General features: G+C 43.6%; 2 protein-coding genes across 4 annotated transcripts; both read right to left on the bottom strand.

Annotated features, from left to right (window-relative positions):
* Nucleotides 1-22,476: 22,476 nt before the first annotated feature.
* Nucleotides 22,477-24,142, bottom strand: LOC308239838 (protein BEX2-like). Of its 3 annotated transcripts, none has more exons than XM_080652695.1 (3): nucleotides 23,900-24,013; nucleotides 23,460-23,548; nucleotides 22,477-23,103 (listed from the first exon to the last, which is right to left on the bottom strand). In XM_080652695.1, exon 3 carries the CDS (start codon nucleotides 23,096-23,098, stop codon nucleotides 22,733-22,735), a length of 366 nt encoding a protein of 121 aa, XP_080508821.1. In that variant the 5' UTR covers nucleotides 23,099-23,103; nucleotides 23,460-23,548; nucleotides 23,900-24,013; the 3' UTR covers nucleotides 22,477-22,732. The 3 variants fall into 3 exon arrangements, with proteins under 3 accessions (XP_080508821.1, XP_080508820.1, XP_080508822.1); XM_080652694.1 differs by having other exon boundaries at nucleotides 23,460-23,579; nucleotides 23,900-23,999; XM_080652696.1 differs by lacking the exon at nucleotides 23,460-23,548 and having other exon boundaries at nucleotides 23,900-24,142.
* A 7,913-nt stretch (nucleotides 24,143-32,055) lies between these two features.
* Nucleotides 32,056-53,281, bottom strand: LOC308240181 (nuclear RNA export factor 3-like; the record flags this gene model as incomplete). Its single annotated transcript, XM_080653119.1, has 14 exons — nucleotides 32,056-32,109; nucleotides 32,220-32,280; nucleotides 32,650-32,832; nucleotides 33,561-33,633; nucleotides 34,116-34,158; nucleotides 34,254-34,369; nucleotides 34,474-34,532; nucleotides 36,808-36,917; nucleotides 37,136-37,216; nucleotides 37,317-37,445; nucleotides 37,540-37,623; nucleotides 38,320-38,473; nucleotides 38,693-38,867; nucleotides 53,278-53,281. The coding sequence occupies 14 exons, from the start codon at nucleotides 53,279-53,281 to the stop codon at nucleotides 32,056-32,058; spliced, it is 1,326 nt and encodes a 441-aa protein (XP_080509245.1).
* Nucleotides 53,282-72,089: the final 18,808 nt, after the last annotated feature.

Here is a 72,089-nt window from a genome sequence, read left to right as displayed (position 1 = left end):
CAGCAGGGGTCCTCAAAATTTTTAAACAGGGGGCCAGTTCACTGTCCCTCAGACCGTTGGAGGGCCAGACTGTAGTTTAAAAAAAACACTATGAACAAATTCCTATGCGCACTGCGGGCCCGGGACGAGTCAGCTGCTAAGCAGTACAGGCAGCGGCACCCGGCGGGCCGGATAAATGTCCTTGGCGGGCCGCATGTGGCCCGTGGGCTGTAGTTTGAGGACACTTGCTATATAGTAAAAGGCTAATATGCAAATTATCCCCTCGGGAGTTTGACCGACTGGGAGTTCGACCGCTCGCTATGACATGCACTGACCACCAGGGGGTGATGCAGAATGAAGGAAGGCCCCAGCCAGCAGCCGACACCTGGGGGTAGGCAGGCCCTAATCGGCCCTGAATGCCAGCCAGGCCTAGGGACCCTACCTGTGCATGAATTTTGTGCACCAGGCCTCTAGTTAATAATTATTTGTCTTTTCACTGCATTTTCAGCATTACATGAGTGCCACCTAGTCTTTCTGCTACATACATCTTGGTAAATTTCTGTGGCAAGATTTAGCAGTGACATTGTGAGGTCAAAGTGTCTCCACTTGGTCCTAAGGGAGGTCATCTGTCCTCCCCCACAACATGTGCTTTTAGTACAATGATGAGATGACACACAAACTTAAAGTTCTTTCCTCATTAAAAAGTGAAGTCTGAGAATTCAGAGATAAAATGAAATGGGTCCCAGGCTTTCAGCAAGGCTAAAAGGACAGAAGTCAGGTGGCCTGGGGATGAATCTCAGTGCTCCTTGCTCTGCTGTCTTCCCAATGCTCTCTCTTGACTTTCTCTAGATGAAGGGCAAGATCCCAGAGGAGGGCTTCATGCAGTCACCTAGGATCTTGTAAACAAAGCCCGGGAAATGAGCCCTTAGGTGCTCTCGTTTTCATCCTCATCATCTTTATTATATCTCTCTTGCAACCTGAGGCTACATCCATGACTAAGGTTGAAGCCGGACTAACCAGGAATCCAGTTTACCTTGAAACCTGCCAATTGTTCTGTACTTTTCCCACTCAAGATCCCTGTTTATTTTCATATTAAAGAGTTACATTGCACATTGTATGTTTTGTGTCTTGGATTGCTCTTCCCCTGTCCCAACATGAGCCAACAGGGCCAAGACCAGAAGGTCCAATCTTCCCCTTCATCCATGGCAGTCTCTAGCATTTATGTCAGGCATTTGCAGAGCTTGAAAATTATAGAGTAGGGACTCCATTCCTGTACTACAATTTCTCTACCACTTCAGAGTAACTCACAAGCTGTGATGCTCATTTCTATAAACAAACTTAACACCTTTATCAAGTAGAGTGCCATATTCATTGTAGTATCTATGGATTTCTTGATCATTTCACTGGTCTAAACCCATGCTAAACTTTTTACTAGCTTCTTTTCATATCTAAAGTGTCACTGACAAAGTTTAGAGAGTTGTGTACCTAACCCTCTTTCCCCCCTCTATGTTTTTTTAACTTTTTTATTTTGAAATATTCATTGATTTACCAGAAGTTTCAAAAATTATGCATGGAGGTCATGTATACCCTCCACCACCTTGCAACAATAACATCTTGCATTACTATAGCATTATATCAAAACAGGAAATGGCTTTTGGTACAGTTCACAGAGCTTACTGAAATTTTATCAGTTTTATATGTACTTATTTCCATGCACTTTCACCAGCCATATAGATTCTATAACTCACCACAAACAAGATACAAAACTGTTCCATCACAACTTCCCCTCATGCTACCCATCATACTATAACAAGCTTCTCTCTGGCCCCATATCTTAATCGCTTTCAAACACTTGTAATTTTTAAAATGTCATATAAATGGAATCTTCTAGTGTGCAACCTTTTGGAATAGGTTTCTTTCACTCAGCATGACTCCCCTGAGAACCATCCAAGTTAAGTGTATTGATAGTCTGTTCTTTTTTAATTGCCAAGTAGTATGCCATGGTATGCATGTACCCTGGTTTGTTTAACCATTCACCTGTTGAAGGCCATCTGGGCTATTTTCACTTTGTAACTATAATAATAAAAGGGTAATATGGTAATTAGACCGGACAGCTGAATGACCTTCTGGACGTCTGGATGTCCTTCCTGACAAAGCTGGGGCCTGGGGGAAGACGCCTGGGGTCCCAGGTTCCTGCGGCCGGCCCGGGAGAAGCTGACCCGGGTCCAGGTGCCTGCGGGTGGCTGAAGGGAGGGAAGCCCGGGTCCTGGGTGCCAGAGGAAAGCCGGTGCCAGCAGCTGGGGGAAGGAAGGCCTACTCTTGCACAAATTCTCATGCATCAGGCCTCTATATAATAAAAGCCTAAGTGACCATTACGGCAGAACAACCAGAATGACTGGTCACTATGATGCGCACTGACCACCAGGGGGCAGATGCTCGATGCAGGAGCTGCCCCCTGGTGGTCAGTGTGCTCCCACAGGAGGAGTGCAGCTCAGCCAGAAGCAGGCTCACGGCTAGTGAGTACACCGGCAGTGGTGAGAGCCTCTCCCACCTCCGCAGCAGTGCTAAGCAGCAGCGAGCCAGGCGGTAAGGAGCAGTGAGCAGGCAGGCGGTAAGGAGTGAGGGGTCCCAGACTGAGGGCGCAGGCCCGGCTGAGGGACCCTCCCCCCCAGTGCACAAATTTTGTGCAACAGGCCTCTAGTTATGAATAAAACTCTTAGGGACATTCATGTACAGGTTTTTGCATGAACACAAATTTTTATTTCTCTGGGTTAATTGCCTTTGTGAAATTGGTGTATAATATGGTAATTGCATGTTTAATTTTCAAATAAATTGCCAAATTGTTTTGCAGAGTGCCTGTACCATATTGCATTCCCATTAGCAATGTAAGAGTGACTCACTTTACCTGTCCATAGCTTTGACTGCATTTGGTGGTGTCCATATTTTTTAGCCATTTTGATAGGTGTCCTTAAGTTTTCTTTGTGTTTTAATTTGAATTTCCATGATGGCTAAAGATGTTCAATATCTTTCTCCACAGCTATTCACCACCTGTAAATTATCAGTTCATGTTTTTTGTCCATTTTCTAATTGGATTAAGTGGCCAGATGTAGCTCTAGAGAGCTGCACTGGCTCTGGCTAAAAGGCAGAATAAGAGACTCACTTTTATCAGCTGGGAGGGCAGAAGTGGGGCTGAAGCAGCTTAACGTGTCTCGAATTAGGATTGATCTCGGATGTGGAACAGGACTCTTAGGTGGGGGAATCTCTGGTTTCATCTGTGGGGACATGGATTAAGCAGAAAACAAAGGGAGATGTATGCTGGGGGAAAAAGCAATGGAAAGAGCAAGAAATTTGGTGTGTGTGTGTGGGGGGGGGGGGAGAATATCTTCCAAGTGACGTCAGATTCATCACTCACATCAGCTTTTTAGAATCAAGAAAACTATTCTCCTATAACTGTAGGTTCCAACACAGTACATCCATTAGAAACCCTTCAACCAATTGAATCAGAATCTCTAGGGGTAGGTCCAGTCCTCAGTATATTTAACATTCCTCGGTTGATTCCAATTAGCTGCCAAAATTGAAAGCCATCTCTTGGTCTGCCATAACAAGATAGCACAGACAGAGTGGCTTAAACAACAGAAATTTGTTTCTCACAGTTATGGAGACTGGAAGTCCAAGATCCAGCTGTCTGCCAATTGGTTTCTTCTGAGGCTTCTCTCCTTGGCTTGCAGATGGCCGTTCTTTTACACCTTCTTCACATGGTCATCACTCTGGGCATATGCACTCCTGGCATCTTTCTTGTGTCCTAAACTCCTCTAATAAGGACACCAATCAGATGAGATTAGGGCCCAGCCTAATGGCCTCCTTTTAACATAATCACCGCTTTAAAGGCCCTATTGTTAAACAGTCACATTCTGAGGTACTGGAGGTTAGAACTTCAACATGTGAATTTGGTGATACACAATTCAGTACACAAGTGATGGTGTGAGAAACACCTCAGTCTGTGAAATTCAGCTCCCTTTTACCTGCCTTCCTAGAATTACTACACAGTACTTCCACAATCAGTAAATTGATGGCCACACCTAGGTGCAAGGAGCCTACAAATGTGGACTTCTGGGACATTGTTGTCCCAAATAAATTTGGAGTTCTCTTATTAAGGAAGGAGAATTGGTATAGAATATATGCTACACTTGTATACCCAAGACAACTAGAAGCACACCCTCAATTAGTGTGTCATTTCTACCCAATTTTCCATCCACAATTTTCATGGTTTCAAACAAAACTGCTGCTTGAGTGATACCATAGTTCCTTCTGCCATCCTCCCAAATCCCCTTCTCCAGACTCTGCCTGGCTCATCACAACTTAGTGTGCATATGTTTAATCTATGTAATTCATTCACTCATTCATTCATTCAACACATATTTATTGGTTAATAATTATATGAGAGGCAGTGGTAGGCACTGGAGTAAAGCAGAAAACCTGACAGACATGATCCTGGTTCTCACACAGCTTACATTCTAGAAGAGTTGATACACTCAAGAGTTAGGTGCTTGTAAGAAAATATCATGGGGAAATGTAATACAGAATGGCTAGGGTGGGAATACTAGGGAAGGGTTTCTGAAGAAATTATTTTGATCTGATACCCAATTAGCAAAAAGTAGTCAGCAGTATGGAGATATAGCAGCTGAGGTCTCTAAGCAGAGATAATATCAAGAAGAAGGATCCTAAGGTATGAACAAGCTTGGCATGTTTAGGAAGCAGGTTGGATGCCAATGTGCATTAGGAGCACTCTATTAGGTAATGAGGTTAGAGTGGTAGGAGGGACCAGATCACAGAAGGCCTGTGGGCCATTATAAGGACTCTGGGTTTTGCTTTTAATAGGAAGGAGTCATTGGAATGCTTTAAGAAAGAAAAGGATATTATTATAATCTACTTTATTAATGCTCACTCTCAATGACTTCTTTGGAAACATTGAAATATAGGAATGGTAGGAGCAAGAGATGAGTTAGGAGTCTACCACAGACATGAGTGTGAGAGGGTTAGAGTGGCATGGAGCAGGCTCTTACTATGGGAGGGGTGAGTGTGGCTTGAAATGAGAAGTACCCTTGAAGTACTGAAGTTGCTGGCAAAGTCCATGTTTCTGGTGAGCAATAGAACGGAATCAAGTGTGTCTCTTAGAATATGGATCTTTGTTACAGGTTTAGCGTGGTTTGATCAGATGGGGAAGTGACTAGAGAATTAGGTTGTGTCAATGTCAGGAAATTGATAGTTCTGTTTTGGTCATATTGTTTGTGGAGCCTATGAAAAATCTTGGGGTCATGTGGTTGGATACATAAGTCTGGAGCTGCTGAGAATATTATTGGTTACAGCAAAACCCAAACAAACAGACAAACAAACAAGACACCCAACTGTACAGTTTAACAGAATATTTTAATCAAAATATACACATAGGATACATCACAGCTCTGGATTCTGGAAGGGATACAGTTTTTTAATAATCAGATTTACTAAACTACAATTTACCTTCCATATAATGCATCCGTTTTAGGTCTATAATTTGATAAATGTTGATAAATGCATTTACACATGTAACCATTATAGTCAACATATGGAACATTGTTATGAAAACTTATAAGATCCCTGTGAAAATTCTTCATGAAGCTCATCATGTTGTTAGAGAAAAATATATGCATACACATGAGTTAGACAAAGACATAAGGAAGTAAAGGATAAGTTAAAATGTTTGCAACAGTTCTTGGAGGTTTCAGCTTTGGTAAGGATATCCATTGGGAAATGCCTTGTTCTAATGCAAATATATTTGGTACAGGAGGCCTGTCATTAACATAAAGGGTCAAGTGAGAAGTCAGATCAGGGGACCACAAAACTTTCCAGTCCCAAACTATTTCACCAATCTGAAATGCCTATAATTATTCACCGCTTTGGCTTAAAATATTTTGAATTATCTTTGGAATATGAATAAAGTGCACATACATTTCCCTGGAAAGATGTCGTTGGCATATGTAAAATGCCAACACTCCATTAACATATTCATGCGGTGTCATTTATAAGATTTGCAGGCTACCACCTCATTGGAGGACAGGGGACACCAGGATAAATGGGGGAACTAGCAAAGCATGTACTTAATAGCCTCTCAGTTCCTCTATTTTTTTTAACCCGACAAGAGAGAAATATCCTTCCTGTGAGATAATTTAAATCACTTCATAGTGGCAAGTCCCATCAGGAAGCATGTAACATTTGTTTCAATCAAGAGAAAAGGAGAATTTTGCCCTAACCGGTTTGGCTCAGTGGATAGAGCGTCGGCCTGCAGACTGAAAGGTCCCAGGTTCGATTCCAGTCAAGGGCATGTACCTTCGTTGCAGGCACATCCCCAGTAGGGGGTGTGCAGGAGGCAGCTGATAGATGTTTCTCTCTCATCAATGTTTCTAACTATCCTTCTCCCTTCCCCGCTGTAAAAAATCAATAAAATATATTTTTTTTTAAAAAAGAGAAAAGGAGAATTTTGTTGGGAGCTTGAGTTTATATATGGATTGGGGGAAGCACTAGTGACTGGTTGGAGAGGGTTTACACAAAGTCCTTGGGCTGATAAATTTTTATAACTGTGTTTATCCCTATTGATGGGAACATGTACAAAGTGGCCATGTGGGAGAGTTGGAGGCTATGTCTTGGCCTAACAGTATGAGCCTTGACTTATTTATGTGGATATAACTTTTCTGCTGTTTAATTGCCAACCTTTCAGCAACAGAAACTAATCTTGAGCACCAAATACAGGGACTGGTTGAATAGATTGGGCCTTTTCACCCTTATAAGGTCAATCTTTTGAGAGGAATATACACATACTCCAGGTAATTGTTTACCTGCAGGGCCTCAGCCACGACCTTTATCTGAGAGCATAAAGAGTGTTTGACTCACTGTCAGGATATTCCAATAAATCATCATATCAGATGAAAAGACCTGCTTTACAGCAACAAGGTGTGCAAATAAATCCATAATCATGGAACCCAGTGCTCAAATGCCATTTTGTACTACCCAGAAGCCACTGCCTAACATAAGATTGGAATAGACTGATGAAGGCTCAGATGAAGTTCTGTTTGTAGGCAATATTTAGTGGCATTGCAGGTTATCCTCTAGGACTCAGTATACACCATGAGTTGAGATTTTTGCATGGTTCTAGTTCTCAAAGGGAATCATCCAAGGGTCTTGGAAACAAGGGGTGTAAGCAGGAGTGATCACATGTGCCATTATTCCTTTTGCCCAGACTGGAAAACTTGGGATGCATGACTCCTAGAATTTTGAGATATTGGATTATACATAAGCTACAAATGCCACTTTTGCACTTTGTCCTCCTTGTACTCATCAAGCATCCTTCAGAAAGAAGAGATAGCATCCTGGCAGAGGAAATAGACTCTAATCTTCAGGAGAGGGTAGGGATGATGATGATATTACACACTGAGGATGGGGGGGAAATGTTTGGCTCCAAATTGATCCTTTGAGTGCCTTTTGGTACACCCCTGCCTAGATTTGACAGCAAAAGGACAGGGTAGAAACCCAATCCAGGGGACGTTAAGATGACCATGGATGAGAGTATAGATAATGCCACTCATAACCTATTAAGACTATCAGATTCAGGAGCTGAAGATGAAGGGAATCTGGAATGGATAATGGCAGAAAGAGATGAGTGTTGGTTTTGGCTGCAAGACCAGCTGCAGCACTATGTACTGGTATTTTCATCTTTTAAGTTTCCTACAGTAATACAGACCCTGTGGATCCTACATAATTTGCTCCCTCAACATATGTGGAGAAGTGGATCCAATCAGAGCAACGGGTAGCCTGTGATGAACAGAGTTGTGCTGCCTAGATGTTCCCTTCGAAGAAGGACTAGTTGTCCACCCTGCAGGCATGGATATCAACAGATAGTGGTTTCAGGGGTAACCTCTGCTTGAGAGAGCTGTCTCACCCATAGTAATGCTCCCCTGTGGTGCTTTTCATAGATGAAGGTAGGGTATATAGCCACTTAGACATAATCCTTGGCAAATCTGGTAGCACATTTTAGCTCCACAACTCCACACAGGGTGGGCAAAAGCTATCACTAGGCCTGCATCAAAGACTGACTTTTTCCTTGGTCCAAACCTACTTGTTCCTCATCCATTATACAGGCGTTCATCCCTATGGAACACTAATATAATCCAGGATGCTATATTCTATCTCAGAGATTGCTACCTAGAGATCTCCTTGGGACCCCCACAAGCTCTTCTGAATGAGGACTTGCCTATTTGTCTGCTTTGTTCAATGCTATATATCAGCATCTAGAAGAGCGCCTGGAACATAGTAGAACCTCAATAATCATTGGTTGGGTGGGAATGTAAAATCGTACAACCACTTTGAAAAACAGTGGAAATTTTTAAAAAGGCAATCATATGTCTACCATATAACATATCCCTTCCACACCTAGGGAAATGAAAGCATGTTGTTCATGCAAGGACTTTACATGAGCTTGGTAGCAGCTTTATTCATAATCGCTCCAAACTGGAAACAACTAAATACTTACCACTTGGTGAATGGAAAAACAAATTGTGGAGTGCTACTCAATAATAAAAGGAATAGACTATTGATATATTTAACAACATGGATGAATCTGAAAATATTATGAAAAATCAAAGAATCTGTAAGAAAAAAGTCTTCTTCCATTTACATAAAACTCTAGAACATGCAAACTTATTTATAGCAAAAGAAAGCAAATCAGTGGTTATCTGGGGATGGTGGATGGGGTGTGAGAGAGAGTGGGAGGAATTAGAAAGGGGAATGAGGAATTTTGGGGGTAGTTAATTGATATGCACATTATCCTTATAGTGGTTATAATATAATGGGTGCTTGAGTGTGTAATGACAAGTTTCACAATCTAAATGTATACAGTTAATTGCATGTCAATCATACATCAAAAAATAGGTTAAAATAAATAATCACTGATTGCATAAAAGAATGGACCTGGGACAGTCATTTACCCAAAATTGCCTGGAAAAAAATATTTTCTGTTCCACATTTCTCATGAATCAGAACCCTGAATGTTCACTCTTAGGAATGAGCTTAGGAAACATGACTGCCCACACACCCATATTTTTTGTATGGAATACCCAATGAGCATAGCCCCACCATAAACCTTACTAAAAACTGGTGTGGTAGAACAGACTTTAGATAAGCAGTGCTGATCTTTCCACTACTAGACACCAATGAACACCTTTGATATTTCATGGACAAAAGAGGGACTTGCTGAAATTGTTGGCTGCAGGCAGAAACCAAAATTCCAGCCTACATAGTCTGCTCAAAAGAGACACTGTGGGCCATCTGCTGAAAATCCCTGTGGTGAGGAAGTGTTATATTGGAAGTTATGATAGGGAAATAAGAAAATCAATGTGGCAACGAAAAAAACATTATATACAATTCTCCCATACTTCAAAGTGGAGGGATATGAAGAAGGGTTCTCTATGTGCTGAACAGTATGATGTATGTGATGTATGTGAGGATTCAGCCATAAGAAGCTGAGAGAGGGAAATGGCTCCACTTAGAATTGAGATTTGGAGAGAAGGAGATTGTCAAGGAAGAACAGGACCTGATACTCATCCATCTCATGAGGCTGAAGGAAGGAACGCAAATCTGTTTAATGAAAGGTGTTTGATGAAGTTTTGCTGTGCAATATGCCAGGGAATCTCTTCCTTTGTTGCCCTGAAGATGTCAATAAAAGACACCTGGAATATTTTTGTAATAAAATTTATCATTGGTTGAAGAATGGGGAATTAATTTCAGCACCTGCTCTCAAAAATGGGTGTTGCTCTCAAGAGCAAAAGTGGCTCTAAGTGTCCCAATAACATCCTGCTTCAGTAAGGTAGCTGCAATTGTTTCAAATTATTTTAGCAGAAGTGGTTTAATATGAACTTAACTTCAGAGAAATTGGATAATACTAAAGAAGAAGAAGAGAGAAGATTCAAACTTGCCACAAGCACATTTGCAGCAGATGCTTTAGTCTTCTTCAGACACATTTTAAAAGTACTGGATGGGTTTTGACAGGTGCCTGGTGCTTCTCCTATCCTGCTCTTGCCCCTCTTTCATGCCTGTTGGATCAGCTGACCACCAGTCCTAAAGCAGATCTAAATGGGTCTGCTTTTAAAAAAATTTTTGGCAGCTTGATTTTTAAAATCAACATTTCCCAGCTTCCCCCTACCCTGACACTTACAATAAGGAAGAATAAACTGTTGTAGGATGGGGTGCAGTGGCTGTTAGGGTGACCAGTAAAATAGAGGAAGGGTGTGAAGAAAGTTTGGGTTATGTTGTGCCTCAGGTGGGAATTCTAATTGCTTCAAGTGGTGCAAATCATAAGGGTGGTTAACTGCTCTTTTGAGATGCTTTCCGTGAATCATCCAGTAATCAGATCCACCCTCTGGTCACTGCCTTGGAAGATTCTTATTTCTTCCAGTTTCCAAGTCCTTTAGGGTTTCGCAATTTGTTTCTTGAAGGCTTGGTGTTTAGTTTCTATGGTCTACTCAGGATTTACTACTGATTCATCTCTTTTCTAGCTTACAGAATTTTCTAATATTACTGTATATTTATATTTACCAGTGTGTTGTATACATTTTATGTTTTTATGTCACTGATTAGCATCATTTCATTTCAGCTTGAAGAACTCATTTCAGCGTTTATTGCAAGGCACATCTAGTGGTGATGAAATCCCTTAGCTTTTGTTTGTCTGGGAAAGTCTTCATTCCTTCTTTATAGTGGAAGGATAACTTTTCCAGATAGAGTATTCTTGACTAACACATAAAATAGGTCATTTCACTCTCTCCTGGCCTGTAGGGTTTCTGTTGATAAATTTGCTGGTAGCCTTTTGGGGGTGCTTTGTAGGTTAAATCTTTATTTCTTTGTCTACTTTTAGGATTTTCTTTTTATCTTTAATTTTTACAGTTTCATTTAATGTGTTTTGGAGAAGACATTTTTGCATTGAGTCGAGTGTTATCTATTAGCTTCATGAACTTGGATGTCCATGTTTCTCCCTAGGTTTGGAAAGTTCTCATCTATTATTTCTTTAAATAAACTTTCTGCCACACTACCCTTTTTCCTTTTTGGAATCTTAATTATTTTAATGTTTATACATTTGATGGAGTGCCATAGGTCCCATAGACTTTCTTAGCTCTTTTTCATGTTTTCTTGGTTCTCCTGTATTTTGGTTATTTCAAATTTTCTATCTTTTAGATCACTTTTTATATCTTACATTTGGTCTACATGGCTATAGATGTGTTCTATTGCATTTTTTTCCCATTTAATTCACTGAATTCTTCAGTTCCAGAATTTCTGTTTGGTTCTTTCTTGTAATTTCTATTTCTTTATAAATTCTGTATTATTTTTCTGATTTTGTTGAATTGTCTTTCTGTGTTGTGTGTGTGTGTGTGTGTGTGTGTGTGTGTTGTAGCTTTTTGACTTTCCTCAAAACAGATATTTTTAATTCTTTATCAACTAAATCACAAAATTCTCTATAATTGACTTTGGTTATTGGAAAATTTCATCTTTGGGTGAAGACATGTTTCCTTGGTGTTTTGCATTGCTGTGTTCACATGTGAAGCAGCAGTCACCTTTTACAAATTTTATTAGCTACCTTCATGTGGGAGTTATTTTTTTTTTGTCCTTATATCTGGTGTTTTCTCTGATCTTGTATGGAAATACCTGCTCCACAATTCTTGCTCCTCTTGTGGCAAAATTTTTAAACTTTTGTCTTCTCTGGTTCTTTTTTTAAAATTTAATAAATCTTTATTGTTCAGATTATTACAATTGTTCATCTTTTTCCCCCCATAGCTCCCCTCCACCCAGTTCCCACCCCACCCTTTGCCCTTACCTCCCCCGCACTGTCCTCATCCACAGGTGTACGATTTTTGTCCAGTCTCTTCGCGCACCCCCCACACCCCTTCCCCCCTGAGAATTGTCAGTCCACTCCCTTTCTATGCCCCTGATTCTATTATATTCACCAGTTTATTCTGTTCATCAGATTTTTAATTCACTTGATTTTTAGATTCACTTGTTGATAGATATGTATTTGTTGTTCATAATTTTTATCTTTACCTTTTTCTTCTTCTTCCTCTTCTTAAAGAATACCTTTCAGCATTTCATATAATACTGGTTTGGTGTTGATGAACTCCTTTAGCTTTTTCTTATCTGTGGAGCTCTTTATCTACCTTCAATTCTGAATGATAGCTTTTCTGGGTAATCTTGGTTGTAGGTTCTTGCTATTCATCACTTTGAATATTTCTTGCCACTCCCTCCTGGCCTGCATAGTTTCTGTTGAGAAATCAGCTGACAATCGTATGGGTGCTCCCTTGTAGGTAATTAACTGTTTTTCTCTTGCTGCTTTTAATATTCTCTCTTTGTCTTTTGCCCTTGGCATTTTAATTATGATGTGTCTTGGTGTGGTCCTCTTTGGATTCCTCTTGTTTGGGGTTCTCTGCACTTCCTGGACTTGTAAATCTATTTCTTTCACCAGGTGGGGGCAGTTTTCAGTCATTATTTCTTCAAATAGGTTTTCAGTATCTTGCTCTCTCTCTTCTTCTGGCACCCCCATAATTCTGATGTTGGTACGCTTGAAGTTGTCCCAGAGGCTCCTTACACTATCTTCAAATTTTTGGATTCTTTTTTCTTTTCCAGTTGAGTGTTTTTTGCTTCTTTGTATTTCAAATCTTTGACTTGATTCTTGTGGTCCTTTAGTCTGCTGTTAGGTCTCTGTATAATATTTTTTATTTCAGTCAATGTATGTTTAATTTCTAGTTGGTCCTTTTTTATATCCTCGAGGGTCTCATTAAATTTATTGGCCTTTTCTAGGAAATTCTTGAAAAACCTTTTAATCGTGGTTTTGAACTCTATATCGTCGTTTGTTTTCCTCCTTTTCTTTCATTTGTGATCTGTTTCTTTGTCTCCGCATTTTTGTTGCTTCCCTGAGTTGGTAGAGTAGCTTTGTGTGCTAGGTGTCTTATAGGGCCCAGTGGCTCAGCCTCCCCAGTTACCTGAGGTAGACACTCTTGGTGCACTCCTTTTTGGACTGTGTGCACAGCCTTGTTGTAGTTAAGTCTTGATTGTTGTTGGTATCACTGGGAGGAATTGACCTCCAGGCCAATTGGCTGTGAGGATTAGCTGTGTCTACGCTGGGAGAACTTCTGTGCTGGAGACACCCTTATGAGATGAGACTTGCAAAATTGCAAAAGCCTCTGTGCTCAGCTTGGATTGGGCAGAGTCTCAGGGTGGAGCAGACAGTCTTGGCTTCCTGTCAGCCCTGCCCTATGAGGCCCCTGGGTCTCAGTGTCCCTCAGTAATCGCTGTAAGCACCTCTGAGAAAAAGCCACTCTCGAGTTTCACCCGCTGCCAGACAGTCCAGTTTCTCTCCAAATGAGTCTGGGTTACCAGATTCTCACCCAGAACTGGAGTTTGGTGCAGTCAGGAGCTTCCGTCTCCCTCCTGCTTATGAAAGCCAATGGCTCACTCAGTAGTCAGTCCTCTCCCCACATGCTCACGCGCACGCCTCCAGACCTCTGCATTTCGCAGCTCCCCTGAGTTTCCGTGTGCTTTTCTCTTTTCCTGACAGTCCAGATCCCCCCCCGCCCATGAGTCTGGGTCCCCAGAGTCTTGCCCAGAACTGGGGTTCAGTGCAGTCGGGAGCTTCCATCTCCCTCCCGCTTGAGTAAGCCATCTAGGCACTCAGCTACCAGTCCTCTCCACACGTGCATCTCCGTACCTCAGCCTTTTGCAGCTCCTCTCAGTTTCTGTGTGCTTTTCTCTTTCCTTCTAGTTGTAGAATTTCCACTCAGCCAGCTTTCCTGTGATTCTGGATGATGTCCGTTTTGTCTTTAGTTGTAGTTTTGAAATTGTTGTACGAAGCAGCAGTTTAGGTGTTTACCTATGCCGCCATCTTGGTTTCTCTCTTCTCTGGTTCTTAACAGCTTACCAGACTGGTTGCTGGAAACCTCTCTTTTGCTTTCCAGAAGATGGGAACTATGGCTTAAGTTTGTGTTTTCTCCCCTCCCAGAAACCCTAGTCTGTTTATCTGAAAGCACTATGTTTACTGGAGCTCAATCTCACTATTGCACTTGGGAATGCACACTAGAAGTTGGCTACAGAGTGGCGGGGATATGAGTTTAGTGCTCATGGCCTTGGGATTGACTGTGGGTCCAGTGTGGTGATCCTCCAGTGAAGTTGTCCCAGAGGCTTGTGGGCTTTCTGCTGAAGCCTGGTGTGCAGTCAGCAAGTAACATATCTCTTTAATGCCTGCCCCTTTCCCAATATCCCCCTCTCCCACCAATCATGGAGTTCCTGCCTCAGTACTCTGGGTGCCGCTGGAGAGAAACAGGTTTCTTCAGCAGCATTCAGTAAAGCTGGGGTAGCCAGGCCCTCAATTGCTAATCTCGGTTTCTCCCATGGGAGAGGTCACTACCAGCTACTTCAGCCTCATGCTGTTTTGCCTTGAGGGATGGGCAGCAGTGGCAAAGTTTTTCTTACCCTCTTCAATGCATCCAAACATGTATTTTTTTAAGTGGAATCTCCCCTTCAGGAATTCTAGATTTTTATAAAGTCTCTCACATCTGTGGGTCACTGCCTGAGTTAGCACTCTCCACAGTTTCCCCAAATGGTGGCTAAGAGAGATTAGAGCAGGTTCATAGGCTGATTCCAAAGCCTGTACAGAGGTCAGTGTGCCTATTACCAGATGCACAGGTGGGCAACACTCCTCCTGGTTCCCTTATTTTATGGGGTTGAATCCCACAACTCCCACAGATACACTTTTGTTAGTAGATGGGTGCCTAACTAGTTGTTTTAAAAGTGGAACTGAAAGGAGGGACATCTTATGCTATCCTGATACTGACACTTGGTTCTACAAGTATTCATTCTTTGAAATTTCTGAAAACACATGTGTTGACGTTATAAAATAATTTATTGAATCAATCCCTAGTTGATAGATTTTTAACTTTTCAAGCTTTATTATCAACTAGAGGTCCAGTGCATGACATTTGTGCACTGGGGTTGGGGGGGTCCCTCAGCCCAGCCTGCACCCTTTCACAGTCCAGAGGCCCTCCTCTGGGGATGTCCTTAGTGCTGCCACAGAGGTGGGAGAGGCTCCCTCCACCACCGCTGCACTCGCCAGCAGTCAGCCCAGCTTCTGGTTGAGCAGCGCTCCCCCTGTGGGAGCACACTGACCACCAGGGGGCAGCTCCTGCATTGAGCATCTGCCCCCTGGTGGTCAGTGCACCTCATAGCAACTGGTCATTCTGCCGTTTGGTCGATTTGCATATTGCCCTTTTATTAATAGGATATTTCACCAATAACACTGCAAATATTGTCCTCCATAAAATATATGACATTATGTATTTTCATTGGTGTGAATGTATCACAATATCTGATTTATCATGCTCTGATAAACACAAAACATAATCATTTCTAAATATCTAAAACTACAAAAATGTAAAGAGAAAAACATAATAGTCATCAGTATGCTTATCAACCAATTTATAACATATTGCTATTTCATCATCTGTGCTTTAGATTTTTAAAAAATTATATTACAGTTATACCTGCATTCATCTCACTTTTCTTTCACTCCACTCTCTTCCCAGAGGCCATCACACTTTAAGGCTGATGTGCCCAATGTTTTTATACCTTTACTAGATATTTTTATTGTCTATAAAGAACATACAGCATTACTTTTTGAGACTTTAGAACTGTTGAGAATGGTACTGTAGGTACCATTTTATTATTTCTGCTTGGTTGGTTCCTGTGGTTAGGCTGGCTTAAACTGCCATGTCTGCCCCTTCCTATGTTTCACCTGCCTTTGTTTTCCACTGGACCCCTGCCCTATCTGCCTGGTACTGTATGGTTTTGAAACATACTTTTCTTGCATGTTATGCCTTGGTATTCATCCATATTGATTTTCAGTTCAACTGATATATAGTGTTTCATTGTATAAATGCACCACAATCCACTTTTTGTTTTTCTATTGATGGAAATGCAAAGTCTTAAAAATGTTTGTTCATATTATTGTCATTATTTTTATTTTTCATAATTTTCCCCCTTTGTACAGTGCTGGAATGAATGGATATTCTTGTTCCTAGCTCTTTCCATCCCTAGGCCAACAAATGTTTCAGTATTTTATCAATCCTGTTTGGCCAGGGGTTTCTCAAATCTGCCCTTACATTAGCAGTCATCCAAGATATGTGTCAAACACACAGAATCCTAGGCCCATGTCTTCAAGTTGCTAATTCATTAGATCAGTGCAGGGGTCCAGAAACTTGTATTTTTCAGTAGTGCCTTAGGCAATTCTGAAGACCAGGCAAGGTCTGAGAAGCTCTTTGATCCGTTAAAAAGAAATCATCTCATTAAACTCTTAACTTACTTTTTTTAAATTTCTAGTTCAATTTAACTTCTGCTCTTTTATATCTTCATTTTTAAATGATTGGGTTAAAAGTTTAAAAATACAGACATGTATAATGTAGCAATTTAACAAATTCAATAAACTTCTCTATTAATTTTCACTGTACAAATACACACTTGAAAGATAACTTTAATAACTCAAGGAAAAATAAGATAATTGTTTAGAATCATAAATAGCTTCTAAGCAGAGCATTCCTTATACAAGAAACTATTGTTCACCAACCTAGTAGCCCTTATGTGATAGATTGAATTGTTCTAATGCTGAAAGTTTTATTACTATTTTCTTCATGGTCATTAAATATTTTTTGTTGTATTTATTTCAAATTGAAACATATTTGTATAACAACACAAGTCATAAAACAATGGTGATTGTGAAAATTATTGGTGCTTTAAAATATGTAACAGTTAATGTAACATATCCAGTCCCAAGCTTGGTAATATTTTCTTTTTTTAAAGAATCTCTATTCTGTTCAGCTTTTATTTTTACTTTTAATTTTTTTATTTTTTACTTTTTAAAAATATTTTTTATTGATTTTAGAGAGGATGGGAGAGGGAAAGAGAGAGATAAAAACATCAATGGTGAGAATCATTGATCAGGTTGCCTCCTGCATGCCCGCCACTGAGGCTCGAGCCCCTAGGCTGGGCATGTGCCCTGACCAAGAATTGAACCATGACCTCCTGGTTCATAGGTCAGTGCTCAACTACTGAGCCACACCAGCCAGGTGGTAATATTTTCTTAAAGAAAGTATTCTAGAAAAATGGAAAAATGGTGGCCAAATAGGCAGCAGTGTTGTGCACCTCCTTCTAGGGCCAAGCCAGAAAAGCAACTAAATTGGAGAACATACACCCTGAATTAACAAATTAGACACACCTGAGGAGACAATCCTATATAATAAAAGCCCAATATGCTAAGTGTCCAACTGTTCCTTTGACCATTCGACCAGTCGCTATGATGTGCACTGACCACCAGGGGTCAGATGCTCTGACTGGTAGATTAGCTTGCTGCTGGGGTCCGGCTGATCGGGACTGGGCAAGATGGCCCTGAGATAAGCCCCAATTGGCCCTGATCGAGACTGGGCGAGATGGCCGGACATGCCCTGGAGCCTTCCTTGGCCCCAATCGGTAATAACCAGAATAGTGAGCTGAGGTGTTTTCCCGGGGTCATGTCTTGCGACACTGAAGAATGAGATATGCAGAAGATTTAAGCAAAGTGTGGAAAATTTATTACAAGCAGATTCAGACTCCCTGCAAGGGGAGGGGGACCCAGTAGTGGGCTGCCTGTTGCTCTATGTCTTCCTGTGTAGACACCTGATAGATTCCCTCAATTGTTTTTGCCCAGCAACAGACCTAAACTTTCCCTGTCTCTATGTGTTATTTCTCTGTTCTTATGCTGAACTTTTTCTGTTTCTATGTGTTCGTACATCTTGGTTACTGCAGGCCCTCCCTTGGTTTCCCATGCCTCCCACTTTGAGTCCAGAAACATTTTATTATTTCTGCTTGGTTGGTTCCTGTGGTTAGGCTGGCTTAAACTGCCATGTCTGCCCCTTCCTATGTTTCACCTGCCTTTGTTTTCCACTGGACCCCTGCCCTATCTGCCTGCATTTCAAGTTAACCCTCTCATCGGGACTGGACAAGACAGGCTGGACACACCCTGGAGCCCTCCCGCAGTCCTTTCCCCACCAACCAATCTCCTGCGGTCCCTCTCAATCCTCTAAAATATTTCTTCTAATTAATTTCCTTTCAATGTGCACAAATCCATGCACCAGTCCTCTAGTTTTTAATAAGGAAGAACAGAGGATGCCTAGAGAATGCCACCTGCCAGCATAACCCACATGGAACCACCACCTTGCCCCAGCAGTGAGTGGTGCAGTACCTCCCAGCAGGCTCCCAAACATCTGCAGGGAGCGTGGGCCACCAGAGTGAGCTCCCACACCAGCCTGCTGGGACCCAGAGTCCTAGGATCCAGCTCCAAGACCCTGCAGTGAGTGCAAGCCAGGGGGAACCCTGTGCCCCACCCCCTGCCCTGGACCCCAGAACCGTGCTGCTAGCCTGACCCAAAGCCACCTTGCACCCACTCCACCCCCAGCACCGTGACCTGCTGCCAGAGCAACCCAGAGCAGCTCAGAGCATGCCACAGGGGAGCTCTGACTGTGTGACCTAAAGCAGCCCGTGCCTGCTCCACCCCGGCCCCTGGGACAGTCCTGCTGGGGCCATCCAGAGCAACCCAATGTGCACCTAACTCTGGGGGACAGGGGAGCACTCACCTCAATCCGGGTGACAGAAGAGCACCAACTGAGTGACCCAGGGCAACCTGCCTCTGCTCCAAACTAAAGAAGGTGAACTGAAGCAAACCAGTGCACGTCTCACTCTGGGCTACAAGAAAGCGGGGACTGTGTGACCCAGAGCAACACACGCCCACTCTACCCCAAGCCCAGGGACTTGCTGCCAGGGCAACCTGGAGTAACCTAGCGAGCATGCCCAACTCAGGCCACAGGGGAGCTCAGACTGAGTGACCCAGGGCAACCTGCCCCTGTGCCACACTGAGGAGGAGTGAACTGGAGCAAGCTAGTGCACATCTCACTCTGGGCTACAAGAAAGGGGATTGTGTGACACAGAGCAACCTGCATCCGCTTCTCCCTGGCCCCTGGGACAGTCCTGCAGGGGCTACCCAGAGCAACCCAGCACATGCCTCACTCTGGGTCATAGGAAAGCACTGCCAGGGTGACCCAGAGCAAGCTGGTGTGCCCATCCAGGGGTCACAGGATCATTGTCCCACTAATAGAGAGATGTGGAAAGGGAATCCGGAAGGCTGGTCAACCTTAATTGCTCTGAAAGGTCGGAGCTAATCACCCATTGTTTAGTTGAGATATTGGTAGTTGAAGCAGCCTCCACCTGTTACTCTTATGTAAATTCTTGCTGATTGGCTATTATTGGAACATCCTGCCTAAAGGATATGGGTGTATCCCATAACCTTAATAAAAGGGATAGCAAAGCCAGAGCAGGTGGTAGTCCTCCCCCTAGAGGTGGACTCCCGCCTGGCCCCCAATATTACCAAATTAATGCTTTTCTAGTCTCTTTTCATTTGTGTGCGGCCTTCTCCAGAACCCGAACCCTGAACCTGGAGCCCTGAACCACACGGGATGTGAAAAGGATTCCCACATCTGGCGCCCAATGTGGGCCAATGACTGGTTTCCAGCACAGGACCATGCTGCAAGTGTGCTGCCAGAGGGACCTAGGGTGCCACCATGCCACAGGTGCTGGACCACAGAGTTAACTGCATGCCAGAGGGCTCTGGGCCCTCACAGGGAGTCGCACATCAGAGGAACCATGCACACACTCCCACCACCCCGAGCATTTGAAGCAGCCAACTGAGGGATCAGATCAGTGGGAGAAGGGGATACAACTCAGAGCAGAGACAATACAGATGTAAGACTCAAGGCATACCCAGCCTCTGGGCTAACGATTTCCTGACCATTGCCCGGATAGCATCTTCAATCTCTCAAACCCCAAGCAGGGTGCCCAGGGCAAGAAAGAGACAGCAAAAGTGAGGAGACAACGAAACCACCCCCCAAAGAAAGAAAAGGAAGAATTGCCAGAAAAGGAACTAAATAAAATGGAGGCATGCAATATGTCAGAAAAAGAATTCAGAATGAAGGGTAATACAATTCATAAACTGGTTGGAGGGGGAAATCAACAACTTATGTAAGAATCAAGGGGAAACAAAAAATAATATAGCTACAGTAAAAAACACGATGGAAGGTTTGCACAGTAGACTAGAAGAAGCAGAGGACAGAACTAGTGAGTTAGAAGATACAGCAGAAAAACACACCCAATCTGAACAACTATTGCAGAAAAAAAATTAGAAAGCAGGAGGAGAGCCTAAGGGAGCTTTGGAACAACATGAAACAAAATAACATATGTATAATAGGGATGCCAGAAGAACAAGATGAGGAGCAAGGATTAGAAAACTTATTTGAAGAAATAACGACAGAAAACTTCCCTGATTTAGGGAAGAAAAAAGTCACACAAGCACAGAGGGTCCCAAACAACATGAACTAAAAAAAGACCCACACCAAGACACATCATAATTACAATAGCAAATGTTAATGACAAGAGAGAATCTTAAAGGCTGCAAGAGAGAGACAGAGAGTTACCTACAAAGGATTGCCCATTAGATTATCAAATTATTTCTCAACAGAAACACATCAGGCCAGAAGGGAATGGAACGAAATATATACAAAGTGATGCAAAGCAAAGGACTGAATCCAAGAATACTTTACCAAGCAAGGCTATCATTTAAAAATGAAGGGAAAATCAGGAGCTTTGCAGACAAAAAAAAAAAAAAAAAAAAAAAGGCTAAGGGAGTTTATCACTATGAAGCCAGCAATGCAAGAAATGCTAAAGGGTCTGTTGTAAAAAGAAAAAATAGAAAGGGAAGAAGTAACACAGGCATAAAGAATAAAAATGGCTACAAACAAGTACCTATCAATAATAGCCTTAAATGTAAATGGACTAAATGCTCCAATCAAAAGACATATTGTGGCTGACTGGATAAGAACGCATGACCCATACATATGCTGTCTATAAGAGACCCACCTCAGAACAAAGAATTCCCACAGACTGAAAGTGAAGGGATGGAAAAATATTTTTCAGGCAAATGGAAATGAAAAAATAAGCTGGGGTAGCAATATTTATATCTGACAAAATAAACCTCAAAGTGAAGGCCATAACAAGAGATAAGGAAGGCCACTTCATAATACTAAAGGGATCGATACAACAAGAGGTTATAACTCTGGTAAACATAGATGCACCCAATGCAGGAGAACCCAAATACATAAAAAAATTCTGGAAGATATCAAAGGAGAGATCGACAGCAATACAATCATAGTAGGGACATTTAACACCCCATTGACATCAGTGGATAAGTCCTCTAGACTAAAAATCAGCAAAGAAACAGCAATCCTAAACGACTCACTAGATCAGATGGACTTAATCGATATCTTCAGAACATTTCACCCCAAAGCTACAGAATACCTATACATTCTTCTCAAGTGCACATGGGACATAGTCAAAGATAGACCACATATTGAGACACAGGCAAAGTCTCTCCAAATTCAAGAAGATTGAAATCATATCAAGCATCTTTTCAGATCACAATGGCGTAATATTAGAAATAAACTACAATAAAAACAACAAAAAAATTCAAACACTTGGAGGCTAAATAGCATGTTATTAAATAATCATTGGGTTAACAAAGAGATCAAAGAAGAAATAAAAAGCATCCTGGAAACAAATGACAATGAAAACACAACAATCCAAAATCTATGGGACACAGTGAAAGCAGTCATGTGAAGCAACTATAGTCTTCCAATATATAAGGAAGTCCTGGGTTTATTCATCTGGCTAAAGGCCCACAAAATCACTTGGTCTGGCCCTGCCAAGGCATTAGGGGTGAGTTAATTAAATGTATGACCAAATGTAGCAGGCTAATTTTTAAGTTGATAATTTTGTATGGCCCTCAAATTATTTTATAAATATCCAAATGGCCTTTGGCAGAAAAAGGTTCCCCACCCCTGGGCTAAAGTATCTAAATTTTATGACCAAGTATTTACTAACTGACCCTTCTGCTTTCATAAGATCATTAAAAAATAGTTTCCACCCTGGCTGGTGTGGCTCAGTTGGTTGAGCGTTATCCCATGCACTGAAAGGTTGCTGGTTTGATTCACAGTCAGGGCACACACACAGCTTGTGGGTTCAATCCCCGGTCAGGGTGCATATGGGAGGCAAATGATCAAAGCTTCTCTCTCTCACATCTTTGTTTCTAGCTCTCCCTCTCCCTTCATATCTCTCTAAAATCATTAAAAGCATATTTTAAACAATAGTTTCTATTTCTTCTCAAACTTCAGATAATATAAACTAAAACACATCAACCCATCTCACAAAAATGAGTTCCCATATTAGTCATTTGATATATTTAATTTCAGCATTTTCTTTTCATGTATTAAATTAATATATGAAGTGAAAAGAATACAGAGATTACTTTTTTAAACTGCTTTATTAACTTCACAATACTGTATATGATAAGCATCTTTCCATGCAATAGGTGAAATTCTCCTAGTAACAAAATCTCACAAGCTGGGTGAAAAGCACCACATTCAACTAGATTAGAAGCTGGTAGTAAAGACTCACCAGAAACAAGTAACATCAAAAGATTTACAACAAAGGTACATTACAAACATGTGTGTTTAGAAAGCAGGTGTCTCCCTATCAACTTCAGGGAAAACATCAGGATTCAAGGCATAAGGCAAAACTCATCGTGATGGTCATGGTGAGGGGGGTCAGTGCTAACTGCCCGCAGACTATGACTTAACTGCTTTCCCCTCAGCTTTTCCATCAGCTGTCTCATCTCCTCCCCAACTCTTTCCCTATTCTCTTGTCTCATCCTTGCCTGTGGCTCTCCAAGCCTCTGACCCCCGTCCCATCTGTACTGCAGGATGGGCTGCCTAACGCGGAACCGTCTACGATTTCCTCTTGGCACACAATGTTCACCAGGCTCTCCTTTATTAGCATCTTGCTCCTTTTCATCCTTTATTTCATTTTCCTGGTTGGCATCTTCCACGTTGAGATTTTTAACCACTTGTTCCTCTTTGGACGCCATTACTCCTAGAAGATAAAAGGGGAGGGAATTAAATTTTTGGTGTACGGATCAGCACCGAGGACAGATACCTTGCTACTCATCTTTCAGAGTCCTGGATAGCAAAAGTTATTTTTAAAAACTCATGTTTCCCACCTGAGAAGCTCCCTACACCCTCTAGTGGGCCTCCAGTCCCACCTCTCCCACTTCTCTCCCGTTCCTCACCCCAAACCCACCATTTCCCCTACAGATTCATCCCTAGGCCTCTTCAGGTACCAAAGTGGAGGCCAGGGGACCAGGGATGGAGGATTTGGTGGTGGAGGGGCAGGGAGAGGTCTCAGACTGCTCTATGCATCCACCCCGCAGCACTATACCCCGCACCCACCTGGGCCTATCCTTGATGTCTCCCCTCTTCTTGATTCTCGCCGCGGGTGCTCCACCGGATACTTGACACAGACCCACAGACCCACAGATCTGCAGAGGGCCGGGGTGGAGGGAGCAGGGACTGTGGCCAAACGTTACTCATCGACTCACCGCCGGCAGGTCCCTCCTCCACCCCCGCTTCACGTCTCCCCAGGTCTCTCCCCGTAGCGGCTTCACCATTTTCCTACAGGCACTCGGCGGTGATTTCCATCGCTGAGTTGCTCTGCTGCCCTCCCTGGAACCCCGCCGCCCCAGCACCCCCACCCCACGGGGTCGCTGTTTAAGTTCCCAAGAATGCCGGAGTGGACAAAGCCGGCAGGGACCGGGGCACTGATCCCTGCGCCGGCCTCCGGGGTTGCGGGGCGGCCGCCGCCCTGGGCCCCACGCGTCCCGAGCCCTTACCTGCTCCGCTTTTCCAGGGCCCGATGCCAGCCCGCCTGCGCAGGGCAGCGGGGAGCTGGTACCCAGAAGGGAGTGACGACTGCACCGAAGGCTGCGTCGCTCTGCAGCTCCCGGTCACGTGAGGGCCTCGCGTCACCAAGGAGCTCGAGAGCCTCCCCCCCCCCCCCCCCACACACACACACCGACCCGAGAGGAGTTTGACCGGACCCGCCCCCAACTGCCCAAGCCGATCTCTCCCTCCAAGTCTCTGCTGGGCCCAGCGTGTACCTTCCTGTCGCTCAGCCTGGTCCTCTCCAATCTGAGGGCCCACCCTACGATTGGGGGTTGTTCCCTGGTTACCAGGGAGGGTCTGCACCTCCTTCCCCCTAACAACAGCACATCCTTGGCATTGGCTTTGGCCTTTTCTGCTTTCTCTCCTCTTCTCTCTGGCTATATATCTGCTTCCTAACTATTTCTCTTTATTTCCTTTTTAAAAATCAGTGTGGTCCAAAAAACTGAAAAGTATGAAATTTCATTTTTAAAAGACACGCTTCAACCTGGGGAAGTATAAAACGTCATTGTTTATGTTTTCTGGCACTACACAGAAAACATTTTCTTTGGGCTCCATACAACTTCCTTTTTGGAACATTCTAGCTTGTTTCAAATTTTTACAGAAAGGAGGGGGGTGTGTTCCTAAACACAGTTGGTGTTTTGAAAATGATCTGTGAAGTAGATCTTTGGGAAGAAGTCCAGTTGTCAGATCATGGCCATTTAATGTAAATAATCTACCTTTTCCCCCCTTCTGGGTCAAATTTCAAGTTTTATTAATAAATGTGTATATCTTATTCTATTATAATAAACATTGATTAAATATGAAAAAGCATTTGCTGACAACTGAAATCATCTGCTGAAGTTTAATGGCTAATACTAATGATGGTTTTGAGGCAGATTGAGGGATGAAGATAGTCATATCATCTCTTTTTTGATAAGAGACTGGGAAGGGGCTGCTGGTCTTCCTGCTGCCACATTCCAGAGCAAGTATTTCAAACTGCCTCCTGCGGGCAGCATGTGGTCCACAACGAATATTTTTGTGGCCCAGCCAATATAATGGTATGTAAGAAACGTTTTAATAAAAATTTTGTAACTTAATTTTTACAATATCCTGTTATACATAATCCTATCTAATAAAAGAGTAATATGCAAATTGACCATCACTCCAACACACAAGATGGCTGCCCCCATGTGGTCAAAGATCCTGCCCCCATGTGGACACAAGATGGCCACCACAAGATGGCCAGCAGGGGAGGGCAGTTGGGAGGGACCAGGCCTGCAAGGGAGGGCAGTTGTGGGCGATCAGGCCAGCAGGGGAGGACAGTTGGGAGGGACCAGGCCTACAGGGGAGGGCAGTTAGGGGTGACCAAGCCGGCAGAGGAGGGAAGTTGGAGGCAACCAGGCCTGCAGGGAAAGACAGTTGGGAGGGACCCAGGCATGCAGGGGAGAGCAGTTAGGGGTGACCAGGCCTGCAGGGAAGGGCAGTTAGGGGTGACCAGGCCTGCAGGGGAGGGCAGTTAGGGAAAAACAGGCTGGCAGGGGAGCAGTTAGATATCAATCAGGCTGGCAGGGGAGTGGATAGGGGGTGATCAGGCTGGCAGGCAGAAGCGGTTAGGGGCAATCAGGAAGGCAGGCAGGCGAGCAGTTGGGAGCCAGCAGTCCTGGATTGTGAGAGGGATGTCCCAGATTGGAGAGGCTGCATGCTGGGCTGAGGGACACCCCCCCCCCTCCGTGCACAAATTTTGTGCACCGGGCCTCTAGTTATTAATAATGAACTACAACGTTTGCTAATGACTGATTACTATAATCGTGTTGCATTCATTTCCCTATGCACAAGCACACCATTTCTATCCACTAATACTAGCAGAGAATATTTTAGCAGCTGATTGCCCGTCATTAGTCTTGGACTGACTTGGTTGGTGTGTGCAACAGGAAATATTTCGCTTTCGGAGAACAAGAGAAATAGGTTTATTTGTGTCACACTTGTTAATTTGTGCAGTTATTTAGTGTCTGGTAAGTTAACGTTCAAGAAAAATATTAATTTTTATTAAAATTTTCTATTATTTTATGTTAACGATGACTCATTTATTTCAGCCCTTTGTATTCAGCATGTCTCTATGGAAATAAACCTACGTTTCTATGAAAATTGAAGCTTTTGGTTTTTTGTGGCCCACATAAACTTAAACCTTGTTTATTTGGCCTGTGTTAGCCTTTGAGTTTGACATGCTTGTTCCAGAGCCTCTCATTCCCTACATTCATACTCCTGACTGTTACTTACTCCTATTATATGGATGGAGAGGTGACCAAGGTATTGACCTGAGCAAATCTTTGGGCTCCCTCCTTTTCTTTCCCAAATTCCCACCTAGTGATTCACTTCCCAGATACATGGTGGGGGCAGGGGTCTGTCCTCATACTGGAAATCATTTGGGCCTCTTCTACACCTGGTGGTGGGGTATTCCAAGAATCATAGATAAGTGATTGCTGGGGGAAGAGCCTCCCCAGTCAGCCTGCTCTCTCTTCTTTTTCTCCTTGTCCAGGTAGAGGCCTCTCTCAGACCTTTCTGCTATCTCTCACCTGGCTTAGGAAGTGGAGACTGCTGGGATCCTCACCCTAACCTCCTTGCCTCCAGGGCACTTAGGAAGAACCTAGCCTTGCTGCAGGATCACTGTCTGCCATTCCATACCCACTCTGGTACTCCCTCATTGATGAAAGGGCCTGAGGAATATTCTCTGCAGACCATCCTGAGTAACCTTAGATTAGGCATTGTGAACATGGAAGTCTGTGGAAACCATTAAATGTTATTCAAAATTATGTGTACTAGCATATGTGAGGGTGGTAGTGGTAATAGATTCACTTTTTTTTTTTTTTAGGGAGAGAGAGCATACTTCTTAGCAGATTCTCAAAAGATGTTGTGATTCCTCACCCCTCAAAAAAGATTAAAAGTCTCTTTAGATACTGTCTCACTCTTTCTCATGTAAATTATTCTCACCTAGACCCGCCTATTTTTCCTTTGTTTCCTGCCTTAGTATCCACTTATTGGCCAACCCAGAACCTAGCCATTGTCCCTTCATTGTCCCTCATATTCTATTAGTAACCAAATCTGGTTGTGATTATCTTTATATCTTTTTTATTGTTGACAGTATTACAGATGTCCCCTCCCCTCCCCACTCCTTTGCTCCCTTTCATCCAGCCCCCACCCCACCCCAGGCCTTCAGGACATTATTGTCTGTGTCCAAGGGCTATGCATATATGCATATGTGTTCTTTGGTTAATCTCTTCCTGTTTCCCCCACCCCACCTTCCCTCTGAGATCCGTCAGTCTGTTTCAAGCCTCCATGCCTCTGGACTTATTTTGTTCGTCAGTTTATTTTGTTCATTAGATTCTATATATGAGTGAGATCTTGTGATATTTGTCTTTCTCTAACTAGCTTATTTTGCTTACCATAATAATCTCCAGGTCCATCCATGCTGTAACAAGGCTAAGAGATCCTTCTTTTTTACAGCTGCATAATATTCCATTGTGTAAATGTTCCACAGCTTTTTTTATCCACTCATTTACTAATGGGCACTTTGGCTGTTTCTAGATCTTAGATATTGAAAGCAATGCTGCTATGAACATAGTGGTGCATGTATTCTTTCTGATTGGTGTTTTGGTATTCTTAGGATATATTCTCAAAAGTGGAATCATTGAGTCAAGCAGCAGTTCCATTTTTAATTTTTTTTTAGGAAACTCCAAACTATTTTCCACAGTGGCTGCACCAGTCTGCATTCTCACCAGCAGTGTACTGTGGTTCCCTTTCTCTACATTCTCACCAACATTTGTTGTTTGTTGATTTATTGATGGTAGTTTTTGTGGAGGTGTGAGGTGATACCTCAATGTCATTTTAATTTGCATCTCTGATGATGAGTGACTTTGAGCATTTTTTTCATATGTCTATTGGTCATCTGTATATCCTCTTTGGAGAAGTATCTATTCTGGTCCTTTTCCCATTTTTTAAAATATATTTTTATTGATTTCAGAGAGGGAGAGGAAGAGATAGAAACATCAATGATGAGAGGGAATCATTGATTGGCTGCCTCCTGCAACCCAGCCTGCAACCCAGGCATGTGCCCTTGACCAGAATCGAACCTGGGACCCTTCAGTCCGCTGGCTGACGTTCCATCCACTGAGCCAAACTGACTAGGGCATTTTTCCCATTTTTTAATGGATTGTCTTCCTTTTGTTGAGTTGTATGAGTAGTTTATGTATTTTGGAAATTAACCCCTTACCAGCTATATCATTGACAAATATGTTCTCCCATCCAGGGGTTCCCTTTTCATTTTGTTGATGGTTTCTTTTGCAGTGCAGAAACTTTTTAGTTTGATGTAATAGCATTTGTTTAATATTTCCTTTGTTTCTTTTGCCCTGGGAGATGTATCTGCAAAAACACTGCTACGTGAGATGTCTGAGATTTTACTGCCCATGTTTTTCTTCTAGGATTTTTATGGTTTCATGACTTACATTTAGGTCTTTTATCTACATTTATATCTTTTTAAAATATGTCTTTAGTGATTGTAGAGAGAAAGGGAGAGGGAGAGTGATATAGAAACATCGATGTGAAAGGAACCTCAGTGGGCTGCCTCCTGCACACCTCCTATTGGGGATTGAGCCTGCAACCTGGCCATGTGCCCTGATCAGGAATTGAACTGGTGACCTCTTGGTACATAAGTAGATCTTGCTCCCAGGCATATCCTCTGTTTAGTTTAAATAAACTCATAAACCTTCTCCACAGTTTGGATGTTTCTTACCTCAACAACTGTTTAAAGTAAAGAGCCTGGTTTCTTCCTGCTGTTTATAGTAAAAGATGAAAGAATTAAATTGAGGAAGGAACTATTAAGTAAAAAGGAACCAGCACTTGGTGATTTGGAGAATACTCAGCCTATTTAGATTGCAGAATATTTTTAAGTGTGTTTTTTGAAAAAAGAGCCAAGAGTCTGACTGAACACCTTTTACTGAAGACATTAGATGTGTGTCTAATGGATCCCATCAATCCTCTCAGCAGAATCCAGGAATAGAAATGAGGTTGTCCTGGAAATATCTATGGAGAAGCCTCTTGTCTGATGGCATGGATCCCCTGGACATACATAGGAGACCCACACATTTTTTGAGAAAAATGTTATACAGCCAAAATTGCTGCCAGCTTTCCTTGAAGGCAACAAAGGAGGGATAAAATGAAAGAAGGCTGTCAGACTTCTGGGATTCTACAGATAGGAAACAGGGTGATAGAGCTACTTAGTTGCTAACATGTGACATACTTCAAGAAATACAAAGAATAGTATAAAAAACTGAATTTGACAACATATTAATGAATATATGAATAAATGACTTTAAAAAAAGGAAGAGAATAACTCTGAGGACAAATACACAGCTACAGAAGCAGAGTCCAGAGAGGGCAGGACCTAGAGAATAAAGCATGGTGCCACAGAGATGATTATTGAGTATTAAATCCTAACATAATTTACCCTGCTTGGTTTCAAACTTGCTTGGGACCAGTGACTTTTTAAATCCTTTTTATGTTATTTTTAGAATGAGAATGTACATCATATGCCTGTTTCACCATTGTATTTTGGAACAGAAATTTTTTTGTTTTTACAGTTCCACAGATAGAGACAATTTTATCTGCACATGGATCATAGCCAGAGTTTCACCCATACCTGATTTGGATGCTAAGATTTGGGACTTTCTGAGTTGATATTGAGATGAAATATTTTCTCAGAATTGGGTTTAGAATTCATTAAGACTTTTAGTGATGGTGGGATGAGGTGAGTGTATTTTTTTACATGGGATTGATGTGAATTTGGGGGAAGGGGAGGAGGAGCGAGAGTAGACTAGTGAACTTTAAAAGATATGACCATTCAGAACCTCAGAATGTGACCTTATTTGAAATAAAGGTATTTTCAGATAAAATTAAAGTAGGGATCTCAAGATTAAATCACCCTGGATTAGAGGGGACTATAAATCCAATGATGGTTGACTTTATAAGAAACAGAAAGGAAAAGAAACAGAGACCCAGGTAAGAAGATCATATGAAGATGGAGGAAGAGATAATGTTACGTTGACACAAGTCAGAAAACAACAGGAGCAACCAGAAGCTAACATTGGCAAGAAATGACTCTCCTCTATAGTCTTTATAGTACCATGGCCCTGCTGGCACTGTGAATTCTGATTTCTGGCCTCCAAGACAGTGAGAGAATAAATTTCTGGTGTGTGTGTGTGTGTGTGTGTGTGTGTGTGTGTGTGTGGTTTAATCCTCACCAGAGGATGTTTTTTTCTTTCTTTTTTTTTTTTTCCAAAAATATATTTTATTGATTTTTTACAGAGAGGAAGGGAGAGGGATAGAAAGTTAGAAACATCGATGAGAGAGAGACATCGATCAGCTGCCTCCTGCACACCCCCCACTGGGGATGTGCCCGCAACCAAGGTACATGCCCTTGACTGGAATCGAACCTGGGACCACCCGGGACCCCCCCAGTCCACAGGCCGACGCTCTATCCACTGAGCCAAACCAGTCAGGGCAGAGGATGTTTTTTTCATTGCTTTTTAGAGAGTGGAGGGAGAGAGGGAAGGAGAGAAAGAGAAAAAGAGGGAGAGAGAGAAAGAAAGAGAGAGATAGAGAGATAGAGATAGATAGATAGAGAGAGAGAGAGAGAGAGAGAATGAATCAATAATGTGAAAGAGACACATTGACTTGTTGCCTCCCCCAAGGGCCCTGACTGAGGCTGGGAATTGAACCTGTAACCCAGGTATGTGCCCTTGACCAGAAATCAAACCCCTGACCCTTTGGTGTGTGGGCCAACGCTCTAACCACTGAACAGCACAGGCCAGTGCAATTTCTGTTCTTTTAAGCCATCCATTTTGTGGTACTGTTACAGAATACCTAAAAAACTAATATAGCAATATAGTGCACATATTTTTCAAAAATACAACTATTAGGTTTCTTCTTTCTTTTAGTAAAATTTGTCTCCATTTTATTTCAATACTAGAGGCCCAATGCACAAAATTTGTGCAAGGGGCTTGGCCCTCGCAGCCCCAGCTTCGTCTGGAAGGTCGTCTGGACGGTAGTTCTGCTGTTTGGTCTAATTAGCATATTAGCTCTTTATTATATAGGATTCACAGTTCTGGCTAAGTAGGTAGTTATGGTTGGATAGCTTTTCATAGGGCATTTCTACTGCTTTTAATAACAATTCTGCTTTAATATCAGTTCCCCTTTTCTCTACTGATTTCTTTATATATCAAGGATATTACTCCAATATCAGTCATAAATGATGACAATTTTTTCTTCCTAGGTTTTTACTGCTCTTTAATATTGTTTGTCCCCAAGGGAATTATTTTTAAATTTGAATAGATTTGTATGGCCAAGAAGGTAATACTATTTTCTGCCTAAAAATATTGGACTAATATACTAGGGCAGTGGTCGGCAAACTGTGGCTCGCGAGCCACGGTTTGCCACTCTGTTGACTAATGAGTTTGCCGACCACTGGGATAGGGGCTTAATCACAAGGAACAACAACAGCCTGTAATTATTGGAATCGAGAGTCTAGGTCAGTGGTTGGCAAACTCATTCATCAACTAAGCGGCAAACCGCGGCTCGCGAGCTGCATGTGGCTTGCGAGCCGCAGTTTGCCAACCACTGTACTAGGGGAACCACCTCCTCCAGGTCTACCAGAGTAACAGAGCACACTACCTCAGAAGCCATATAACCTTGGGGACATACACAGCCTGGGTTGTAGAGGGATCCAGGATTTGAGTCTCTACCACATTGTTCTCCAGGTACTCATTGACCATCTCTGACTTTCCTTTTCCTCCTCTATAGACCAATGAATGGATTTAGACTTGAATGGATTTTGCAGGACATAACATGCAACGTCATTCTTTATTAGGAAAAGAATCAGGGTTCCTGGAAGGGACAGATACACAAAACAACCAGCCCTTTGGGTGGATGAGTGTCACTTAAGCATTGACTTACTAGCTCCAACCAGACCTCCTGGCTTAATAACAGGAATATAGTAAGACTGGAGGAAAAACATAACAAAGATGATGAGGATGAAGATGATGACACCCAAGGGGTTTTTGGTGAGGCAGTGTTCTTAGGATCCAGGATCAGCCTGTGGGAGGGCCTCCTCTGAGATCTTGTACTTGGCCTGGAGGAAGTGAAGGGAGCTAGTTGGGAGATTAGTACAGCCAGGAGCCCTGAGTCTCATCCCCAGGCCATCCATTCTTCACTCACTTGGCCCAAATTCCCAAACCTCACCTTGTACAGAGCGAGCACCTGTACAGCTCTAGTGTAGTCCCAGTGGTTATCATGAAGACACCTGGGGAGGAAGAAGGGCAGGAGACATCCATTAGGATAAAAGTGGAGACAATCTGATAACACCCTGCCATTTCATAAACTACGTGACAAATATGCCTCCACATTTACATATGCAACGAAATAAGCTCTATGTTGGAAAAATTCCTGAAACCCAAATGTGTCAATAAAAGAATGAGGTCCAAGAAATAAAGAATTTCATAAAGGAATACATACCTGTTCAAAACAACTGTGTTGCTTATACGCAATGAGAGAGAAATGTTCAGAGGGACAGGTGAAATAAACGAGCAAAACAAATTACCTGCAAGTTTCTATTATTCACTCCTCTGCTCCTCCCAGCTCCATCCTATCCCCATGTACACCCAGCACTCACTTCTGAGACCACTGGAGGCTCATTCCAGACTTGGTGGAGAAAACTTGCACCATTTCTTGCTGCTCCTGGGAGAGGGTGGTCATGGAGCTGGTGGTGGGTGTAGGCACTTCTATGGAATGCACACTCTGAGTCGTGTTGGGGGTGGCATCCCTCACAAACAGTTCATCATTCATGATGCATAGACTGGAGAAAAATGGTCCCTCATACAACTGATGGATAGACAACCCCACACCCTCAACAATGATCCTGCTTCCACTGCCACTCAGCAACCAGATTCCTCCCATACCCACCTGTATCTGCTCGCCAGATTCCTCTTCCCTTCCCACATCCCAACCCTTGGAGAGATTGCCTACCAGCTTCACTAGATTTGTACCCCTAACCCCATTGCATTTACTCAGTGAAACAGCCCAAGGGAGAGGACAGTTTAAATATATTTTATTGCTTTTTTACAGAGAGGAAGGGAGATGGATAGAGAGTTAGAAACATCGATGAGAGAGAAACATCGATCAGCTGCCTCCTGCACACCTCCTACTGGGGATGTGCTCGCAACCAAGGTACATGCCCTTGACCGGAATCGAACCTGGGACCCTTCAGTCTGCAAGCCGACAAGAGAGGACAGTTTAATCCCATTTTCAGAGGAAGACATAGGTCACAGAGAGGGTCATGTGATTTCACTCAGGTACAAATCTAGTGAGTGTTGGTGCCATGAAGAGAACCTGAAAGAAACCTGAAACACTTTCAGTGTTCTAACTCCAGAGCCCAAGCTCTTAACCCCTATGCAGGACTGTTCCTTGGATCAACCTGCTGGCTTCCCACAACACTGAGAAAACCCTGAGAACATGCACTGCCACATTCCCACAGCCCTGAACCCAGGTTGGGCTGTATGTCCCCACCCAGAGCATAACACTCACCTGGAATCGCTGGCAGGGGTAGTGATGAAGGTCCGGGTGAAGGCACGCACAGAACCCTGAGACCTTCCTTCCACTTCAACAACAACAAACAACAATATCATGTTGGAGTTGTACCCATTTCACATGCTCACACAGAATACCCCAGTCAGAGTGGGACTGCATACTAATTCCCAAGGGGACAACTGTTCACTGGGACTCAGGGTGTCAGGAATGAGGAGGGCAACCATAGGAGCAATCTCTTCCCACTAACGTGGTCCCTACTATGTGCCAGGCCCTAGAACAACCACCTCACAAGTTCATTTAATTCATTGTTTTCAGCTACCCAAGAGGTAGGTATTATTAGTCCCATTTCATAAATGAGGAAAATAAGAGGTTAAATAATGGGCCCAAGTTCTCACAGTCAGGATCTGGGATGACAGCCATAAAACCCCATACCTGTGTTCCCAACTACCGAACTGTACAGGGCTGACAGGAAGCTGAGAGAGTTCTGAGAGGGAGCCCAGCAAGGGGGAGGGAGCAGTGGACATCTGGGGAGGGAACTCTATAGGTACTCACCTTCCTTGAACACCCCATTGACACAGAAGCAGAGCATCCTTTCCTGAAAGGGAGGAACACAGGTGATCAGTCACCATCTACAGCTCCCACACACCTGTGTCTTTCTGGGCCTGTCTGAGGGAGGAAGCAGGTGCTCACCGACTGGAACAACATGTCCACCACAAAGGAGCTCAGGTCATGCTGAGTTTTGGGCAACACACAGAGGGTGCATGTAATGTCACGTTTTGTATGTTTCAGCAGCTGAAAATGCAGGTCTGAAGGAGAAGGACAGCAAAGGTCAATGTTGCCACTCCCTGGGCCCTATGAGAGACCTTTCATGCCCCCTTTCCTTGCCCAATCTTCCCCATTCCACACGCACTGGGATCCTTGAGGTTCTTCATATTCCTGTTATCCTTGAAGTACTCAAACAAGCTGCTTCTAGGAGAAAAAGAGAAATAGGATGTGGAGGTCTGGCCATGGGGGTGCTTCCATGAGCTGACTGGTTTCTGCTGGGGAGATACCCCATCCCCCAGAAAAAGAGTTTGAGCTGTGATACTCACGGGGCTGGGTCCTTGTGGTTGAAAGAAACGGTCAGGGAGAAGCAGGCTTTGTCATGATAAGTACAGAGGAGACAGTGCCGGTCTCCAGAGTCATAGATAGAGTAATACCTGTGGTGGAGCAAAAGGGACAAGATGCTTTGTTAACCGGGCCCCAAATGAGATGTGAGAGTCCCAAACAGCAGTCCCAGGCCCCCCAATTCCTGGTGTTTCCAGGAGTACTTACTGCTGCAGAAATTGCAAGACTAGACTCTTCAGTGGGTCAGATCCAAAGAAACTTCCCTGAAATCACAACAGTCCTCAGGACCATGGCTGATACCCCATCTTCACTCACTACCTAAAACCCTGCTTGATTCCCCTCCTCACCTTGCAGGATGGTACATTCTTGTGGGCTTTGATCGCAAAATTAGTTGGTGGGGGTGGCTTCTGGCCATCCTGGGGAAGTAAGAGGAAGTCAGCCTTGCAGACCAGCGGGTGGTACTGAATGACCAGGAAAAGGAAGGACCCAGGAGAGGGTGAAGGTCAGAAATCAGATGCAAAAGAGCCCTGGAAATTCCATGAGCAGGACTACACTTGTACCATCATCATGGGGGCCCTGGAGACTGTGGAGAACTTGTGTGAAGAAGGTCCAGAGCCTTTGTCAGATTCCCACATGGGTCAATCTACCAATGAGGATTAAATGTAACTTGAGCCAGACCTAAAGGGGTTCAGAGCAGGTTGTAGGAAGTGTCTGTACCACTTAAAGGAGTCAGTCATGGAGAAATACACTTACCAGGCATAATAATTTGGGGAACAATTCCAGGATGGAGCTGCCAAAATAAAGACAAAACAGAAATGTAACTGAATTTGCAGAACAGCCCTGCCTTGTTGGAGCAAGCAAACCTAACCTACACCAGACATATAGCCCAGCTATACTCTAGTGTCCCAGCCTTCCAGGGACCTGGGAACCTTCCCCAAGGACTGATACATGGGAAGAGCACTCGCCCTCCCTCCTGCCCTACCCCCACTCCTTCCCCATTCTGCTAGGTAGCTCCCATCTAGATGCCCTGACTCCCTTCTCCAGTGACATAAAGAGCAGCATTTAGAGCTGCATACTTTTCCTGCACCTGCCACTGTTGGGTCCTGGGATCCCAGTTAGGAATGAAAAACTTGAACATGTTAGACCTGGACCCATGGGATATTGGTTGAGCCTTTGACACCTGTGAGAGTCTGAACGGGGCATGGGAAACACAGCAACCACGGGATCAGGAGACCTTCCCCAGAAGGAATAAAGAAAAGATAAGGCCCAGCTCAGCTTAGGGTGGGGGAATGTGTGGTCCCCTCTTATGATCACTGCCTTCTATCCTCATGGACCACTGTGCACCTGTGCCTATCTTAGTTGGTTCCTTTTCTGAGCAATACTACCCGTGTCAGGCTACCCAGGGCTCCTCTGAAGGACCAGGCAGGTGATGTGGTATGTGGAGGGAGGGGCACTGAGAGGACTGTCCTTCTGTCTCCTAAACCCCTCTGCCCTCTGCCTTTCACTGCTGCCTCCAGAGGCCCTCTGCTCACTGCTGGTGGCTCACTTCTGGCCCCTTAACTCAGGGAAACCTGGTTTTTCTCAAGGAGAGCCCAACTCGTGGCATTGTTCCAGAGGAACTAATGTCATGACAGCAGCCACCCAGGACTTCAGCCCTTAACATAGGGCAGTAAACTTCCCATGTCTGCCTGGGTTTGGAGAACAGACTCTTCTGGATCAAAAGAAAGAGGGCTCCTCTCAGGGCAGGGGAGGGTAGCCCTTCTCAGCACAGAATAGGAAGACCTATCTCAACATGAGGACCTGTGTTGGAGGACCTTTCCCAATACAGGTCACCAGCATCTGACCAAGACTGGTCACCCCTAGTACTGGTGATGAGAGGATATCATGCTTCCTGGAGTACAATCTTAGGAGGGCATGCTGGATAAGTTTGGGTGCAGAGTCATGAAACTGACCCCAGACCAGGAGAACATGTGAGCAGATCAGAGGAAGGAAAGGATACCTCTAAGCACAGGTGAAGGACACAGAAAAGAGAGTGGAGGGTCTATGATACTCCCAAAAGACCTGTTTGCTGCCTCTGCAAACATATACTATCAAGGGTAGGTCAGGCTCACCAGGAGTGAAAGAGGGTACAACTAACCTTACGTTGGTTGAATTATCTGGTAAGGTGGTGCATAAGGGGTTTCTTTTTGCATTCATGTCTTCTGGCTCCAGCCCTTTTCCCTGGTCCAATTCCTCTGCTGACTTCACCTGTGATTATGGGAAGGAACCACATAGACCAGAGAAAGAGAGCCAAGATGCCTGTAGCCCCAGTCCCTTCCTTTTCTAACAAATCCACTTCACTGTCCCTTGTCATCACCCCATGGGGTTCAGTGGCTCTGACTCTGAGGTAGTGAAGGGGGGCAAATGGTAGGGTAGAAAAAGTGGGTCTGAATATGGATGCACAACTGATCTGGAGTCTGCATTACCTTTATCTGATCCTCCTTTTCTGACTTCAGCTCCTTCTGCACAGCCTGGGGTGCATTAGAGGGGATGACAAAGATAGATATCTGCAGAGAACACAAGAGGGGCTGGGTAAGCACCAGGAAATCTGAGCCTTGGGATTAAGCAAGACCTTGCCCCTGTCCTGCCCTCTTGCCCCTAGCCAGTCCTAGTCATGCCTTTGACACATACCTTCTCATTATTCTTATCATAAATCTTGCCACTAACATTCTTCAATGCAAAGGCAATACTGGCATTCTCAACGAAGAAGTGGGCCTGCATTTTCTCATAGTAAAACTATAGGGATAGTGACAAGAGAAACAGAATATGAGACCAGAGCCACTGCTCATCGGCCCTGTTACTTCTCATTCACTTTATTGTTCTCTCTTACTTCGACTGGAGTAAAGGGGGTGCTGCATTGCTTCTGAATCAAATTCAGCAGCCACTTCTCATCATATTTTATGCCGAATGGAATCTAGGAGCCAAAGAAAAGATAGGAGATACGATTGACATAATGGGATCTAAGGTTATGAATAAACCCAACCAGGTTTTCTTTTCAAATTTTTTTCAGCCTTTAAAACAATTGTTTAAGATAGGATAGTATCCATTATTGCTAACTTTTGTACCAGACATGAATTCTCTATATACCATTCTTTCCATTCAAATAGATTGCCTCAGATAATCAACTTGAAATGTTTAACATGTACTTCCTTTTATAAAGTTCTAAGAGATCCTACCTAAGGCAGACTTATCCTGCATCTCTCACAAGGACCCCAGGGACTCAACATGCTACTGCATTCAGCTTGGGCCAAACTGTGCCTTCAGGTATGGAGTTGCTCCTTCTCCTTGGCAGTAGTTTCCTCCTTTGCTTTTAGACTACCTGTCTCATCCTCCTTGCAATCAGTCTGTTTTCTTTATATTGCTTCTCTAAGTCTGCCCTTAGATGACCTAGGACAGTGGTCGGCAAACCACATGCGGCTCGCGAGCTGCGGTTTGCCGCTCTGTTGACTGAGTTTGCCGACCACTGACCTAGGATGTTAACTCCTACTAATAAAAAGACACATTGCCAACACCTCTGCCTCAGAAAGGTATGTAACATTTCTACACGAGTCCAACACAGCTCCCTCTGTTCACATTCTACATATTAGTTCCACTTTTCTAGGACACTCACTGTGATCTTGAACCAGCTTCCTGATGTATCATCCTGCTTCTTCTCCTCCATTTTTGTCTCTGGAGGATTTTGCTCTCTTTCCTTGTTAATATGGGTTTGGACTCGTTCCTGAAAATTGCCTCTCCAATGACAGCGTGGAATGGCATAGGGAGCACTGTGGGACATTGTAGAGAAAGTAGTCCATATATACTTAGAAAGTCTTCTATACATGTTCACCCCCATTGATACCTCAGCTAAAATAAAGTTTTCTGAATGATTAACTTGATCTTATCATTATTCATTCTTCCTAGTTGGAGAGAAGAATGACATATTTAACTCCAAGGATATGTATTTCACTGGCAGTGCATTTTAGCCATGCTATCTGGTCACTTACTATCTTACTCGGGTGTCCATGTGAACATCACTTGTTGCTGAATCTCCATCTTGTTGCTTGTGGGATGAAGGATGAATGCCAGAACTTACTTGTTCAGACACATTGTTATATCTCCTTCGGTAAATACCCCAACGTCTTGGTCTTCTGTCTGTGGTGTCACCTTCTGGATTGTGCCCTGAAATCAAGAACAACACATCAATGGTCTCAATATTAGAAAATGTCCTGGGGAGATATCATAGCTAATGGAGAAATATTACTGATTCTTATAATCTATTCTATACTAATAAAAGGGTAATATGCTAATTAGACTGGGTCTACCAGACATCTTCTGGTCATCTGGTTCTCCTTCCGGACAAAGCCATGGTGGCAGGGGCCGAGGCAGAGGTGATTAGGGGCGATCAGGCCAGCAGGGGAGGGGTTAGGAGTGATCAGGCCAGCAGGCAGAGGGGTTAGGGGCAATCAAGCAGGCAGGCAGAGTGGTAAGGGGCAATCAGGCAGTCAGACAGGTGAGCGGTTAGGAGCCAGAGGTCCTGGATTGCGAGAGGGATGTCTGAGGGGTCCTGGATTGGAGAGGGTGCAGGCCAGGCTGAGAGACGCCCCACCCATACATAAATTTTGTGCACCGGGCCTCTAGTCTATATATATAAAAAGCCAATGACCGGAATGCCATAACGACTGGAATGACTGGTCGCTATGATGTCCATTGTGGCCAGCGAATGCCTGATCAGGGGTGGGGCCAGCCGGCCAACCTCCCCGCAGCCCCTCTCCCAGCTGGCCCCACCCCCGATGGGCCCCCACCACCCCAGTTGGCCCACAGCCCCTCCCCCAGCCAGCTCTACCCCCAATCAGCACCCCCACTCTGATCAGGGGCAGGGCTGGCTGGCCAACCATCCATGGCCCCTCCCCCAGGCTGCTGGCCCCTGATAGGCCCCCACCCCATTCATCCCATCACCCACAGCCCCTCCCCCCAACTGGTCCCACCCTCGATGGGCCCCCACCATCCCAATCAGCCCACAGCCCCTTGCCTCAGCCATCTCCGCCCCCAATCGCACCCCCCACACCAATCTGGGGTGAGGCTGGCTGGCCAACTTGTCATGGCCCCTCCCCCGGCCCCATTCGGGAGCAGGGCCGGCTGGCCCACAGCCCCTCCCCACACCTGGCCCCGCCCCCAATCAGCATCCCCCACCCCAATCTGGGGTAGGGCCTGCCAGCTAATCACCCACGGCCCCTCCCCCCAGCCAGCCCGGTCCTGATTGAGCCCCAATCAGGGTGGACCGGCTGACCAACCTCCCGCCATCTCCTCCTCCCGACAGGCCTGGCCCCAATCCACCAATTGGGGCTGGGCTGGCCAGACTTCACCCATGCACGAATTCATGCACTGGGCCTCTAGTCTAAAATGAAATATATCACAGTGCTCAAAACGTTGGAGGGGGAGAGGACAAAATGGTGGCAGAATAGACAGACATGTCCCGAGTCTTGTCCTGGAGCAAATACAATGAGCAGCTGAAATGTATAACACCCACCCCAAATTGGTGAAGGAGACTCAGCTGGTGAGACAGTTTGCAGTGGGGAAGGGCAGAGGACCCCTGGAGAAAGGTAAAATCAAAGATCTGGGCAGGAGAGATCTGCCAGACCTCTGAGCCCAGAAAGTCAGAGGAAAACAGCAAGGCACCAAGCCACATCCCTTGGGACAGGCACAGCATCTGACTATGGAAAGGAGGTCCACAGGACTGCTGGTGGCAGGGGATTCTAGATCTGGGTCCACAGTCACGACAGACTGAACCCAGAGCGGGCAGCCTGAAGGGCGGACCAGACCGCACGGTGCCGGCAGGAGAGGAGCTCGCAGAGGTGCAGTCTTTCCCCTCTCCATGGCCTGTGCTTTTCTTCACTGAACCTGGTTCATAGGACCTTTCGGATACGGACACTCACCCATGGCTGAGGTGCAGGAGAAGGTGCAGACTTGAAGAGGTTGGGGAGAGGCTGGGGAGAGGAGAAGGTCCAAGAGAAGTGGCAATGAGTCTGGCACTGAGTCATACCTGAGCCCAGGACCTGGGCAGCCATTTTCTCCTAAAGAGATAGCCCCTCCCTCCAGTCTCCAGGCAACCAATACAGCCACAACCAGATTCCACCCAGAATGGTACAAAGGATTAAAAAAAATCTGAATAGTCCCTGAGAGTCCACAGGGACTGGCCTAAAGAGAGGCCTTCAGTCCCAGCAATAGGAAACAGAAACTGCAGACAGTACAGAAGACAGGGATCTGAAGCCAGCCAAAGGAATGACACTTCACTTTTTCATTTTTATTTTTATTTTATTTTATTATTATTTTGTTCTCTTTTTTCTTCTTTTTTATTTTCCTTTTTTAGTTTGTTGCTTTATTTTCTATTTCTTTTTGCATTATTTTCCCATCGTTCTATTTATTTTATTTGCTATTTTATACCATTTTAAAATCATTTTTTATAAATTTATTATTATTATTTTCTTCTTGTTCTCTTTCTTCTTATCCACTCATCCCCTTTCTACTTCCTCTATACTGCACTGAAGTCCTCCCCATATTCATCCAATTCTTAACCTTATTTTCTGTATATAAGCTCAGCCTCTACAGATTCTGCCCCCACCCGCTTTGCTAGGTATTTGGTGTTGGCATTTTTTTGGTTTGTTTGTTCTGTGGTGTTTTCTCCAAATATATATATATATATATAATTAGAGGCCGGTGCATGAAAAATCATGCACTGGAGGGGGGTAGTCCCTCAGCCCGGCCTGCCCCCTCTCACAGTCCAGGAGCCATCAGGGGCGGGAGGCAACCCGGTGATCAGGGGAAGGTGACACCCCATCACACCTCTGCTGCTGCCACTGCTGGCAGTGCAAGCCTCAGCTGGCCCTGGTTACCTGAGCCTCGGGCAGCCCTGGGCAGCTGGGAAGCCGCTATCCAAGGCTTGCCTGCACCTTGGACGGGCCCTGGGCAGTTGGGCAGCCACCATCTGAGGCTTGCCTGTGCCTCAGACTGGCCCTGGGTGGCTGGGAAGCCAATATCTAAGGCTTGCCTGCACCTCGGGCCAGCCCTGGGTGGCTGGGCAGCCGCCATTCGAGGCTTGCCTGCACCTCGGGCTGACCCTGGGCGACTGGGAAGCCAACATCTGAGGCTTGCTTGTGCCTTGGGCATTAACTGGGCAGCCGCCATCCAAGGCTCACCTATGCCTCGGGCTGGCCCTGGGTGGCTGGGGGGCTGAGGAGACTGGGGAACTCTGGAGGCAGGCGCGCAGAGCAACCAGGCCCGCCTGGGGGTGGGCCTGGCCTTTCCACGTGTGTGCTGGCCCAGCAGAGCTGAGGGGACTAGGCGCTGCCATCTTGTGGCTGTGGGTGCTGCCCTCTTTGAGGGCAGGGCAGTCAATTAGCATATTCCCATCTTATTGGCTATGGGCGCCACCATCTATGAGGGCGGGGCAGTCAATTAGCATATCCCCCCTTATTGGCTGTGGGACTCACCATCTTTGAGGGTGGGGCAGTCAATTAGCATATTCCCTCCCTATTGACTGTGAGCACCACCATCTTTGCGATGGTGTGAGGTTCAATTAGCATATTCCCTCTTAATTACATAGAATTCTCTTTTTTCTCCTTTTTTCTTTTCTCTCTTATATTTTTTTCTCTCTTTGATATCATTTGTGCTCTCTTTTCTCTCCCCCAATTCTCTTTTCTCAGGTGGTCACTTATATTGGGGTTATTGGTGTCGTGAGTACATTCGTGTTTTTTTCCCTTTGTGTCATGTCTTATCGAGGAGAATTTTATCCTGTCCAGCCAATGTGCTAGAGAGCGAGCCACAAAACCAGACACCTGGAGAGGAAACTCCATCTACAAATGGGTCAATAACACCCCAGACCAAACTACAGAGGCAGGAAGAAAGCAGCAGTGAGGGAGAGAGCGTGAGTGAGTGGGGGAGCAAAACAGGAGTGTGTGGTCATGTGGTGTGTGTGTGTGTGTGTGTGTGTGTGTGTGTGTGTGTGTGTGTGGCACAGTTAGATCCCACAGGACCTTCAGGGGCAGGCTAATCGGGCTCGCCTAACTAGGCAGCCTCTGCTACCATTGCAAGCAGTACCGGGAGGCCGGCTCTTCCTCAAAGGTGTCACCTTTTTGAAGGGGAGAGCTGCTGTAACTGGGAGCCCAGCCTCAACTCCACCCAGGGTGCCCTCAGAGAACACCTGGGATTCTACAGCCACCCCTGCCAGGGACCTGCTACCTCGGCTGTGGTCCCACGGTCACTGAGTCTCCAACCACTCTGGGCACAGGCTCCTGTGAGTTCCAAAGCATGCTCCCCTCTGACCAGCCCAAAGCTTTAGCCCAGGGCACTGTGACCACGTGAGTAGCAGACACGTGAGCAGCCTGCTCCTGTCCAAGGAGCAGCAGCCACACGTGGCCTGCCCCTGTCCAAGGAGCAGCAGCTGTGTGAGCAGCCCGCTCCCCCGTCTGAGGAGCAGCAATCATGAGAGCAGCCCACACCCATCCGAGGAAAAGCAGCCACATGAGCAGCCCACCCATGAGTGAGGAGCAGCTCTGCGCAGCCTGCCCCTGTCCAAGGAGCAGCAGCTGCACGCAGATCGTACCCTGCACCCGTCTGAGGAGCAGCAGCTGCGTGAGCAGCCCACCCCGTCCGAGGAGCAGCAGCCACACGAGCAGCCCTCCAGTGTTCAAGGAGCAGCAGCGACATGCAGCCTGCCCCCATCTGAGGAGCAGCAGCCTTGTGATCAGCCCACCCCCATCCGAGGAGCAGCAGCTGTGTGAGCAGCCTCCCCCCACCAGCCAGAGGAGCCACCACTGCTGCGAACAGCACCCACCAGAGGAGCTGCTGTCAACTGAGGAGCAGCCACTGCTGCGACCACCCAAGGAGCAACCACAGCCTGAGGAGCCTCTGCCACCCAAGGAGCAGCCTCTGCATGACTCAACATCTAGATCTATCGGTGAGATAAAAAATGGGTAGATAAAGAAACCCCCAAAGGAAAGAAAAGGAGGAATGGCCAGAAAAGCAGCTAAGTAAAACAGAGGCATGCAATATCTCAGAAAAAGAATTCAGAATAAGGGTCATACAGTTCATAAACCAGATGGATGAAAAAATCAACAACTTATGTAAGAATCAAGAAGAAATGAAGAGTGATATACCTGCAATAAAAAACACCATGGAAAGTTTCAACAGTAGAGTAGGAGAAGCGGAGCACCGAATTAGCGAATTAGAAGACAGGGAAGCAAAACACACCCAAACTGAACTGCAATTGGAGAAAAAAAATTAAAAGACAGGAGGAGAGCCTAAGGGAGCTATGGGACAACATGAAACGAAGCAACATATGAATAAGAGGGGTGCCAGAACGACAGGAAGAGGAACAAGGGTTAGAAAACCTATTTGAAGAAACAATGTCAGAAAACTTCCCTGATGTGGGGAAGAAAAAAGTCACAAAAGCACAGAGAGTCCCAATCAAGATGAACCCGAAAAGACCCACACCAAGACACATCATAATTACAATAGCAAATGTTCAAGACAAAGAAAGAATTTTAAAGGCTGCAAGAGAGAGACAGAAAGTTACATACAAGGGATCTCCCATTAGATTATCAAATGATTTCTCAACAGAAACACATCAGGCCAGAAAAGAATGGAAGGAAATTTACAAAGTGATGCAAAGCAAAGGACTGAATCCAAGAATACTTTACCAAGCAAGGCTATCATTCAAAAATGAAGGGAAAATCAGAAGCTTTGCAGACAAAAAAAGGCTAAGGGAGTTTATCACTATGAAGCCAGCAATGCAAGAAATGCTAAAGGGACTGGTGTAAAAAGAAGAAATAAAAAGGGAAGAAGGAACACAGGCACAAAAATAAAAATGGCTATAAACAAGTACCTTTCAATAATAACTTTAAATGTAAATGGATGAAATGCTCCAATCAAAAGACATTGAGTGACTGAATGGATAAAAAAATATGACCCATATATATGCTGTCTACAAGAGACCCACCTCAGAACAAGGGACTCACATAGACTGAAAGTGAAGGGATGGAAAAATATCTTTCAGGCAAACGGAAATGAAAAAAAAAGCTGGGGTAGCAATACTTATATCTGACAAAATAGACCTGAAAGTGCAGGCCATAAGAAGAGATAAGGAAGGCCACTTCATAATACTAAAGGGATCGATACAACAAGAGGATATAACCCTGAAACACATATATGCACCCAATGCAGGAGCACCCAAATACATTAAAAAAAAAAAAAAACTCCTGGAAGATATCAAGGGAAAGATCAACAACAATACAATCATAGTAGGGGACTTTAATATACCAATGACATCACTGGATAAATCCTCTAGAGCAGTGGTTCTCAACTTTTCTAATGCCACGACCCTTTAATACAGTTCCTCATGTTGTGGTGACCCCCAACCATAAAATTATTTTCTTTGCTACTTCATAACTGCAATTTTGCTACTGTTAATGAATCATAATGTAAATATCTGTTTCCGATGGTCTTAGGCTCTACAGCAGTGGTTCTCAACCTGTGGGTCGTGACCCATAGGTTTAGAACCGCTAGCAGGTCACCTAAGACCATCGGAAAACACAGATATTTACATTACAATTCATAAAGGTAGCAAACTTACAGTTATAAAGTAGCAATGAAAATAATTTTATGGTTGGGGGTCACCACAACATGAGGAACTGTATTAAAGGGTCACGGCATTAGAAAGGTTGGGAACCACTGCTCTAGACAAAAAATCAGCAAAGAAACAGCAATCGTAAATGAATCACTAGAGCAGATGGACTTAATTGACATCTTCAGAACATTTCACCCCAAAGCCATGGAATATACGTTTTTCTCAAGTGCACATGGGACATTTTCAAAAATAGACCACATATTGGGTCACAAGCAAAGTCTCCCCAAATTCAAGAAAACTGAAATCATATCAAGCATCTTCTCAGACCACAATGGCATAATATTAGAAATAAAATACAATAAAAATAATCCAAAAAATTCAAACACTTGGAAGCTGAATAGCATGCTACTTAACAATGATTGGGTTACCAAAGAGATCAAAGAAGAAATTAAAAACATCCTGGAAACTAATGACAATAAAAACACAACAATCCAAAATCTATGGGACACAATGAAAGCAGTCCTGAGAGGGAAGTTTATAGCTCTACAGACTTAGCTCAAAAAAACAAGAAAAAATGGTAGTAAATAATCTAACTCTACAACTTAAAGAATTAGAAAGAGAGCAACAAGAAAAGCCCAGAGTAAGCAGAAGGAAGGAGATAATAAAGACCAGAGCAGAAATAAATGACATAGAGACCAAAAAAAAAATACAAAAGATCGATGAAACCAAGAGCTGGTTCTTTGAAAGGATAAACAAGATTGATGAACCTCTAGCCAGGCTCACCAAGAAGCAAAGAGAGAGGATCCAAATAAACAAAATCAGAAATGAAAGAGGTGAAATAACAACAGACCCCACTGAAATACAAAGGATTGTTAAAAAAAATACTATGAACAACTCTATTCCAATGAACTAGACAACCTGGAGAAAATGGAGATATTCATGGAAAAATACAACCTTCCAAAACTCAATCAGGAAGAATCTAAAAATCTTAATAGGCTGATAACTATGAAAGAAATTGAAGCAGTCATAAAACAGCTTCCAGCAAACAAAAGCCCAGGGCCAGACAGCTTCACAGGGGAGTTTTACCAGACATTCAAGGAAGAACTAAAACCTATCCTCCTAAGACTATTCCAAAAAATTCAAGAGGAAGCGACACTTCCAAGCTCCTTCTATAAAGCCAGCATCACCCTAACACCAAAACCAGATAAAGACAACACAAAGAAAGAGAATTACAGGCCAATATCCCTCATGAACGTAGATTCCAAAATCCTCAACAAAATTCTAGCAAATCGGATCCAGCAGTACATCAGAAAGATCATACACCATGACCAAGTAGGATTTATCCCGGGGATGCAAGGATGGTACAATATCTGCAAATCAATAAATGTGATACATCACATAAACAAATTGAGAGATAAAAATATCATAGTCATATCAATAAATGCAGAAAAAGCATTTGACAAAATCCAACACCCTTTCTTGATAACATTCAGCAAGGTGGGAATAGAAGGATCATACCTCAAGATAATAAAAGCCTTATATGACAAACCCACAGCCAACATCATACTCAATGGGCAAAAACTAAAACCATTTCCCCTAAGAACAAGAACAAGACAGGGATGCCCACTCTCACCACTCTTGTTTGACATAGTACTGGAAGTACTAGCCATTGCGATTAGACAAGAAGAAGAAATAAAAGGCATCCAAATTGGAAAAGAAGTAAAACTGTCATTATTTGCAGATGACATGATACTGTATATAGAAAACCCTAAAGACTCCATAAAAAAAATTATTAGGCTTGAGAAACCAAGATGGTGGCATAGGTAAACACCTCAACTGCTGCCTTGCACAACAATTTCAAAACTACAACTAAAAGACAAAACGGACATGACCCAGAACCACAGGAAGGCTGTCTGAGTGGAAATTCTACAACTAGAAGGAAAGAAAAGCACATTGAGACTCAGAGGAGCTGCAGAAGGCAGAGGTACAGAGGCGTGCACGCGGAGAGGGCTGGCAACTGAGTACGCGGCTGGCTTTCTCAATTAGGAGGGAAAAAAAGCTTCCGACTGCTCTGAACTCCAGTTCCAGGTGAGACACTGGGAACCCAGACTCATTCGGGGAGAACTGGACTGTCTGGCAGGGGGCGAAACTCGAGAGCGGCTTTCTCTCAGAGGTGCTTGCAGCGATTACCGAGGGACACTGAGACCCAGGGGCCTCTTAGGGCAGGGCTGACGGGAAGCCATTGATGTCTGCTCTGCCCTGAGACTCCGTCCAATCCAAGCTGAGCACGGAGGCTTTTGCAAGTCTTGTATCATAAGGGTGTCTCCAGCACAGAAATTCTCCCAATGTAGACACATCTGATCCTCACAGCCAATTGGCCTGGAGGTCAATTCCTCCCAGTGATACCAACAACAATCAAGGCTTAACTACAACAAGACTGTGCACACAGCTCACAAAGGGGTGCACCAAGAGTGTCCACCTCAGGTAACTAGGGAGGCTGAGCCACTGGGCCCTATAAGACATCTAGCACACAAAGCCACTCTATCAACTCAGGGAAGCAGCCAAAATGCGGAGACAAAGAAACAGGTCACAAATGAAATAAATGGAGGAAAGCAAATGACTGGATATAGAGTTCAAATCATGGTTATAAGGTTTTTCAAGAATTTTCTAGAAAAGGCTGATAAATTTAGCGAGACCCTAGAGGATATGAAAAAGGACCAAGTAGAAATTAAGCATACACTGACTGAAATAAAAAATAATATACAGAGATCCAATAGCAGACTAGAGGATCGCAAGAATCAAGTCGAAGATTTGAAATTCAAAGAAGCAAAAAACACCCAACTGGAAAAGCAAAAAGAAAATAAGAATCCAAAACTATGAAGATAGTGTAAGAAGCCTCTGGGACAACTTCAAGCGTACCAACATCAGAATTATGGGGGTGCCAGAAGAAGACAGAGAGCAAGATACTGAAAACCTATTGGAAGAAATAATGACAGAAAACTTCCCCTACCTGGTGAAAGAAATAGACTTAGAAGTCCAGGAAGCACAGAGAACCCCAAACAAGAGGAATCCAAAGAGGACCACACAAAGACACATCATAATTAAAATGCCAAGGGCAAAAGACAAAGAGAGAATCTTAAAAGCAGCAAGAGAAAAACAGTTAATTACCTTCAAGGGAGCACCCATACGATTGTCAGCTGATTTCTCAACAGAAACTATGCAGGCCAGAAGGGAGGGACAAGAAATATTCAACGTGATGAATAGCAAGAGCCTACCACCAAGATTACTCTATCCAGCAAAGCTATCATTCAGAATTGAAGGTCAGATAAAGAGCTTCACAGATAAGAAAGAGCTGAAGGAATTCATCACCACCAAACCAGTATTATATGAAATGCTGAAAGGTATTCTTTAAGAAGAGGAAGAAGAAAAAGGTAAAGATAAAAATTATGAACAACAAATACATATCTATCAACAAATGAATCTAAAAATCAAGTGAATAAAAAATCTGATGAACAGAATAAACTAGTGAATATAACAGAATCAGGGGCATAGAAAGGGAGTGGACTGACAATTCTCGGGGGAAAGGGGCGTGGAGGGTGTGGGAAGAGACTGGACAAATATTGTACACCTATGGATGAGGAGAGTGGGGGGGCAAGTAAGGGCAGAGCGTGGGGTGGGAACTGGGTGGAGGGGAGCTATAGGAGGAAAAAAGAGGAACAACTGTAATAATCTGAACAATAAAGATTTATTAAAAAAATTATTAGGCTTAATAAATGAATTCGGCAATGTAGCAGGATACAAAATTAATGCCAAGAAATCTATGGCATTTCTATACACCAATAGTGAACTTACAGAAAGAGAGACTTAAAAAGCAATCCCATTTACCATCGCACCAAAAAAATTAAAATACCTAGGAATATACTTAACTAAGGAGGTAAAAGACCTATACGTGGAAAACTACAGGACACTGAAAAAAGACCTAGAGGAAGACATAAACAGATGGAAGAACACACCGTGTTCATGGATTGGTAGAATCAGCATCATTAAAATGTCCATACTACCCAAAGCAATCTATAGATTCAATGTACTTCCCATTAAAATACCAACGACGTATTTACAGACCTAGAAAGAACTCTCCAAAAACTCATCTGGAATAAAAAAGGACCCCGAATAGCCACAGCAATCCTGATGAAGAAGAACAAAGTAGGTGGAATCTCAATACCAGATATCAAGCTGTATTACAAAGCCACTGTTCTCAAAACAGCCTAGTACTGGCACAAGAACAGACATATAGATCAATGGAATACAATAGAGAACCCAGAAATGGACCAAATCACTATGCCCAATTAATATTTGACAAAGGAGGAATGAACATACAATGGAGTCAAGACAGTCTCTTCAATAAATGGTGTTGAGAAAATTGGACAGATACATGCAAAAAAATGAAACTAGACCACCAACTTACACCATACACAAAAATAAACTCAAAATGGATACAGGACTTAAACATTAGACGCAAAACCATAAAAATACTAGAGGAATCCTCAGGCAGCAAAATCTCAGACATATGTTGAGGCAATTTCTTCACCGATACCACTCGTAGGGCAATGGAAAGTAAGAGAAAATAAACAAATGGGACTACATCAAAATAAAAAGCTTTTTCACAGCAAAAGAAACCATCAACAAAACAACAAGAAAGCCCACTGCAAGGGAGAACATATTTGACAATGTTATCACCCATAAGGGTTTAATGTCCAACATTTACAGGGAACTCATACAACTTAACAAAAGGAAGATAAACGACCCAATCAAAATATGGGCAATGGACCTAAATAGATACTTTTCAAAAGAAGACAGAAGGAAGGCCAAGAGACATATGAAAACATGGTGAAAGTCACTAATCATCCGAGAGATGCAAATCAAAACGACAATGAGGTACCATCTCACACCTGTCAGAATGGCTATCATCAACAAATCAACAAAGACAAGTGCTGGCGAGGATGCGAGGAAAAAAAACCCTCATGTACTGCTAGTGGGAATGCAGACTTGTGCAGCTACTGTGGAGAACAATATGGAGTTTCCTCAAAAAACTAAAAATGGAATTTCCATTAGACCCAGTGATCCCACTTCTAGGAATATATCCCAGGAAAGTAGAAACACCAATCAGAAAGGATATATGCACCCCTATGTTCATAGCAGCACAATTTACAATAGCTAAGATTTGGAATCAGCCTAAGTGCCCATCAGCAGATGAGTGGATTAAAAAACTGTGGTACATCTACACAATGGAATACTATGCTGCGGTAAAAAAGGATGAATTCTTACCATTTGCAATAGCATGGATGGAACTGGAGAGCATTATCCTAAGTGAAATAAGCCAGTCAGAGAAAGATAAATATCACATGATCTCACTCATTTATGGAATATAATGAACAACATAAACTGATGAACAAAAACAGATCCAGAGATAGAGAGGCATCAACCAGACCGTCAAACCTCAGAGGGAAGGTAGGGGAGTGTGGAGGTATGGGGGAGAGATCAACCAAAGGACTTGTATGCATGCATATAAGCCTAACCAATAAACACAGACACCAGGGGGTTGAGGGCATGAATGGGCGGTGGGTGGGCAATAGAGGGGATAAGGACACATATGTAATACCTTAATCAATAAAAAAATTTTAAAAGAAACATTGGAGGACTTCACTGTGGTTCCACTGGGAGATGAGAGGTAGGGACTATTCACAACCAAGAAAAAAAGTAAAGAGGAGAGGATTAGGGTATTGAGTTTAATCTGTGATGCTAGTCCCTGATCTCCCTTTTTCAGGCTAGGTGACCCTGGGACAAGTTATCATTTGTAACTCTCACTTCCTTCCTCTGTTCTAGGGGCATAATAATAACTACCCTGAAAGTTCGGTGTTATGGTTCAAGGTCAAAGGTAAGTTCCCATCTGAAAAAGCAATTAGAGTAATGAAAGAGAGGTCTGATGAAAAATCTAGAATGACGTTTGGAGAGACATAATATGGATACCACCTAAAGAGAAGGGGAGTGCCTAGGTGTAGTTGATCAGTTGGTTGAGCACTGTCCTGTTCACCTAAGGGTTGCTGGTTCAATTCTAGGTCAGGACACATACCTGGTTTGCAGGTTCAGTCCCCAGTTAGGGCACCTGCGGAAGGCAACCAAGCAGTGTTTCTCTCTATCTCTCTCCCTTCCCTCTCTCTAAGCATGTCCTCGGGTGAGGATTAATAAAAAGCTAGTGAGAAGGGGAGAGAATTAAAGAAGATGTAGTGAATATATATAACCCATGTTTAATTTGAGTCCTGGTAAAAAGAAGAGGAAACAGTGCAGAAGTGGTATTTAAAAAGATCTTTGTTGTGAAGTTTCCAAAAGTAATATATCAAGTCTGTATAACAATATTCATAGGGGAAAGCGTATGCTTTAAGGAAAAACATTCCTGCAGAAAAGACATGCATTTCATAGTTATGTTAACATAGAAAATACTGAGAACATTTGTGACCAGAAAGACTCAAACTAAAAGAAATATTAAAGATTCTTCTCCAGGCAGAAGAAATATGATCCCAGATGGAGACACATAAATGCAGGAAAGAAAGACTAATGATATTTGTGACTATGTAGGCAAATCTAAAAGAATATTAGATTCTATAGCACAATGATAATAATTTATTCTGGGGGTTAAATATATATAGAATTGAAATGTATGGTAATAAATTTGGAGGCAGTAAATGGAATCAAAGTGTTCTAAGGTCATTTCATTGTGTGACCTTAACAGTTTCAGACAAAATATTTCAAATACAAATATTATCGGAATGGGTAAGAAACATTCCAACAAATACTCCTTAAAAGAGATACATGCAAAATGTAATGATGTAGAAAATTTGAAATAAAAGTAGTGGCAAAAGTATACCATTTACATATGAACCTACTCAAAGCTGGTTTAACCATATTGATAAAAGACAACATGTAATCTAAAGAAAAAACATTACTAGAGGAAAGAAGGAGATTTCATTAGAACAAAAGGTTTCATGCAATAGGAAGATATTAATTAAAAAATTCTAAATTTGTATGCATGTTTCAGAGCCAAAATATGCAAAGCAAAAAGTGACTGGAATAATGGACAAATCCACAGTTACAGTGGGAAATTAAAAAATATATATTTATTTACTTATTTTTAGAGACAGAGGTAGAGAAAAACATGTACATGAGAGGGAAACATCAATCGGCTGCCTCCTGAATGATCCTACTGAGGATTGAGCTCACAACCTGGGCATGTGCTCTGAACAGGAATTGAGTCGGTAACCTTTTGGTGCATGGGACAATGTCCAACCAACTGAGCCACAGTGGCTAGGGCAACAGTGAGAAATTTTAACACATCTCATTGGGTGGCATATAAAATGTCTGGCAAATATTCAGCTACATGGAAACATAGACCAATGCACATAACAACCACACAGGGAACATTCCAGAATAGGCCATATGCTGGGCCATAAAGCAAGCCTCAAGAAGCTTCTATAGGAGTAATACAATCTACCCTGAATACTTAATGTAAAGATTCAAGGGTACTGGTGGGTTCTCTGCCCCTCCCCCACCTCTAGTATGTATCCAAATAATGTTAATTTATAGCCCCCAACCTAAGTGACCCTCCCTACGCTTCAACCCCTAGACTTAAGAGGACTGCACAACTCAGGTCTTTCCCTTTAAAAAAGGGGAAAAAATCACCTCAGCCACATCCAAAGGAGGGGAAGTTTTCCATGTGGAACCAGGATTAGTGTGCCAGGGACCACTTGGACCATTTCCTCAAGAGGAAGGGAAATAGCTTGGGCTTGTCCTTACCACTGCTCTTTTAAAATGGAGGCTGCCTAGGTGTCCTATCCATTGGGGTGGGGGAGGGGACCCAGAACTCCTCTAGCCCTGTGGAAATGTAAGGACAAGGCCTCATGCTTATCAACTCACCCATACTGTTGCCTGAAGGCAGTGACCTGTCACCAATGTCCTCACCGGTTTCTTGTGAAAAGAATCTGTGAGGTCTGGAGCTGGAGGTTTGAAGATCAAGGCGGGCTGCTGAGGAAGACAAGAGCTGGTCCCAAACAACTTCCTCAGGGCCTGACAAACAAGATGGAGTCCTTACAGGAAGTCTCTTTCTTAAAGGCATAGTGAAAACTCTGGGGGCTAGAGTATACTTAACTTACTACTATTCATATAGTCCCCTGAGCTTGCTACAAACTGCTAACAAGTATATTGTTTCCAAATGAACACCCCCCTTCAGAGGAGGCCAAATAGAGTCAGGAGGCCTGGGACCCAGCTGTTTGTAGCTACAAACACAGGGAACTCTGCATGCTAAGCTCTGTGTAGGCTGCCTATACTGTGATCCCTCATTCTGCAAACCCAGGGAATTTTAGTGCAAGCTATTGGCCAGGTTCTGTACTTGCTACATTGCATTTGCTCTTTTTTATTCCTTTTTATTGAATTTATTGGGGTGGCAATGATTAACATTATACAGGTTTCAGGTTCACCACCCCAAGTCAAGTTTCTTAATATCACCATTTATCACCTATACCCTCCTTAATCTCTCCCCATCCGCCAGCCCCCACAATAACCAAACTGTTATCAGTATGCATGAAATTTTTTCTTTTTTTTTCTTTTGTTTTCTATCCGTCCACCCCCCACACCCAAACCCCACCCCAGACCGTTGTCAGCCTGCTCTCTATCTATGACTCTAACTTGATTTTACTTGTTAATTCATTTTGTTCATTAAATTCCAAATGAGTGAAATCATATGGAATGTGTCTTTCTCTGACTGGCTTATTTCACTTAGCATAATTCTCTCCAGGACCATCCATACTCTTGCAATGGGTTAAGATTTCCCTCTTTTTTATGGCCAAGTAGTATTCCATTGTGTAAATGTACCATGATTTTTTTATCCACTCATCTACTAAAAGGCACTTGGGCTGTGTCCAAATCTTGGCTATCCTATATAATAAAAGAGCAATATGCAAATTAACCACCACTCTGCTACACCCACAAGACACGGCCACCAGGCACGCCCACCAGCCAATCAGGGGTGAATATGCAAATAAACCCAACCAAGATGGCTACAGCCACAGAGAGCAGGAGGGAGGCTTGGGTTTCCCCGGCAATGGAGGAAGCCAAGCTTTCCGCCTGCCCTTGCCAGCCTAGGCCTCCACTCAAGGCTACAAAGTTTCAATGATAGAAGATACATAAACCCAAACAGAAATGGTGGCAGCCACGGAGCTGGAAAGAGCAGGAGGCTAGGGTTGCCCCTGGTGATGGAGGAAGCCAAGCTTTCCGCAGACCCTGGCTGGCCCAGGCCTCCGCTTAAGGCTACAAAGTTTCAATTATAGAAGATACATAAATCCCAAAAAATGGCTGCCACCACGGAGCAAGCAGAAGGCTTGGCTCCGCTCCAGGCTACAAAGTTTCAATTGTAGAAGATAAATAAACCCCAGATACCAGGGCCTCTGCTTGGGTTGCCAGGGGGCGTGGCCAGCCTGCAAACCACCACAGGCCCCTCACCCAGGCCGCCCCACGCCCCAAGGGATCCCCCACCCTGATCCGGGACACCCTTCAGGGCAAACCAGCTGGCCCCCACCCATGCACCAGGCCTCTATCCTATCTAATAAAAGAGTAATATGCAGATTGACCATCACTCCAACACACAAGATGGCTGCCCCCATGTGGTCAAAGATCCTGCCCCCATGTGGACACAAGATGGCCACCACAAGATGGCCAGCAGGGGAGGGCAGTTGGGGATGACCAAGCCAGCAGAGGAGGGAAGTTGGGGGCGACCAGGCCTGCAGGGAAAGGCAGTTGGGAGGGACCCAGGCCTGCAGGGGAGAGAGTTTGGGGTGATCAGGCCTGCAGGAGAGGGCAGTTAGGGGTGACCAGGCCTGCAGGGGAGCAGTTAGGGAAAAACAGGCTGGCAGGGGAGCAGTTAGGCATCAATCAGGCTGGCAGGGGAGTGGTTAGGGCAGGGGTGGGCAAACTTTTTGACTCGAGGGCCACAATGAGTTCTTAAACTGGACCGGAGGGCCGGAACAAAAGCATGGATGGAGTGTTTGTGAACTAATATAAATTCAAAGTAAAGGAGCGGAGGGGAGAGCAAGAGAACCCTCCGCTTTTTCGGCTCCGCGGGCCAGATAGAACAACCGAATGGGCCAGATCTGGCCCACGGGCCGTAGTTTGCCCACGGCTGGGTTAGGGGGTGATCAAGCTGGCAGGCAGAAGTGGTTAGGGGCAATCAAGAAGGCAGGCAGGCGAGCAGTTGGGAGCCAGCAGTCCTGGATTATGAGAGGGATGTCCGACTGCCCGTTTAAGCCCGATCCCACCTGGATCAGGCCTAAACAGACAGTTGGACATCCCTCGAGGGGTCCCAGATTGGAGAGGGTGCAGGCTGGGCTGAGGGACACCCCCCTCCCCCATGCATGAATTTTGTGCACCGGGCATCTAGTTGTAAATAATGCTGCTAGGAACATACTGGTGCATATATTCTTTTGAATTAGTGTTTCGGTTTTCTTCAGATAAGTTCTCAGAAGTGGAATCGCTGGGTCATATGACAGTTCCAATTAAATTTTTTAAATAACCTCCATGCTATTTTTCACAGTGATTGCACCAATCTGCATTCCCACCAACTGTGCACAAGGGCTCTCTTTTGTCTTTGTTGTTTGTTGATACATTGATTCTGACAGGTGTGAGGTGATATTTCACTGTGGTTTTAATTTGTTTTTCTCTGATGATTACTGATGATGAGTACCTTTTCATATTTCTGTATTCCTCTTTGCAGAAGCGTCTATTCAGGTCCTTTGCCCATTTTTATTTTTTAAATATATTTTATTGGTTTTTTACAGAGAGGAAGGGAGAAGGAAAGAGAGTTAGAAACATCGATGAGAGAGAAACATCGATCAGCTGCCTCCTGCACACTCCCTACTGGGGATGTGCCCACAACCAAGGTACATGCCCTTGACCGGAATCGAACCTGGGACCTCTCAGTCCGCAGGCCGACGCTCTATCCACTGAGCCAAATCAGTCAGGGCTCCTTTGCCCATTTTTAAATTGGATTGTTTGTTTTTTGGTGTTGAGTTTTATAAATTCTTTTTTTTCTTTATTGATTAAGGTATTACATATGTGTCCTTATCCCTCCATTGCCCCCACCCCCACAACCCCCACTCATGCCCTCACCCCCCTGGTGTCTGTGTCCATTGGTTATGCTCATATGCATGCATACAAGTCCTTTGGTTGATCTCTCCCCCTTACCCCCACCCTCCCCTACCATCCCTCTGAGGTTTGACGGTCTGATTGATGCTTCTCTGTCTCTGGATCTGTTTTTGTTCATCAGTTTATGTTGTTCATTATATTCCATAAATGAGTGAGATCATGTGATATTTATCTTTCTCTGACTAGCTTATTTCACTTAGCATAATGCTCTCCAGTTCCATCCATGCTGTTGCAAATGGTAAGAATTCCTTCTTTTTCATTGCAGCATAGTATTCCATTGTGTAGATGTACCACAGTTTTTTAATCCACTCATCTACTGATGGGCACTTAGGCAGTTTGCATATCTTAACTATGGTAAATTGTGCTTCTATGACCATAGGGGTGCATACATCCTTTCTGGTTGGTGTTTCTAGTTTCTTAGGATATATTCCTAGGAGTGGGATTACTGGGTCAAATGGGAGTTCCATTTTCAGTTTTTTGAGGAAAGCCCTGAAAGAGAATTACAGGCCAATATCCCTCATGAACATAGATGCCAAAATCCTCAACAAAATTCTAGCAAATAAGATCCAGCAGTACATCAGAAAGATCATACACCATGACCAAGTAGGATTTATCCTGGGGATGCAAGGATGGTACAATATCCACAAATCAATAAAAGTGATACATCACATAAACAAATTGAGAGATAAAAATCATATAGTCATATCAATTGATGCAGAAAAAGCATTTGACAAAATCCAACACCCTTTCTTAATAAAAACCCTCAGCAAAATGGCAATAGAGGGATCATACCTCAACATAATAAAAGCCATATATGACAAACCTACAGCCAATATCATGCTCAATGGGCAAAAACTAAAACCATTCCACCTAAGAACAGGAATGAGACAGGGATGCCCACTTTCACCACTCCTGTTTGACATAGTCCTGGAAGTGCTAGCCATAGCAATTAGACAAGAAGAAGAAATAAAAGGTATCCAAATTGGAAAAGGAGAAGTAAAACTGTCCTTATTCACAGATGACATGATACTGTACTTGGAAAACCCTAAAGACTCCATAAAAAAACTACTAGACTTAATAAATTAATTGGGTAATGTAGCAGGATACAAAATTAACGCCAAGAAACCTATGGCATTTTTATACACCAATAGTGAACTTACAGAAAGAGAGATTAAAAAAAACAATCCATTGAGAACCAAGGTGGTGGCATAGGTAAACATCTATACTTGCTGCCTCTCACAACCACATCAAAATTACAACTAAAAGGCAGAACAGTTACCACCCAGAACCATGGAAAAGCTGCCTGAGTGAAAGTTCCACAACTAGAGAGGTGAAGAAAGTGCATTGAGACTGGTAAGAGGTGTGGAGGCGCAGAAAGTGCTGGCACCTTGATGTGCCGCTCTTTTCATCGGGAGGGAGATACAAGCTCCTGCTTGCTCTGAACTCCAGTTCCAGGAGAGACTCTGGGGAACCCAACACATACGGGGAGAAACTGGACTGTCTGGCATTGGGACAGGAACATGAGGACGGCTTTCTCTCAGAGGTGCTAGCAGCGATCATTGTTCCTGCACAGGAGCGATCATTGTTCCTGCACAGGTGCGCTGGATGCGGAGACCTGGGGACCTCTCCGGTGCAGGACTAACTGGCAGCCATTGCTGTTTGCTTCGCCCTAGTGATTCCCAGAGACCCCACCCCACCCAATTTACAACCCCACCCAAGCTGTGTGCAACAGCTTTTGCATATGAACGGCCTGTCCTTTCTCAGCCTAAAACCTAACAAACTGCAGCTGAGTCAGAGAGCCCCAGAGCTTCCAAAAGAAAGCCCAAGGCCCAGCGGCAGCAGCAGCAGCCTTGTTTCACAGCTGGGCATCGTCTGGGCACTTCCAAACCCCATACAAAGAGGAGGAATCTGCAGATGTCTCTGTAGCTCCTGTTGGGTGGCCCCAGACAGTGGCTGACCTTGCACCTCCTTGGAGATTCAAGAGCCACTGTACCCAGAGGTCAGTGTGAGACCATACTGGATTACAACTCTTCACATTCATAAGAGACACACAAGGGGCAGACTCAGTGAGCACCAAAGCCCCCCTGAAGCAAATCCTGCCCCATAAGGGTGTCTCCTGAGCAACAGATCTTCTGGTGTAGAAACAGCTGGTCATCACAGCCAATTGGCCTGGAGGTCAATTCCTCCCAGTGATACCAACAGCAATCAAGGGTTAACTACAACAAGACTGTGCACACAGCCCACAAACGGGTGCACCAAGAGTGTCCACCTCAGGTGACTGGGGAGGCTGAGCCACTGGGCCCCATAGGACACCTACCACACAAAGCCACTCTATCAACTCAAGGATACTTAGCAATTACCCAGTACATAGAAACAAACACAAAGAAGCAGCCAAAATGTGGAGACAAAGAAACAAGTCACAAATGAAAGAAATGGGTGAAAGCAAAATATTGGATATAGAGTTCAAAACCATGGTTATAAAGTTACTCAAGAATCTTCTAGAAACCTCCGAGAAATTTAATGAGACCCTCAAGTATATGAAAAAGGACCAATCAGAAATTAAGCATACACTGACTGAAATAAAGAATAATATACAGAGATTCAACAGCAGACTAGAGGATCCCAAGAATCAAGTCAAAGATTTGAAATACGAGGAAGAAAAAAACACCTAACCAGAGAATAAAAAGATGGCGGCTGGCATGATGGAGGCAAGGGAGAGGAAGTGAGTGAGTGAGGGTATTAAAGGAGAGTGTGTGGATGTGCGTGGTGTGTGTCTGAGGGAGTGATGGAAAGTTAAATCTCACAGGAGCAGCAGGGGCTGGCAGACAGGCTCTCCTTGACAAGGAGAGACTACCACCGCTGCGAACACTCCCCAGATGGCAGGACTCCAGCATGGAGCCCACGCCATCTTGAAGGGGAGAAGGGCCTTTTTTAGGAACTCATCAACACCACCAACCAGACAGGCCTTGGAACTGCCCCGAGACCCAGCAGCCACTCCAGCCAAAATCCTGCTACCCCAGCTGCAGACCCGCGGACCCTGGGACCTCCACCTCCAAAGGTGCACACTCGGCAGCCGTAAGTGCAACCTCCCCCTCCCCAGCAGCAGAAACCCAGATTCGCAAGTATCCGGATTTGCTTGTTTCCAGCCTGCAGCCAGGGCACTCCACTCCTTGGGCAGCGCTTGGGAGCCGCTGAGAGCCCCCGAGGGTGTGATTCTGCACGGACAAGGGTGCGCAGCCCTGCAGTAGAAATTCTGAATTCCCTCTTCCTGGATAACTGCCCACATTCACCCCAGCAGCTCAACCTCAGTGCCAGGACCCCTCAGAGTGCATCAGAACTCTGCACCTGGCAAGCGCACCTTCACAGAGGCGAAGTTCCAACAGGCAGGCACCCTGAGCCCATCTACCCACAGGGCACTAGTGGGAGCCACTGTGAGCTCTCCCTGGGTGCGATCTTGAACAAGCGGGGGCGCACTCCCCCCCAGCAGTGGAAGTTTTGAATTCACTCATCCTGGATACTGGCCCACAGGAGCCTCAATTGCATGGCTACACTGCCAGGGCCCTCAGAGTCCTTCAGTGTGCCTCGCTGGCAAACACGTACCTTACTGCAGGTGCTCCTGTGAGCCTCCACTGGGAGTAAGCGCCTATCCACCACAGGTGCAACAGCAAAAGCTGGGTATGCCCACCCCACGACTACAGAACTCTGGGTGCCCCAGTCACGCCTTTCCAGAGAGCAGGCCCCCATCACCCCATCACCCCAAAAGACGATTCCTGGGTGCCACTGTGAGTCCCTGCTAGGCACGTGTGATTTCAATTAAGGGTGCAAGACAGCAAAAATTGGGACACTCCCTCCACGTGGCTGACTTCTAGACACCACAGTTGTGCCTCTCAAGCTCGCAGGCCTACATCAAGAAAACCCAAATGGCTCAAGTAGGGAGCTACACTAGATTAACAAGCCCAGGAGAACTGAGAGATTACGCCAGTAGCACCATCCCCAAAAGAACCTGGGTAGCAAAGCAATTGGCTCTACAATTAAATCATTACAGGAAAACATGGGAAGACAAAAAAGCAATCCCCAAAGGGAAGAAAAAGAGGAACCACCAGAAAGGGAGTTAAATGAATTCAAGGCTAGCAGCTTATCAGAGATAGAATTCAGAGTAATGGTTATAAGGATGTTTAAATGGATGCATGACAAATACACACAACTCAATGACAAATACACACAACTCAATGAGAACTATAAGGAGCTGAATGAGAATGTCACCAACATGAAAAGAAACCAAGAGGTGATGAAGAACGACATAGCTACAATAAAGAACATATTGGAAGGCTTAAACAGTAGACTAGAAGAGGCTGAGGACCACATCAGCGAATTAGAAGACAAGGTAGGAAAAAACACACAAACACAGCAGCAACTGGGAAGAAGACTTAAAAAGCAAGAGGAGAGCCTAAGGGAGCTGTGGGAAAACACAAAACGAAACAACATTTGCTTAATAGGGATACCAGAAGGAGAGGAAGAGAAGCAAGGAATAGAAAACCTGTTTGAAGAAATAATGACAGAAAACTTCCCTGATATTGGCAAGAAAAAAAACAACTATGCAAGTCCAAGAAGTACATAGAGTCCCAAACAAGTTGAACCCTAAAAGACTGACACCAAGACACATCATAATTAGACTGGTGAACACCAACGACAAAGTAAGAATCTTAAAGGCTGCCAGAGAGAGACAGAAAGTTACTTATAAGGGGTCTCCTATCAGAATATCAACTGATTTCTCAACAGAAACACACCAGGCCAGAAGGTAATGGAATGAAATATACTAAGTGATGCAAAGCAAGGGACTGAATCCAAGAATACTATACCCGGCAAGGCTATCATTCAAAATTGAAGGTGGAATCAGGAGCTTCACAGACAAAAAAGGGCTAAGAGAGTTTATCACTACCAAGCCAGCAATGCAAGAAATGCTAAAGGGACTGCTGTAAAAAGAAGAGAAAGTCAAAAAGAAACACAAACACTAAGGAAAAATATGACAACAAACATGTACTTGTCAATAATAACATTAAACGTAAATGGATTAAATGCACCAATCAAAAGACATAGGGTAGCTGAATGGATAAGAAAACATGAACCATATATTTGCTGTCTACAAGAGACCCACCTCAGAGCAAAGGATTCACACAGACTGAGAGTGAAGGGATAGAAAAACATCTTTCAGGCAAATGGAAATGAGAAAAAAGCTGGGGTTGTAATACTTATATCTGATATAATAGACTTCAAAGTAAAGGCCATAATAAGAGATAAGGAAGGCCACTACATAATACTAAAGGGAGCAACTCAACAAGAAGATATAACTCTGGTAAACATATATGCACCCAATGCAGGAGCACCCAAATACATAAAAAATCTCCTGGAAGATATCAAGGGAGAGATGGACAACAATACCATCATAGTAGGAGACTTTAATACACCACTGACATCACTGGATAAATCCTCTAGACAAAAAATCAGCAAAGAAACAGCAATTCTAAATGACACACTAGATCAGATGGACCTAATTTACATCTTCAGAGTATTTCACCCCAAAGCCACGGAATATACGTTCTTCTCAAGTGCACATGGGACATTTTCAAAAATAGACCACATATTGGGTCACAAGCAAAGTCTCCCCAAATTCAAAACGATTGAAATCATATCAAGCATTTTCTCAGACCACAATGGTATAATATTAGAAATAAACTAAAATAAAAACATTCCAAAAAATTCAAACACTTGGAAGCAGAATAGCATGCTATTAAACAATGATTGGGTGAGCAACAAGATCAAAGAAGAAATTAAAAACATCCTGGAGACTAATGACAATGAAAGAGAATTACAGGCCAATATCCCTCATGAACATAGATGCCAAAATCCTCAACAAAATTCTAGCAAATAAGATCCAGCAGTACATCAGAAAGGTCATACACCATGACCAAGTAGGATTTATCTCGGGGATGCAAGGATGGTACAATATTCGCAAATCAATAAACGTGATACATCACATAAAAAAAATTGAGAGATCAAAATCATATAGTCATATCAATTGATGCAGAAAAAGCATTTGACAAAATCCAACACCCTTTCTTGATAAAAACTCTCAGGAAGGTGGGAATAGAAGGACCATACCTCAACATAATAAAAGCCATATATGAAAAACCTACAGCCAACATCATACTCAATGGGCAAAAACTAAAATCATTTCCCTTAAGAACAGGAACAAGACAGGGATGCCCACTCTCACCACTCCTGTTCAACATAGTGCTGGAAGTACTAGCCATTGCGAACAGACAAGAAGAAATAAAAGGCATCCAAATTGGAAAAGAAGAAGTAAAACTGTCCTTATTCACAGATAACATGATACTGTACATAGAAAACCCTAAAGACTTCATCAAAAATTATTAGACTTAATAAATGAATTCGGCAATGTAGCAGGATACAAAATGAATGCCAAGAAACCTATGGCATTTCTATACACCAATAGTGAACTTACAGAAAGAGAGACTAAAAAAGCAATCCCATTTTCCATCGCACCAAAAAAATTAAGATACCTAGGAATAAACTTAACTAAGGAGGTAAAAGACCTATATGTGGAAAACTACAGGACACTGAAAAAAGAGATAGAGGAAGACATAAACAGATGGAATAACATACCATGTTCATGGATTGGTAGAATCAACATCATCAAAATGTCCATACTACCCAAAGCAATCTATAAATTCAATGCACTTCCCATTAAAATACCAACGACATATTTCACAGACCTAGAACAAACCTTCAAAAAATTCATCTGGAATAAAAAAAGACCCCGAATAGCTGCAGCAATCCTGAGAAAGAAGAACAAAGTAGGAGGGATCTCAATACCAGATATCAAGATGTATTACAAAGCCACTGTTCTTAAAACAGCCTAGTAATGGCACAAGAACAGACATATAGATCATGGAATAGAATAGAGAACCCAGAAATCGACCCAAACCACTATGCCCAATTAATACTTGACAAAGGAGCCATGAACATACAATGGAGTCAAGACAGTCTCTTCAATAAATGGTGTTGGGAAAATTGGACAGATACATGCAAAAAAAATGAAGCTAGACCACCAACTTTCACCATACACAAAAATAAACTCAAAATGGATGAAGGACTTCAACATAAGATGGGAAACCATAAAATACTAGAGGAATCCACAGGCAGCAAAATCTCAGACATATGCCTCAGGAACTTCTTCACAGATACTGCTCCTAAGGCAATGGAAACTAAAGAGAAAATAAACAAATGGGACTACATCAAAATAAAAAGCTTTTGCACAGCAAAGGAAACCATCAATAAAACAACAAGAAAGCCCACTGCATGAGAGAACATATTTGCCAATGTTATCTTTGATAAGGGTTTAATCTCCAACATCTACAGGCAGCTTATACAACTTAACAAAAAGAAGATAAACAATGGGCAACTGATCTAAATAGACACTTTTTGAAAGAAGACAGAAGGAAGGCCAAGAGACATATGGAAACATGCTCAAATTCACTAATCATCAGAGAGATGCAAATCAAAACAACAATGCTGTACCATCTTACACCTGTCAGAATGGCTATCATCAACAAATCAAAAAACAATAAGTGTTGGCGATGATAGGGAGAAAAAGGAACCCTCGTGCACTGCTGGTGGGAATGCAGACTGGTGCAGCCACTGTGGAGAACAGTATGGCTTTTCCTCAAAAAACTAAAAATGGAGCTCCCATTTGACCCAGTGATCCCACTCCTAGGAATATATCCCAAGAAACTAGAAACACCAATCAGAAAGGATATATGCACCCCTATGTTCATAGCAGCACAATTCACCATATCTAAGATTTGGAAACAGCCTAAATGCCCATCAGCAGATAAGTAGATTGAAAAACTGTGGTACATCTACACAATGGAATACTACGCTGTGGTAAAAAAGGAGTTCCTACCATTTGCAACAACATGGGTGGAGATGGAGAGCATTATGCTAAGGGAAATAAGCCAGGCAGAGAAAGATAAATATCACATGATCTCACTCATTGTGGAATATAATGAACGGCATAGACTGATGAATAACAACAGATCCAGAGACTGAGAAATGTCGATCAGAACCTCAAATCTCAGGGAAGGAGGGGGTTGGTGGGAGTAAGGGGGAGAGATCAATCAAGGGACTTGTGTGCATGCATATGAGCCTAATCAATGGATGCAGACAACAGGGGGGGGTGGGACATGAGTGGGGGGTGGGGGGTAATAGGGGAATAAGGACACATATGTTAAAAAAATAATAAAAATAATAAAAAAATAAAAATAAAAATAAAAATGGAAAAGAAATTTTGAGGTAACCAGAACCCCAAGAATGCCTGATAATGTCTTTCTTGCCATGCTAGCAGTCATCAGCTGTATGGTAATATTACCTGGGACAAATGGGCAAGTATTTTGGACTTATGTTCCTGACCCTTCATGGGTAAGAGCCCTTACATGGGCTGATCCTCACCTAATGTAGTCACCAATAATACCAAACACCTTGGTCATCCAGGAGGACCATGGGTGGGGCAAGGAAGTATAATTACACAGGGGTCACTATCCAGCTTCCCTTTTGTATGACACAAATTCAAACCACTGCTCCTTTGTGTGTAAAATTAAAGAGAGGTTTCTGGCTTGCGTGGACACCAAAGGAAGGGACTATCACTACTTGCTCCTGGGAGAGGTGCAGAAAATGTAACCAAGACCTTGTCTATACAAAAAGAAATTGACAGCCAGTTTGAAATTGAATTGCCATGGCCTAGAGCAAAGAATATCCTTCCATGATATTATTCTACAATGTCATTATAATTTTTCCCAGATTTGTACTACCCCCATTATCTATAATAGTACCTCGCACCCTTGGGAATCAATAAAAAATCATCTTTTTGGTGCTTGGAGACAAAGGTAACACATCTCTTGATATTTTAGAATTACAACAGCATAATGTACAATTATCCCAAACAAACTTACAAATTAGTTCTTTGAATGTCTGGCAGCAATTTAAAAAGGACATGAAAGGATTTAATCCCTTCCACTGTGTAGAGGGCCCCCTGGGAAGGCACCTGAGCATTCTATATTGGCCCCTCTTGCCCTTTTGGCCAAGAGGGACCCTCTTCTCACAATCCAATTGCCCACAGCTGTTGCCTGTGCTTTCTGTTCATGCTGAGGTTGAAGCCTCATGGTGGCTGGTACCATGGATCTGTCTCTCGCCCAGTGGGGTGAGCTAGAGAAGAAACCTGGGTTCCCCAAGATATGTGATTAGTGCCGGGGCCCTGCCAGTAGGCTAGGGGATCCCAAGGCAGGTGCTGGGCGTGGAGGCCACGGGGGCATAGGCTAACAAGGAGACAGAACTGAACCTCACATCACCCTGCTTGGCCCCGGAGGATGGCTGGTTAGCCAGAGACGGGTAAGATTCCTCAGGGAAGGAACAACCTAAGACAGGCACAGTCACAGAGGGGCCATCAGGAGAGAACTTGGGGGTCAACAGAGGTGGGGCACAGACCCTCACCCCCCCCCCAACTTTGCAGGGGCCTGAACCCTCACCCCTTCTGAGGGAGGTCTCCTGCCCCCATGGCTGCTTCGCCTCCCATGCCCAGCTCAAATCGGGACCCAGGTAACAGACAGAGACTTGGCCGACAGCAGCTGCCCGCTCACTGCAACAAGACTTGTTTGAGTTGTCTTGTACCCATGGTGTGGGGAAGTGGGCTTTTGATATCTAAATCCAACCTAGCACCAGGAATGCTCAGGGTCTACTCAAGAAGGCAAATAATCCTTTCCACTAATATTTACAGGGTAAAATAAGATTGTTGTTAGAGTATTAAATTTGACAGTAAAATAGCAGTCAAGTTCTCAGACTAATTTAAATTGGCTAAGTGAAATAAGCGAATATTCTAGAAAAATTAATGGTACTGGACAAAAAGCTGTTCCTAAAGTGTTAACTAAAATTTTTATTGGTAGTTCATCTCATGGTAAAATTGCGTAACATGTAATGAACCTAAAGCAGTCATATTTTAGTGCAAAAAATTAAAATTTAAAAGCTATCAAGACTACATTATAAAGTTTCCAAAAGCCTCCTAATATTTAAATCAAAAAAGGGGGGATAGTAGAAGAATATCATGTAAGGAAAAATATCCTGTAAGTAAATTACATCTAGAAAATTACATTTAGAAAATTAACTTCCATTTGTAATGCTAACAGCAAGACACCCATGAAAAATACACATGGTGTCAAAACAAGCCAAAGGAAAATCGGGCAAAAAATGAAAAAGGATCCCAAGTCAAATTTATAGAAAAGATTCCTTTATTAACTTTTGGTGGAGAATATGTTTGTATATTTTCAGAAAACACCTCCAAGACCATGTGGATTCCTGCAACAGAGAGGAATTGACAGGACTGCTCCACCCATGAAGACAGAAGAGAAACAGTCCAGAGATGGAAGATGCTGACGACGCCTTGCCATACTAGCAGTCAGCAGCTGTGCATCGCTGTAGGTTGCCCAGGACCAAACCAGAGAGGGTCGGACCTGCATTACCACCATTTGTCCACCATCCAGAACTGAAATACCATTGCTGACATGTACACATAAGGAACTGTTTGACATTGAAATTGGGACTCAAAAGAACTGTTGGCTCAGAAAGAAACTCACTACAGACTGATTCATTTGCCTCCCAGCATAACCATTATTGCTTATCTCATTTTCGGTTCTTATAAGTGTATTTCTAGTATCACATGATCTCATTCATCTAGGGGAAATAATGAACAACATAAACTGATGAACAAAAACAGACCCGGAGACAAGGAAGCATCGATCAGACTGTCAAACCTCAGAGGGAAGGTGGGGGAGGGTGGGGGTAAGGGGGAGAGGTCAACCAAAGGACTTGTATGCATGCATATAAGCCTAACCAGTGGTCACAGACAAAAGGGGTGTGGGGGCATGCGTGGGGAGGGGTTTGGGAAGGTAATGGGGGGATGAGGACAAATATGTGATACCTTAATCAATAAAGAAATTAATTAAAAAAAACACAAAACAACACCCAACCAGAAGAGCAAAAAGAAAATAAGAATCCAAAAATATGAAGATAGTGTAAGGAGCCTCTGGGACAACTTCAAGTGTACCAACATCCAAATTATGGGGGTGCCAGAAGAAGAGAGAGAGAAAGATACTGAAAACCTATTTGAAGGAGAAACCAAGATGGTGGCAGAGGTAAACACCTAAACTGCTGCCTCGCACAACTATTTCAAAACTACAACTAAAAGACTAAATGTCTATCACCCAGAACCACAGGAAAGCTGGCTGAGTGGAAGTTCTACAACTAGAAGGAAAGAGAAAAGAGCATTGAGACGTGCACAATCGCTGAAAAGCTGAGGTACGGAGGTGCGCGAATCGGGCTGGTGGCGGGTGTCTGGGTGCGCTGCTCCTTTCAACCCGAAGGGAGACAAGCTCCAGATTACTCTGAACTCCAGTTTGTGGGGAGACTCTGGGGACCCAAACTCCTACAGGGAGAAGCTGGACTGTCTGCCATTGGGTCGGACAGTGAGGGTGACTTTCTTGCAGAGGTGCACGCAGCAATCATTGTTTACTTTGCTGGGGCGTGGGATGCGGGGACTTGTAAAGGCAGAGATGCAGAGATTGCTGACTGGCAGCCATCGCTGTTTTCCACGCTCTAGTCTAGTGACTGCCTGAGACCCCGCCCTGCACAATCTACAAACCCACCCAAGCTCCACACAGCGGCTTTTGCATATAAATGGCCAGCCCTATCGTAGCTCTAACAAACTGCAGCTCTGGTCAGACAGCTCCAAAACCTCCAAACCCTAAGCAAAGAGGAGAAAACTGTAGTTCTCACAGTACCTCCTGCTGGGTGGCCTCAGACAGTAGCTGACCTGCACCCATTGGAGATCCAGAAGCTAGTGTATCTAGTGGTCAGTTTGAGATGACACCAGATTTCAACTACTCACATCCATAAGTGACACAATTCAAGAGGCAGACTCAGTGAGCACCAAAGCCCCACTGACACAGGTCCTGCACCATAAGCGTGTCTCCAGCGCAACAGTTCTTCCATTATAGACAGAGTGGGTCCTCACAGCCAATTGGCCTGGAAGTCAATTCCTCCCAGTGATACCAACAACAATCAAGACTTAACTGCAACAAGGCTGTATACACAGTCCACAAAGGGGTGCACCAAGAGTGTCCACCTCAGTTAACTGGGAGGCTGACCCACTGGCCCATATAGGACACCTAGCACACAAAGCTACCCTACCAACTCAAGGAAGCAGCGAAAATGTGGAGGAAAAGAAACAGACCACAAACGAAAGAAAAGGAGGAAAACAAACGACTGGATATAGAGTTCAAAACCATGGTTATAAGGTTTTTGAATAATATCCTAGAAAAGGCCGATAAATTTAGTGAGACCCTCGAGGATATGAAAAAGGAGCAACTAGAAATTAAACATACACTGACTGAAATAAAAAGTATTATACAGAGACCCAACAGCAGACCAGAGGAATGCAAGAATCAAGTCAAAGATTTGAAATACGAAGAAGCAAAAAATACTCAACTGGGAAAGAAAAAAGAAAATAATCCAAAAAGTTGAAGATAGTGTAAGGAGCCTCTGGGACAACTTCAAGCGTACCAACATCAGAATTATGGGGGTGCCAGAAGAAGACAGAGAGCAAGATACTGAAAACCTATTTGAAGAAATAATGACAGAAAACTTCCCCTACCTGGTGAAAGAAATAGACTTACAAGTCCAGGAAGCGCACAGAACCCCAAACAAGAGGAATCCAAAGAGGACCACACCAAGACACATCATAATTAAAATGCCAAGGGCAAAAGACAAAGAGAGAATCTTAAAAGCAGCAAGAGAAAAACAGTTAGTAACTTACAAGGGAGTACCCATATGACTGTCAGATGATTTCTCAACAGAAACTATGCAGGCCAGAAGGGAGTGATAAGAAATATACAAAGTGATGAACAGCAAGAACCTACAACCAAGATTACTCTACCCAGCAAAGCTATCATTTAGAATTGAAGGTCAGATAAAGAGCTTCACAGAAAAAAAAAGCTAAAGGAGTTCATCACCACCAAACCAGTATTATATGAAATGCTGAAGGGTATTCTCTAAGAAGAGCAGGAAGAAGAAAAAGTAACAATAAAAAAATTATGAACAATGAAGTGACAACAAATACATATCTATCAACAAGTGAACCTAAAAATCAAATGAATAAAAAACCTGATGAACAGAACAAACTGGTGAATATAACAGAATCAGGGGCATGGAAAGGGAGCAGACTGACAATTATCAGGGGGAAAGGGTTGTGGGGGGTGCAGGAAGAGATTGGACAAAGAGCTTACACCTATGGACGAGGTCACTGGGCGGGGGGAGGCCTGGAGTGGGTTGGGAACCGGGTGGATGGGAGCTATGGGGGGAAAAAAGAGGAGCATCTGTAATAATCTGAATAATGATTTTTAAAAAAACACCATTTACCATTGCACCAAAAAAAATTTAAGGTACCTACAAATAAACTTAACTAAGGAGGTAAAAGACCTATATGTGGAAAACTACAAAACACTGAAAAAAGAGATAGAGGAAGACATAAACAGATGGAAGAACATACCGTGTTCATAGATTGGTAGAATCAACATCATCAAAATGTCCATACTACCCAAAGCAATCTGTAGATTCAATGCACTCCCCATTAAAATACCAATAGCATATTTCACGGACCTAGAACAAACTCTCAAAAAATTCATCTGGAATAAAAAAAAAAAAGACCCCGAATAGCTGCAGCAATCCTGAGAAAAAAGAACAAAGTAGGAGGGATCTCAATACCAGATGTCAAGCTGCATTACAAAGACACTGTTCTCAAATCAGCCTGGTACTGGCACAAGAACAGACATATAAGCCAATGGAATAGAATAGAGCAGCCAGAAATCGACCCAAACCACTATGCTCAATTAATATTTGACAAAGGAGGCAAGAACATACAATGGAGTCAAGACAGTCTCTTCAATAAATGGTGTTGGGAAAATTAGACAGATACATGTGAAAAATGAAACTAGACCACCAACTTACACTATACACAAAAAAAAAAACCTCAAAATAGGTAAAGGACTTATACTAAAGATGGGAAACCATAAAAATTTTAGAAGAAGCCATGGGCAACAAAATAGCAGACATTTGTCATAGCAATATCTTTTTCTGATATAGATCCTAAGGCAATGGAAACTAAAGAGAAAATTAACAAATGGGACTACATCAAAATATAAAGCTTTTGCACAGGAAAAGAAACCATCAACAAAACAACAAGAAAGCCCACTGCATGGGAGAACATATTTGCCAATGTTATAACCGATAAGTGTTTAATCTCCGACATTTACAGGGAACTCATACAACTTAACAAAAGGAAGATAAACAACCCAATCAGAAAATGGGCAACGGACCTAAATAGCCACTTTTCGAAAGAGGACATAAGGAAGGCCAAGAGACATATGAAAACATGCTCAAAGTCACTAATCATCCGAGAGATGCAAATCAAAATGAGAATGAGGTACCATCTCACACCTGTCAGAATGGCTATCATCAACAAATCAACAAATGACAAGTGCTGGGGAGGATGTGGAGAAAAAGGAACCCTCGTGCACTGCTGGTGGAAATGCAGACTAGTATAAATTCTTTTTTTTAATTTAATAAATCTTTATTGTTCAGATTATTACAATTGTTTCTCCTTCCCCCCCCCCCCCCATAGCTCCCCTCCACCCGGTTCCCACCCCACCCTCTGCCCTTACCTCCCTCCCACTGTCCTCATCCATAGGTGTACGATTTTTGTCCAGTCTCTTCCTGCACCCCCCCACCCTTTCCCCCTGAGAATTATCAGTCCACTCCCTTTCTATGCCCCTGATTCTATTATATTCACCAGTTTATTTTGTTCCTCAGATTTTTAATTCACTTGATTTTTAGGTTCACTTGTTGATAGATATGTATTTGTTGTTCATAATTTTTACCTTTACTTTTTTCTTCTTCCTCTTCTTAAAGAATACCTTTCAGCATTTCATATAATACTGGTTTGGTGGTGATGAACTCCTTTAGCTTTTTCTTATCTGTGAAGCTCTTTATCTGACCTTCAATTCTGAATGATAACTTTGCTGGGTAGAGTAATCTTGGTTGTAGGTTCGTGCTTTTCATCACTTTGAATATTTCTTGTCCCTCCCTTCTGGCCTGCATAGTTTCTGTTGAGAAATCAGCTGACAATCGTATGGGTGCTCCCTTGAAGGTAATTAACTGTTTTTCTCTTGCTGCTTTTAAGATTCTCTCTTTGTCTTTTGCCCTTGGCATTTTAATTATGATGTGTCTTTGTGTGGTCCTCTTTGGATTCCTCTTGTTTGGGGTTCTTTGCGCTTCCTGGACTTGCAAGTCTATTTCTTTCACCAGGTAGGGGAAGTTTTCTGTCATTATTTCTTCAAATAGGTTTTCAGTAT

Source organism: Plecotus auritus, assembly GCF_963455305.1.
Source record: "Plecotus auritus genome assembly, chromosome: X".
Lineage (NCBI taxonomy): Eukaryota > Metazoa > Chordata > Mammalia > Chiroptera > Vespertilionidae > Plecotus > Plecotus auritus.
Note: the sequence above shows the minus strand (reverse complement) of the source record. Positions and strands in the feature narration are given on the sequence as shown.

Excerpts from the sequence above, each read along its gene's own strand:
- LOC308239838 (XM_080652696.1), bottom strand. The coding sequence starts at position 23,098 with ATGGCGTCCAAAGAGGAACAAGTGGTTAAAAATCTCAACGTGGAAGAT.